Consider the following 72,089-nt stretch of genomic DNA (forward strand, 5'->3'; position numbering starts at 1 on the left):
TCGCGATCCGCAGGATATCTATACCACTGGACATCTTTAATGCTAACACTTGGCAAATACAGAGATAAAGAAGAGGAATAAATAGGCTCCAATGTGGGAACATTAGGGTTAGAGATGAGCGATCCTACAGTAAATTCGATTCGTCACGAACTTCTCAGCTCGACAGTTGATGACTTATCCTGCCTAAATTAGTTCAGCTTTCAGGTGCTCCCGTGGGCTGGAAAAGGTGGATACAGTCCTAGGAGAATCTTTCCTAGGACTGTATCCACCTTTTCCAGCCCACCGGAGCACCTGAAACTAATTTATGCAGGATAAGTCATCAACTGCCGAGCCGAGAAGTTTGTGACGAATTGAATTTACTGTAAGTTCGCTCATCTCTAATTAGGGTGATGAAGAAAATGACAAATTGCTGGATAGATTTAAGAAAAACACCTGGAAAATCCTTATTGGAGGAGAAGTTTTCACTGTTAATACATAGGCAGGGCAAAACATAAGTCACACAATAGTTATGTCTGACAATCACTATGCAATTAGATGAATGGGATTATCTAAATTATTAATAATTTATTATTATTATTGTTGTTAAATGCCCAAAATGTTTTCATGTGGCTAGATAACTCTCCTATACAGTGTTTCCCAACCAGGGTGCCTCCAGCTGTAGCCAAACTACAACTCCCAGCATGCCCGGACAGCCAGAGGCTGTCCGGGCATGCTGGGAGTTGTAGTTTGGCCACAGCTGGAGGCACCCTGGTTTGAAAACACTGCTCCTATAGAACAAAATGGATATAGCTGCTACAAGCAATTTTGTAGCAAGACATTTTGTTCCGAACACTTGGAGTGGGCGGCGGGGGTCATCATGTCACGGCAAGGCCTCTCGTGACGTCACACCACACCCCCTCAATGCAAGTCTATGGGAGATGCCATGCCCCCTCTCATAGACTTGCATTGAGGGGGCGTGGCGTCACGAACCCCCGCCTCCCGGACCCAAGATTCTATATAAACGCTGGGTGCTGCAGAGATCGCATGGGGTCCCAGCTGCAGGACCCCTGCGATCAGACATCTTATCCCCTATCCAAAGAATAAGGGATAAGATGTCTTGGGGCAGAGTACCCCTTTAAGGCCTGCTTTACTAGGGAAGATTTTGGATTCCAGTCCAATGTTATAACCGTGAACCTCACCCAATAAATATACCGAAATGTACAAGAGAACGTTGTGCGCAAATTCTCACTGGATGCATGTCCTGGGTACATTTATGTGAGAAAATAAAGCTCTATCCACATTCATCAATGCAGAACAGAAAATAACATTCGGTTCTACTGTTAAAGGCGCCAATTGAGCTTGAGATAACTTATTACTAATATAGTGCAATACTAACAACATACCAGCTTAGGTGGTGTTCACACGGAGCACTTTCAACACTTGTTTTCCTTGTTACAGTTTTAGACCTTGGAAAACACAAAACTGATGATTTCTATTTAATTGTACCTATGTTTTTTTTAGCAGAACTAGTTTAAGGATTGCGTTTGGTGCATTACGTGGTGTACATTCCACCCAAAATGGAGGAAACCGTACTGCATCTAAATGTGCATTTAACCATCTAATTTGAGATTTCCTTAATGAAATAAGGAACGGAAAAATGGATATTGAAAAACTGCACATTTTAAAAACACAAATCAGTCTGCATAACAGCTCATGTGGTCGTATAGCAACATTTAAAGGGGTACTCCGGTGCCCCAGCGTTCTGAATATTTTGTTCACAACGCTTGGAGCGGACGGCTGTGATCATGATGTCACCGCCACGCCCCTTGTGATGTCACATCATGCCCCCTTCATTCATGTCTATGGGAGGGGGCGTGATGACAGACATGAATGGAGGGGGCGTGGCCGTGATGTCACGATCACAGCTGCCCGCTCCAGGCGTTCTGAACAAAATGTTTAGAATGCTGGGGCACGGGAGTACCTCTTTAAGTTGTCCTGAAAGTTAGATACTGCAACGTGTCCCCATTCACTTTCACAAGCTGCAATGTAGATCAATACAGCCTGGCCATACATGACTGATCCGCGATAATCTGTATATGCAAGGCTGGCCGTATACATCAGACAGCTGTGTTCACATATACATTGGTGCTCATTTTCGATGAGAAAAACCGTGCCACAATATCAAAATGATCAACACCCTTGTGCAAAGGCTCTGGCCCAGCATTGTGGCTTATGCTCTAAGATGAACCACACGGCTATTAAGAACAGAGCCCAAATAAAAGGCAGATGCTCATATGACCTGGCACTTGGTTTTGGGGAGGAAATAATCGTTCATACTGGTTTTTGAAGGGATTGTGCCACCAAAATCACCTATACTTTACCCACAGAACAAGGGATGAGTGTATGATCACGGTGGGTCCTAACATTCCTGTTGGAATGTAGTGGCCGCTCACCATGTACATTGCCCCCCTGACCACCACCACTTTCATCTCCAGCAGCCTCCATAGACCGTGAAGTAGCAGTGCTCAGATGGGAGCTTTATACTCCCTGTTCTCAAGGTCAACAGAGGTCTATCGGTCAGATGCACCCCCTCCCCCTCATTATACGCTTGTCCCCTATTCTGTAGGCAGGTCCCAAGTGAACGGTGGGACAACCCTTTCGTATAACTTTGTGCTACAGCTCTCGTGTCATGGGAGAACGCACCTGAATATGTATGACATGACCGTCCATCATGTGACTCTCAGCTCTAGTATAATAGAACTAATGTAGCCAACATTATACAAATATTCTATTGTGCTGAAAAACAACAAAAACATTCAAGCAAACCAGCTGCACAAAACATGACAAAAAGATTGTCTACTGTAATGGAAGCATACCATTCACCTTCCCATGGTTCAAAACATTAAAATGCCCCAGAGTCACATTCATGTACAAGGATAGAGATGGCTTCAACGTGAACGCCGGCTCAGCTAGGCACAGCAGCAACTCCAGGTGCAACCAATAGTAAGGATAAAAAAACTTTATTCCCAGGATGAAACGCGTTTCACTGCGCTTGCCCAGCTTCTTTCATGCCTGGAGAAGCTTTGCAAGCGCAGTGAAACACGTTGCATCCTGGGAATAAACTTTTTATCCTTACTATTGGCTGCACTTGGAGTTGCTCCTGCGCCTAGCTGAGCCGGCGTTCACGTTGAAGCCATCTCTATCCTTGTACATTATTTATCCGGAGGGCAGCGGACTTCTCTACTTTACTTACACTGCATACCACTGTTGTGTATGGGGCTACACTACTTATCAGGGTGAGCGGTTTTACATATCTTCCCCATTTGTATGCCCCCGGTTTTAATTGCACTATGGAGCGATCTCACTCTTCATTTTAGACCAGTCACATTAAAGGGGTACTACCGTGGAAAACTATATATATATATATTTTTTTTTTTTAATCAACTGGTGCCAGAAATTTAAACAGATTTGTAAATCCCTTCTATTAAAAAATCTTAATCCTTCCAGTACTTTTTAGGGGCTGTATACTAAAGAGAAATCCAAAAAAAGAAATGCATTTCCTGTGATGTCCTGATCACAGTGCTCTCCGCTGACCTCTGCTGTCCATTTTAGGAACTGGAGAAAATCCCCATAGCAAACATATGCTTCTCTGGACAGTTCCTACAATGGACAGCAGAGGTCAGCAGAGAGCACTGTGGTCAGGACATCAAGGAAATGCATTTCTTTTAGGATTTCTCTTTAGTATACAGCCCCTAAAAAGTACTGGCAGGATTAAGATTTTTTAATAGAAGTGATTTACTGATTTAAAAAAAAAAAAAAAAAAAAAAAAAAAAAAGTTTTCCACGGTAGTACCCCTTTAAGGGGGTTCTCCTTTTCTGTTCTGCTTTTAAGACATTTGTTAAAATTTGACATCCCATCAGGTCTTATTTGTAGGGAATCTAAGTATTACAGCAGAGCTTCCCAACCAGGGTGCCTCCAGCTGTGGCCAAACTACAACTCCCAGCATGCCCGGACAGCCAAAGGCTGTCCGGGCATGCTGGGAGTTGTAGTTTGGCCACAGCTGGAGGCACCTGGTTGGGAAACACTGTATTACAGTGTCATCTACATAATGCAGGACAGGTCCTCAAGAACAAGCGACACTCTTAGGAGCCACTCTTTACTATGGAAGAGGATCCTCAACACATGACCCCCACCCAACACCATAATAGAACAAGTTAAAATGGGTTTTATAAAACTAGACAACCCCATTGACTAACTTCTTACCAGCTGATTAGATGTACTCCTAGGAATCATACTGCAGGCAATCTTTTCTTACTGCATTACAAGATAATTCACTTACATTCGGAAATCTTAAACGTACCATAAATGTATGGCTCCCAGTAATGATGGCTCAACCAAGGTGTCCCCAACTATATCCTCCATACAAGAGGACTGTCAGGACTAGAATATGACGGGATACTAAGAAGCCATAAATCAGTGCCTACATAGTGATCTTGCAATAGCTGGACCACAAAGCGCTACAAAGTATGAACAACAATTAACACGTATAAGGTATTTGAAGTACATGAAATGAATTCATCCCACACAGACAGACGTACATACATACATACGTGATCACATACACACATGGGGGGGGGGGGGCTAATATAAGATGCATCTAAAATGAATGAAATGTACATAGTGGTTATTAGAAATAAAAATAATTGAAATTATACCTATTAAAGCACACCTGATATGAGAGCGATTTTACAGGGGTATCTACTAGATGCCCAGAAAGAATTTAAGACATTACCAAAAAAATAAAAAAGGGGTCTGTGTCTGCAGAATTAGCGCCAACCTTGGCTTTAGGCTGTGGCTGAATGGGGACGATAAAAAAAGCTGATCCTTTTCCGAACCCTGTTAAAGGGGTACTCTGGTGGAAAAAAAATGTTTTATGAACTGGTGCAAGAAAGATTTGTAAATTACTTCTGTTAAAAAAAAAAATCTTAATCCTTCCAGTACTTTTTAGGGGCTGCATACTACAGAGGAAATGCTTCTCTCTTTGGATTTCTCTTCTGTCGCAACCACAGTGCTCTCTGCTGACTTCTGCTGTCCATTTTAGAAACTGTCAAGAGCAGCCTATGTTTGCTACGGAGGTTTTCTCTGGCTCTGGACAGTTCCTAAAATGGTCAGCAGAGAGCACTGTGGTCGTGACAGAAGAGAAATCCAAAAAGAAAAGTATTTCCCCTGTAGTATACAGCTGCTAATAAGTACTGGAAGGATTAAGATTTTTTTTTAATAGAGGTCATTTACAAATCTGTTTAACTTTCTGGCACCAGTTCTGGCAGTAGCATAGGTTTGCTATGGGGATTTTCTCCTGCTCTGGACAGTTCCTGATACGGGCATCAGGTGTCAGCAGAGAGCACTGTTGACAAGACGAAAAAATACATCCAAAAAGGAATGAATTTCCTTTGTAGCATACAGATGCTAAAAAGTACTGAAAGGGTAAAGATTTTTTTTAAAAGAAGCCATTTACACATCTGTAACTTTCTGGCACCAGTTGATAAAAAAAAAAAAAAGTTTCCCACTGGAGTACCCCTTTAATGCCAGCTTCACACTATTAATACAGACACATTTTTGCATTTGAATCACGTCTGCAAGTCTATCCTGACCATTGGGCCTTTGGCCTGACCAGACGCTAGCAGAGACCCAGTAAGTGCCAAGCCCGCTGTGCAGCCCTACAAACCAGAGTCCAGAGGAAAGGCTGTACACCTGCTGAACTGGATGGCTGCAGGGTAAGGGTTAATTCTTGGCAGGCTCCCTCTCACATTAATGATAGGCTCTATAAAGAAGCATGCCAAAATCACATGGCTATTGCCGTCTCTCCCAGGCATTATAGTTCTGCTGCATTTAACAATTTACACATGCTAACAGGCATTGTCGTTGCGGTGTAAAAATTATTCGTCTAGTTCAAGCAATGTTCTGGATGCTTGTCTCTAACATCACAGTATACATGGCATTGTGATTATTAGCAAATAAAGGCACAATTCTCAAGCAGGTTTATACAGTACCTGAATCTAAAAGAAAAAAAAAGTGGTTTTAGAATATAAAACCAATATACACTAGGCTTGCAAGTAGCTGCAATTCAAATGAAAAATAAAATAAAAATAAATCAAGGGCCGTTTATTGCTATTTAGGCCCAAAACTTACTTTTCTACCAGTGCACTTTAGAAATGAATAGTAGAATTATTCAATATTTAAGCACCTCCTTCTAAGAAGACAATAAGTCCGTCTTGAGCATTTGGAATCATTTAAAAAAATATCGCAAAGCACTTCTGTCTCTCCTTGAGAAGTTCATCATCAATGCAGTCCCACCCATGTAAACATATATGGAACAATGAACATGACTGCAAATCCAACCATGCCGTAGGTAATATAGCGGTACGGGAGTTCCACCTCCATGCGTTGTCTTGCCTTTCTTACATCATCACAAGGAATGCCAAACACTTTGCAGGCCATAGGAATGGTGATCATCTTCATGACGGCTCTGATCAGTAATAAAACGACTAATCCCATTAAAACCCGTAGCATCGCTTTTCCCAGCAGAGTCACTGTGATAGGTGGAATGGGGAAAGGCAATGTATCCGGCGATGGTTCCTTCAAGTACCCCAACATGTGACTAACGTGTGACCCGCAGGCGATCCCAGCACCGCTGCCAAGAATTTCTGCAGTATCCCCACGGGATGTGCTCCATGTATCAAGCGTGAAGGAGAAAATGCCCAGCGCGAGGTGCAGGCTGATTATTATGAGGGGGGCATACTTGTAAGTCAGGTTGAAATTGTCAATGATATCCAGAGCCGGATGGAAGACAATCAAAATTAGGACTGCATAAAGGACACCGGCTACGACATCCTGCAGGAAAAGAAGGCATAAGATTAGAAGAATGTATGAAAAACAAACTCAGAAATGGTGCAGACATATGTATATACCGTATTTATCAGGGTATACCACGCACCCTCATTTTACCAAGGATATTTGGGTAAAAAAAGTTTTTTACCCAAATATCCTTGGTAAAATAAGGGTGCGTGTGTGTGCATGCGTGTACCCCGATACACCCCCAGGAAAGGCAGGGGGAGAGGCCGTCGCTGCCCGCTTCTCTCCCCCTGACTTTCCTGGGGTCTAGAGCCCTGCTGCCGCCGCTTCTCTCGCGCTGGCTATCAGCGCCGCTGCCCGTTCTCTCCCCCTGACTATCGGTGCAGGTGCCCCATTGCCGGCGCTGATAGCCAGGGGGAGAGAAGCGGCACCGGCAATGGGGCAGCGGCGCGCCGTGCAGCGCATAGCAAAGACGCAGGGGACGCACACCGGAGGCCTGAAGCAGCGAGGACCCGACCCCGGCAACAGGTAATTATGCAACCGCTGCCGGCACCGATAGTCAGGGGGGGAGAACGGGCAGCGGTGCCGATAGCCAGGGGGAGAGAAGGGCCGGCAGCAGGGCTCTAGACCCCAGGACAGGCAGGGGCAGAGAAGCCGGCAGCGCTGGCAGTCTCTGCACCTGCAAAGCCACTGCAGTTCATTGATTTAAAGCGCCCACTTTAAATCATTGAACTGCAGCGGCTTATCGCAGTTAGACGCAGGTAGACTTTAGGCTAAAAATTTTAGCCTAAAAAGTTTGTGTTATACACCGATAAATACGGTATGTATATTTAACTCCTTAAGGACGCAGCCCATTTGGGCCTTAAGGACTGAGACAATTTTATTATTACATTTTCGTTTTTTCCTCCTCGCCTTCAAAAAATCATTATTTTATATTTTCATCCACAGACTAGTATGAGGGCTTGTTTTTTTGCGCGACCAGTTGTCCGTTGTAATGACATCACTCACTTTACCATAAAATGTATGGCGCAACCCAAAAAATACTATTTGTGGGGAAATTAAAAAGAAAACCGCAATTTTCCAAATTTTGGAAGGTTTCGTTTTCAGGCCGTCCAATTTACGGTAAAAGTGACATGTGTTCTTTATTCCTTGGGTCAATACGATTAAAATGATACCATGATTATATACATTTCCATTACCGTTGCACTTAAAAAAAAGAATTGCAAACTTTTTAACAAAATTAGTACGTTTAAAATCCCCCTATTTTGAAGACCTATAACTTTTTCATTTTTCCATATAAGCGGCGGTATGAGGGCTCATTTTTGGCGCCATGATCTGTACTTTTTATTGATACCATATTTGCTTATCTAAAACTTTCAATATATTTATTTTGACTTTTTTTTACGTTCACACCGCCCACCGTACAGAATCATTATTCTATTTTAATAGTTCGGATATTTACGCACGCAGCGATACCAAATATGTTTATTAAATTATTTATTTTTACACTTTTTGGCGGTGAAATAGGGAAAATGGGACAATTTACGTTTTCATTGAGGGAGGGGGTTTTTCAATTTTTTTTTCACTTTTCTTCTTTTCACTTTAATAATCCCCATAGGGGATTATTTATTGCAATCATTTGATTGCTAATACAGTTCAGTGCTATGCATAGGGCATAGCACTGATCAGTGCTATCAGTTATCTTCTGCTCTGGTCTGCTCGATCGCAGACCAGAGCAGAAGACCCGTAGAAGGCAGCGCCTGTCGTTCTGGATGATCGGATCGCCACCGCAGCGCTGCGGGCAATCTGATCATCCATTTTAGTGACCGCAATGCTGCAGATGCCGTTATCTGTATTGATCACAGAATCTGAGGGGTTAAATAGACATCAGCACGATCGCGGATGTCGGCCATTACCGGCGGGTCCCTGGCTGCTATCAGCAGCCGGGACCTGTCGCGCATCGCTCCGAGGCTCGCAAGTATGTATAGGATGTAAATGTACATCCTGGTGCGCTAAGTACCACCTCACTAGGACGTACATTTAAGTCCTGCATCATTAAAGGGGTTGTCCGCTGCCTTTCGGAGCACCGCTTGCAGCGTCCGGAAGTTCATTACTCCGAACGCTGTGTGCGGGCTTCCGTGTTCGCGGCTGCCCCCTTGTGACGTCACGCCCGCCCGCCCCCTCAACGAAAGTCTACGGGAAGGGGGCGCGACCGCTGTCACGCCCCCTTCCCATAGACTTTCATTGAGGGGGCGGGCGTGACTTCAGGAGGTGGCTGCCGCGAACACTGAAGCCCGCACACAGCGTTCGGAGTAATGAACTTCGAAAGGCAGGGCAGCGGACAACCCCTTTAAAAGGGGATTTGACCACTTCTAATCACCAAATAGGATAGATTGGTGTTTCCCAACCAGGGTGCCTCCAGCTGTTGCAAAACTACAACTCACAGCATGCCAGTACAGCCTTTGGCTGTCCGGGCATGCTGGGAGTTGTAGTTTTGCAACAGCTGGAGGCACCCTGGTTGGGAAACACTGGGATAGATGATAAATGTAAGATTCATTGGGATCTGACACAACAATCTCGAGAATGGAGGTTCCCGAGTGTCCCTTGTGAATGGAGCAGCAGAACACCTACAGTCACCAACCCATTCAAGCCTATGGGACTGACTGAGATCTTGCCCAGCAATCTCCATCAGTCCCGAGCAATGGACACAGCGCTGGCCACTCAACCTCACTGAAGCTCCATTCACAAGGGAATCCACGATTGTTGGGTCAGACCCCAATAACACTTATCACCTGTCCTGTGATTTGCTGATAAACATTTTTTTTGTAGGAAACCCTTTTTAAAGCCAGAGAAAATGGAGGGACTGAGTGTACAGAAAAAAAGGCTAACATTCTCAAACTGCTGATGCAATATTTTGTTGAACCTCTTACTCCCATGGAAAACTATTTTGGTGCCAGAAAGTTAAAATGTTAAACAGATTTGTAAATTACTTCTATAAAAAAAAAAAAAATCTTAATCCTTCCAGTACTTATTAGCTGCGGAATAAAACAGAAGGAATTATTTTCTTTTCAGAACACAGAGCTCTCTGCTGACATCATGACCACAGTGCTCTCTGCTTACAGTAGGAGGAGAAAATCCCCATAGCAAACATATGCTGCTATGGACAGTTCCTAAAATTGACAGAGATGTCAGCAGAGAGCACAGTGGTCATTATGTCAGCAGAGAGCTCTGTGTTCCAAGAAGAAAACCATTTCCTCTGTAGTATACAGACCCTAAAAAGTACTGGAGAGATGAAGACTTTTTAATAGAAGTAATTTACAAATCTGTTTAACTTTCTGGCACCAGACGATTTAAAAAAATAAATAAATAAACAAATAAAAATTTCCACCAGAGTACCCCTTTAAGTTAAAGCGGACCTGTAAGCAGGAATGTAAGTTAGAACATGGCTAGATGGGGAGAGTGACCAGGATTCCAAATATACCTTTGTCATTTAAACAGCCCCCTCATCTTCAAGATTTTTTTAATGTGCAAATTAGGCCTAAGGGCCCAGGCAACTCCAGCTGAGGTACCCTTGATCTAGTGGCTGTCAGTCTAAAAGGGTAGTCAATTGCAATTAGAGTGGTCGGTTTTAGAGTGGGGTTTTTTCCGTTTTTGCATTTTCGTTTTTTGCTCCTTGCCTTTAAAAAAATCATAACTCTTTCAATTTTGCACCTAAAAATCCATATGATGGCTTATTTTTTGCGCCACCAATTCTACTTTGTAATGACGTCAGTCATTTTGCCCAAAAATCTACGGTGAAACGGAAAAATCATTGTGCGACAAAATTGAAAAAAAAAACGCTGTTTTGTAACTTTTGGGAGCTTCCGTTTCTACGTAGTACATTTTCCGGTAAAAATGACACCTTCTCTTTATTCTGTAGGTCCATACGATTAAAATGATACCCTACTTATATAGGTTTGATTTTGTCGTACTTCTGGAAAAAATAATAACTACATGCAGGAAAATTAATACGTTTAAAATTGTCATCTTCTGACCCCTATAACTTTTTTATTTTTCCGTGTATGGGGCGGTATGAGGGCTCATTTTTTTGCGCCGTGGTCTGAAGTTTTTAACGGTACCATTTTTGCATTGATAGGACTTATTGATCGCTTTTTATTCATTTTTAAATGATATAAAAAGTGACCAAAAATGCACTATTTTGGACTTTGGAATTTTTTTGCGCGCACGCCATTGACCGAGCGGTTTAATTAATGATATATTTTTATAATTCGGACATTTCCGCACGCGGTGATACCATATATGTTTATTTTTATTTACACTTTTTTTTTTATTGGAAAAGGGGGGTGATTCAAACTTTTAATAGGGGAGGAGTTAAATGATCTTTATTCACTTTTTTTTGCAGTGTTATAGGTCCCATAGGGACCTGCACACTGCACACACTGATCTTCTATGCTGATCACTTGTTTCTCATAAGAAACCAGTGATCAACGATTCTGCCGCATGACTGCTCATGCCTGGATCTCAGGCACTGAGCAGTCATTCGGCGATCGGACAGCGAGAAGGGGCCCTCCAGCTGTACTGTCAGCTGTTCGGGATGCCGCGATTAGCCGCGGCTATCCCAAACAGCCCGACTGAGCTAGCCGGCCACTTTCACTTTTAGCAGCGGCAGGTGTATGTATGATGTGTGCATATGTATGGTGTATATCAGTGTTTCCCAACCAGGGTGCCTCCAGCTGTTGCAAAACTACAACTCCCAGCATGCCCTGGGCATGCTGGGAGTTGTAGTTTTGCAACAGCTGAAGGCACCCTGGTTGGGAAACACTGGTGGATATGTATGGTGTGAGTGTATGTGTGTATGATGTCTATGTGTGATGTGTATGTAATGTATGATGTGTGTATAATGTCTAAGTGTGATGTGTATGTAATGTATAATGTGTGTATGATGTCTGTGTGATGTGTATGTAATGTATGATGTGTGTATGATGTCTGTCTGTGTGTGATGTGTATGTAATGTATAATGTGTGTATGATGTCTAAGTGTGATGTATGTATGTGATGTATGATGTGGGGTGGGCAGCGGAAGGTGTATGTATGATGTGTGTATATGTATGGTGTGAGTGTATGTGTGTATGTAATGTATGATGTGGGGGGGGCAGTGGCGGGGGTGTGTGTGTATGTATATGGGGCAGTGGCTGGTGCATGTATGCATGAATGTTTTGTATAGGAGCGGACTGTCACGTCGGGCATTAGGGCAGTTGTGCCATCTAATTTTTTTTATTTTTAGTGGCCCCCGCACTAAATTGCACCCCCAGAATCCCACCACTTCATACTCACCCGCCAACCAAGAGCCCCACGGATGCACACAAACACGCCCGAACCAAAACTACAACTCCCAGCATGGTGGACCATAAGCTAAACTGTAGAACTATAAAGTGTAACATGCTGGGAGTTGTTTTCAGGTCAGCTGCAGAGCCATAGGCTGCATCAGGGCATGCTGGGTGTTGTAGTTACTGAAATTCCCAGTATTCCTTGACACAGACTATGGCTCTGCAGCTGACACAAACCAAAACTACAACTCCCAGCATGTTACACAATAACCTTAACTGTACTACTATACAGTGCAACATGCTGCAACACCCACACAACCATAGACTGTATCAGGGCATGCTGGGTGTTGTAGTTATCTAGTAACTAAATGCAACTTCCAGCATTTTCTGACACAAAATGCAGCACATAAACTGGAGAAGCAGAACCCCCCCCCCCCAGTAACACATAAGTCCCTATTGAGACTGAAAAAAAGTGATAAAAATATTTTAAAAAGTGCGTATACATGTGAATAAGCCCCTTTCCTAATAAAAGTTTCCAATTTTCTTTAAATAAAAATAGTGTACAAAAATAAACATAAAAGTGGTATCGCTACATGTGGAAATGTCCAGACTATTAAAATATAATGTTAATTAAACCGTACGGGGAACGGTGGAAATGTAAAAAATAGTCCAGAATTGTTCATTTTTGGTCACTTCATATGAGAAATTTTTTATAAGGTGATCAAAAAGTTATATCTAGACTTTTCTGGGCTTGGCTCGGGTGTAAGAGGCGCTACAGCTCTCCCCCCGCTAATAGCCTGGCATACTGCGATCGCCTATTAAACCATTAGATCACCGCTGTCAGCAGTGTCTAAAGGGATCTTATATCCATCCCTGGTGGTCTAGTGGGGGGGGGGGATCAGACTATTTTGGTGAAAATTATTTTATCTGCCAGGACAAGTGGATTTTCTTGAGGGACAAGTAGATTGTGTTCCGCTTTAGTCCCTTGGACAAGTAGTTTTTTTTTTTAATTTCCACACCCCTGGAGGCGGGTCCCGGCTTCACTATGACGCCGGGCCCGCCGTGATATGACGCGGGGTTACTGTGTAACCCCGCGTTATATCGGGAGAGCAGGACCAAGGACGTCCCGGTACGTCCTTGGTCCTTAAGGGGTTAAACGCATACTGGCTGCCTGGGGCACACCTCCTGGGCACTTGAGGCTCAATGGCATATTAACAAATAGCTCTCTGCTGACATCATGACCACAGTGCTCTATGCTGACATCTCTGTCCATTTTAGGAAGTGTCCAGAGCAGCATATGTTTTCTATGGGGATTTTCTCCTACTCTGGACAGTTCGTAAAATGGACAGAGGTGTCAGCAGAGAGCACTGTGGTCATGATGTCAGCAGAGAGCTCTTGTTCCAAAAAGAAAAGAACTTCCTCTGTAGTATTCAGCAGCTGATAAGTACTGGAAGGATTAAGATTTTAATAGAAGTAATTTACAAATCTGTTTAACTTTCTTGCATCAGTTGATAAAAAAATAAAAAATTATAAGTTTTCCACCGGAGTACCCCTTTAAAGGTCTGAATTATGGGGGGAGATTTATCAAAACCTGTCCAAAGGAAAAGCTGAGTTGCCCATAGCAACCAGTCAGATCATTTTCATTTTCCAGAGGCCTTTTCAAAAATGAAAGAAGCGATCTGATTGGTTGCTATGGGCAGCACAGCAACTTTTCCTCTGGACAGGTTTTGATAAATCTCCCTGTGTGTTTATATTTCTATAAAAAAAATTGTATTCTTATTAAAACTTTAAACTAGAGGATAACACACTGTATCCGCTGACATAGCTGATGTCATAGCATGTCCTTGGATAACAAGAATGTCCTTCACACTCCCTAATGTGTCTTTCTGAAGCATGTATAACAAAAGAATAGGACCTCCAATGTGTCGACGGGATTCGAAGCGCAGGACACACAAGTAAGGGGATATGAGGTTTATTCATCCATGATGCAACGCGTTTCACAGATAGACTGCTTCATCGGACACACAAGTAAGGGGATATGAGGTTTATTCACCCATGATGGAACGCGTTTCACAGATAGACTGCTTCATCGGACACACAAGTAAGGGGATATGAGGTTTATTCACCCATGTGTCCTGCGCTTCGAATCCCGTCGACACGTTGGAGGTCCTATTCTTTTGTTATATCGATTTGGACGTGGAGCAATTGCAGACGCCTTGCTATCATTGCCTTTTTCCATTGTTGCATTTGGCTGACTGTAACCTGTTGTGGTAAGCGCTATCTCTGCTCAAAATAACCGTGTAACAACGGTATCACACTACGGAGCGCTGGCTGTCCTTTGTTTCTTAAGCCTGTGTTATTGATGAATGGCCACATGAAGGGCTACCAAAAAGATTTTTTCACTTTTTGGTGACCCGAATGGCTGTTTTATCTTTTAAAAAAACCTGTCTTCTTTTTTTGTTTTATTAGTTACTCTTTTGTTCTCATAGAGATAACCACCAGGAGCACAAGACGTGTTATTATAGTTATCACATTACATGTGGAAATCATTTTAGAAGAAAAGGAGGATTTTCTTGGACTTACCAAAATGGAATGCATCCCCATATAAACACGGCTAAGGCACACCAAGGTACACCAGACAATGGCAAGAATGAGCCCAAAAAAGAATGGATACTGAAAAGGGAGAGAAACAAAAAAAAGTTAAAAATATGATTTATAAGAAAAAAGATGAAATGAGAAAACACAGATTACACTTATACAATACAGAGTCCTCGTGATGCTGACATAATACCAGTAAAAAACATAAAAACTTGTGCAGTGGCAGCACATTGTTGGGAAAAAGGTCATTGTCAGATTTCCCCTGCTATCTTATCAATTCACCCTTATGAACTTGGATATGACAAGACATATCAGCAACTCACAAAGATTCCTGTTGTTGACTCCCTGACTCCTACATTGCTAGTAGTCCAATCACAAAAGCTGCTGACATGACATGGTTGCTCAGTGTAGATCAGCGTTTCCCAACCAGGGTGTCTCCAGCTGTTGCATAACTACAACTCCCAGCGTGCCCGGACAGCCTTTGGCTGTACGGGCACTCTGGGAGTTGTAGTTTTGCAACAGCTGGAGGCACCCTGGTTGGGAAACACTAGTGTAGACAGTAGAAATCTATAGAGGTCATGACTGGATGTAAAGACCAGTCACCCTTAGCACAGTGCCTTATACTACGTTTACTCCACTAGCAACAGATCACGCTCAACCGTGCTAAAGGAGTCTCCCGAACACACAATTGTGAACCCTCAATAGTATTTACCAAAACTGCTGTATTGGTTGGACCCTTAGCAATACAAAAACAGAGCCCATGTTACCAACTGGTCACAATAACATTTATCCCCTATCCGGAGGGGTCTGACTGCTGGGACCTGCCACACTATCTAGAACAGAGACCCATGTCTCCCATCACAGCGCCATGACGCTCTATATACCGTCTGTTGGAGTTGCAGGACATAGCAGGTTACAGTGTTTGTTCTCACCGGGAGTCTGACTGGTGGTATAAATGTATCCCCCCCCCCCTGCGGATAAAGTATAAGTGTTATTGGTCGGACAACACTTCTCCACATGTTTTGATAAATCTCCCTCAAAAAGGTTTGTAAGGCCTCCTTTACATATATGCGGAGTTTCCTTCCAGCGTGCATCGGAGGAAAACTGATAGCAGAACTGACCCATTCAATTGGAGGCACAGTTCACATTCATCCAGTGTCTCAATTTGGATGTTGGACACTGTACCATACAGGGGAGCCCATTCAGAAAAAAAAAAAAATTCTATAAATAAATAAATCAACGCCGGCTGCTACACAACTGATTACAAATGATAAATGTTGTCATCAGTTGTGGCATCAGTTGCATCGAGATTTGGGATCACGTATGCCGGACATCAGACAAATGTAATATATGTAAATATATTTTTATTAATGGGATTAATAATCTACCATAGCAAACCTCTTCTACTCTGTGCAGTTCCCGAGACAAGCAGAGATGTCAGTAGAGAGCACTGTTGCCAGAAAGAAAAGAACAACTCAACTTCAGCAGCTGATCATTTTTAGAAGGATTAAGATTTTTTACAAAGTAATTTACAAATCTGTTTAACTTTCTGGAGCCAGAAAAGTTTTTTCCTGGATAACACTTTAAATGTGCAGATATCCTTTATATGCTACGTGTGCATATACCCTTGCACTGGTGCACAGACACCCTGGCTTATTATTCAGCAAGTAGAGCAGACTACTAGTATCTCTGCCCCACATACAACCCCCTTTAACCCCTTAAGGACGCAGGACGTAAATGTACGTCCTGGTGAGGTGGTACTTAACGCACCAGGACGTACATTTACGTCCTAAGCATAACCGCGGGCATCGGAGCGATGCCCGTGTCATGCGCGGCTGATCCCGGCTGCTAATCGCAGCCAGGGACCCGCCGGCAATGGCCGACGCCCGCGATCTCGCGGGCGTCCGCCATTAACCCCTCAGGTGCCGGGATCAATACAGATCCCGGCATCTGCGGGAGTTCGCGATTAAAATGAACGATCGGATCGCCCGCAGCGCTGCTGCGGGGATCCGATCATTCATAACGCCGCACGGAGGTCCCCTCTCCTTCCTCCGTGCGGCTCCCGGCGTCTCCTGCTCTGGTCTGTGATCGAGCAGACCAGAGCAGGAGATGACCGATAATACTGATCTGTTCTATGTCCTATACATAGAACAGATCAGTATTAGCAATCATGGTATTGCTATGAATAGTCCCCTATGGGGACTATTCAAGTGTAAAAAAAAATGTAAAAAAATGTAAAAGTAAAAGTAAAAAAAAAGTGAAAAATCCCCTCCCCCAATAAAAAAGTAAAACGTCCGTTTTTTCCTATTTTACCCCCAAAAAGCGTAAAAAAAATTTTTTATAGACATATTTGGTATCGCCGCGTGCGTAAATGTCCGAACTATTAAAATAAAATGTTAATGATCCCGTACGGTGAACGGCGTGAACGAAAAAAAATTTAAAAAGTCCAAAATTCCTACTTTTTTAATACATTTTATTAAAAAAAAAATTATAAAAAATGTATTAAAAGTTTTTTATATACAAATGTGGTATCAAAAAAAAGTACAGATCATGGCGCATAAAATGAGCCCCCATACCGCCGCTTATACTGAAAAATAAAAAAGTTCTAGGTCATCAAAATAAAGGGATTATAAACGTACTAATTTGGTTAAAAAGTTTGTGATTTTTTTTAAGCGCAACAATAATATAAAAGTATATAATAATGGGTATCATTTTAATCGTATTGACCCTCAGAATAAAGAACACATGTCATTTTTACCAGAAATTGTACGGCGTGAAAACAAAACCTTCCAAAATTAGCAAAATTGCATTTTTCGTTTTAATTTCCCCACAAAAATAGTGTTTTTTGGTTGCGCCATACATTTTATGATATAATGAGTGATGTCATTACAAAGGACAACTGGTCGCGCAAAAAACAAGCCCTCATACTAGTCTGTGGATGAAAATATAAAAGAGTTATGATTTTTAGAAGGCGAGGAGGAAAAAATGAAAACGTAAAAATTAAATTGTCTGAGTCCTTAAGGCCAAAATGTGCTGAGTCCTTAAGGGGTTAAAGCGCAACTATCATGACATTTTGGTGCAATAACCTGCACACAGCCTCTGTACTGTGTGCAGGTGGTGGGTATAACAAAGTGTTTACCTGAAATTTGGTGGTTTTCATGACTGCAAAAAAGGCTTTTATTCAAAGCCACTGACGGTCGGATAGGCATGGCGCAAGGTACGCGATGCCCCACCGCCACCATGCCCACGCCGTATGTCCGCGCTGGGACCTCTGTATGATTGACACACAGGTCCCAGCGCATGCGCCCTTCAGCTAATCTAACCTGCGCGCTGCTGTGTCATCCAGCAAGCGCTCGCTCCCACCGCCATCTTCCTCCTTAGTGCGCCTGCGCAGTGCTAGGTGCAGAGAGCGCGCTTCCTCTCTGCACCTATTATCGAGAACTATCCTGATTGCGCGTTGCTCTGCGCAGGCGCATTGAGGAGGAAGATGGCGGCGGGAGCGAGCGCTTGCTAGATGACACACAGCAGTGCGCAGGCTAGATTAGCTGAAGGGCGTATGCGCTGGGACCTGTGTGTCAATCACACAGAGGTCCCAGCACGGACATACGGGGTAGGCGCGGCGGCGGGCCATGCCTATCCGACCGTCAGTGGCTTTGAATAAAAGCCTTTTCTGCAGTCATGAAAGCCGCCAAATTTCAGGTAAAAACAGTTATACCCACCACCTGCACACAGTACAAAGGCTGTGTGCAGGTTGTTGCACCAAAACGTCATAACAGTTGCGCTTTAAAGGGGTTGTGCGCTGCCTTAATTTTCGGAACTCCGCTCACAGCATCCGGAAGTTCATTACTCCGAACGCTGTGTGCGGGCTTCCGTGTTTGCGGCTACCGGGCGTGACGTCATGCCCGGCCCCTCGTGACGTCTCACCCGCCCCCTTGTGACGTCATGCCCGTCTCCTCTACCAAAGTCTATGGGAAGGGGGCGTGACAGCGTGACATAGGCTTTCGTTGAGGGGGCGGGCGAGACGTCGCGAGGGGGCGGGCGAGACGTCACGCCTGACGGCTGCGAACACGGAAGCCCGCACACAGCGTTCGGAGTAATGAACTTTCGGACGCTGTGAGCGGAGCTCCGAAAGTCAGGGCAGCGCACAACCCCTTTAAGTGAGAGTCTGTTGTCTCCAGTATGTCTGCACCGGATGAAGCTTTGGAGCCAGGGATAGGAGTCTGATGCCGGTCTATCACCAGTAAGGTGTGAAGACGTCATCAAGAACATTTACAAACATTCTAGAGAAGTAGATTTAAAAGGGAAAGGGAACAAAGAAAAAAAGTCCAAACTGACATTACCTAAGAGCCCTTGAGAATCGAAAAAGTTAAAATGTCCTGTAAAATATATCCTGTTAGATATCATCCTAAGGCAATGTTCAACAACCTACCTGTTGCACAACTACAACTCCCATCATGTCCTACCATTCTAAGGTTGTCAGGCTGGAGTGGGCGCTCAGAGGTGACTGCCGGCAGCTTCGCGTAGATTACGCTTCTTCCAGCCTCACTTGCATCATCGCGCTGTGCAACAGATATAGTTGATGTGCCAATCATCGAGTCATGTGATCCCAGGTGATCAAAGGTAAGTGGGAAAACATGGACAGGGATGAAAAAAAGAGAAAGCATTATTGAGTTAGAAAAATTGCTACACAAAATGTATATAAATAAATAGCTACCACCTCTAAACGCAAAAAAAAAAAAAAAAAAAAAAAAAATGATTTCTTGTTTCCAGTATTACCGTATATTAGTAAACCAGTTCTTACAATGCTGTTTATATTTTCTGCTTTTACTTTTGAGAATTTCTCCCAGGGATTTATTTCTACGGTAAGTTACAATCGGTTTATTCCGGACAACGTCAGTTAAATCGCTATCATCCTCCAATAGGTACCAGTTTTTGTAAATTGTGTTTTTTACAAATGAGTTCATAGGGCTGTTCCTAAATGTAAAGACAAACCGTTTTTCTTGTGGCTTTCTTTCGTAGAAATTCCTGTTAGAAATGAGTTCATTTGATCCTCTCTCACGGTTCTTTCAAAAGCTTTGTCCACCACGGCTCGAGGATACCCTACCCACTCCCTAAGTGGGAGGATAGATCTTTTGCTTGCTCAAGGAAGATTAGAGGGTCACTATTGTTTCTCCTTAACTGGAGAAATTGACTATAAGGAATAAGGATGGCATTCTTAGAAATGGCTTTCCGATACCCTTGTTAGAAGTCAGTCTCCATACCCATAAATGGTAAGATCCAAGAATTCAGTGCTCTTTCCACTGAAGGTGCAGGTAAACAGCATATTCATGCAATTTTCTGAATTGAGGGAAGACACAAAGCTATTGAATGAGTTCTCATCACCCTCCCAGACGATTAGAACATTGTCTACGTACCTCCAAAGGGCTTTGATATTTTTGAGGAAAGTTTTTTTTTTAAGCTGTAGATATATTCTCTCTCGAAGATGGATAGAAATAGGTTAGCATATGAGCATGATGTGGGACTGCCCATAGCAGTCCCGGTTAGCTGCTTATACCAGTCAGAACCAAATTGGAAGGTGTTGTGCGTTAAGATGAACATGAGGGAACCACATACATTGGTAAAGCGGTCAGATTTTTCTGTATGTTGGAGGATGGTCTATATAGCCTGTACACCCACATCATGAGGGATGCGGGTGTACAGGATTCAGACATCAAATTGAGGCAAGTGAGTAGGAGTCCGACCTGTGAAATTCTTCAGTGAAACGTATAATGTCTCCAGTCTTTCACATAGGTGGACATCTGGGGTAGTAGTGGTCTTAGGGCCCAATCGATATATTTGGACAAATATTTTGTCACTAATCCCCTCCCGGCCACCCGGGAGGAGAGGTGACAGATTTGTGGACTTTTGGTAGCAAATAGCACTTGGGTTTTGCAGGATGGAGGGGCAAAAGGCCTTCAGACGTTCTTGCATCACTCACTCCAGACAAAAAAGTCCTTAATTGCTCCAATATTTTTAAAGGTGGGATCGCCTCTCAGTTGTGTATACACTGCTTTGGTCACTAAGTTGACGATATGCTTCACCTTCATATTGTGCTTTATCCGCACGGGAGACCACTAAATCATCACGGGCAGCAAGCCACTGAATTCCCTCCGGCTCCACGTTCTTCTTACTTCTGGGATACAGTAAAGCCCTTATGTCTCTATTTACAGATTTAAAAAAAAGATCAATAGGACTACCAGCGATAACAGGGGGATTAAAGGAAGATGGTCTTCTTGACTGAAATTGGCTCATCTCATATGCAGTGTCTTCTGTCTGTGATTGTAGGTTCATCTCTGAGCAATTCTGGGATTGATAGGGACACCCTGCTATTGAGAGCGGAGGCCCACTGGATATTGCGCTTGGACGCGCAGGGCCCTCTCGGGTTTAACGAAAGAGCGATATGTCCCCGTTTCTATAAATAATGGCTAGCTTGAGGCATTATATACATATATTTTTTCCTTTTTTTGCATTTAGAGGTGGTAGCTATTTATTTACATACGTTTTGCGTAGCATTTTTTCTAGCTCAATAATGCTCTCTTTTTTCATCCACTTTTTTTTCCCCACTTACCTTTGATCGGCACGTCCACTATATCTGTTGCACAGCATGATGACGTAAGTGAGGCCAGAAGTAGTAATCTACACAAAACCGCCGGCAGTCGCCTCTGAGCACCCACGCCAGTTTGCGGTCCTGGTCCACCGGTACCTTCCATGCAGGAATGCTGAGTCCATTACCGAGCAGTGAGTGCAGGCTACTGTTTTTTGCTTGTATTCTATAATATCTAAGACTGTCCTATCCCAGAAAATAAAAACTTGTTTTAAATACTGAAACATGATCTAGGCGACATTTGTCAGCAAATCAGTGACATCTCCTCAAGTTTGCTAAACAATTTCTGGAGGTCACCGTGTTCATTTACAAAACAATGAAAAGCTCAGACCCACACAACCATGACACTGAAGCTGTAACACTGCCCCGACACCTTTCCAGTACACAGGGTGCCCTGATTTGGGGTTTGCTTTGAAGGTTTTTTTTTTTTTTTTACCCTTTACTGAAATCTGTGACCCCAGATTCTGAGGCCCCAAAGGAAGTGTTTGACAAGTGTGAACAAGGCCTGGGCATATTTACACCATGTACACTGAACAATAAAAAATAATCTGTTCTATTAATAAGCCATCACTCCCATAAAGACCCCAAAACATACACATATATTGTTAGATATGATTATCCTTTTTCCTATCATCACTGTTAAAATTATTTCTATGGGCGACTATGGTTGCAAAAGAGGGGTAAAATAAGCCTGGGATCTATAGATCAGAAAGTTACCGAAGGTCTAGTCCTCCATTGATAACATTGCTATCGATATGCCCCTTTAAATAAATTAGAAGCATATCACATGGTAGGAACGAGTAGGGTCATCTGCAGTGGAAGCCCTCATAAATAAAAGAACCAAGCAGCCAAAGCAATGTCATCACAGGGAGAGGTCTAAAGTGAAACTGACAACTGTTCATCCGCACTAAACCCAATATAAGAGGTGGGGGTAAACAGCAACACAGTAAGGGGTCACTTAGGAGAATTGATGGAGGTATTGGCAGAGTGATAGGTCTTTATTCTTCTAGTTATATTGCGCAGTTCTGCGCAATGGAGGCATGAAGCCATGCTCCCCTACCTCCTCATTATTCTCCCTCCACCCTCTTATGAATATGCAAAACTATTTACTCTCACATTGCTAGGACGTGAGAGCCTGCGCTTTGCTCTGAGCAAGGCGCAGGAGAGCAGAGTGCAGGTGCTGGAAGCCTCTCATGAGAGTTTTGCATATTCATAAGAGCGGCAGGGCAGAACAGGGAATATTGAGGAGGCAGGGAAGTGCGTTGAGCCGGCTCCCTGCCTCCACTGCACAATACAACAAGAATATTGAAGACCTATGACTCTGCCAAATCCTCATGAATACACATACAGTCATGCCCGTAAATGTTGGCACGCCTGAAGTTTTTCAAGAAAATGAAGTATTTCTCACAGAAAAGGATTGCAGTAACACATGTTTTGCTATACACATGTTTATTCCCTTGTGTGTGTTGGAACTAAACCAAAAAAGGGAGGAAAAAAAGCAAATTGGACATAATGCACACCAAACTCCAAAAATGGTCTGGACAAAATTATTGGCACCCTTTCAAAATTGTGGAAAAATAAGATTGTTTCAAGCATGTGATGCTCCTTTAAACTCACCTGGGGAAAGTAACAGGTGTGGGCAATATAAAAAAAAAAATCACACCTTAAAGCAGATAAAAAAGGAGGTAAGTTCACTTAGTCTTTGCATTGTGTGTCTGTTTGCCTTTGTGCGCAACATTATCAAGAAGTTTGCAACCCATGGCACTGTAGCCAATCTTCCTGGGTGTGGACGGAAGAGAAAAATTGATGAAGGGTGTCAACGCAGCATAGTTCGGGATGGTAGATAAGCAGCCCCAAACAAGTTCCAAAGATATTCAAGCTGTCCTACAGGCTCAGGGAGCATCAGTGTCAGCGCAAACTGTCAGTCAACATTTAAATGAAATGAAACACTATTGCAGGAGACCCAGGAGGACCCCACTGCTGACACAGACATATAAAAAGCAAGACTACATTTTGCCAAAATGAAATGGATGGCAACAAAGCCCTGGAGAGTTCTGAAGTGGCCAGTAGAGATGAGCGAAGTTACAGTGATTCGATTCGTCAAAAACTTCTCGGCTCGGTGGTTGCTGACAATAGCCTGCATAAATTAGCTCAGCTTTCAGGTGCTCCGGTGGCTGGAAAAGGTGGATACAGTCCTAGGAGTCTCCAAGTCAGCAACCACCGAGCCGAGAAGTTTTTGACGATACTTAATTTTCTAGAAAAATTTCAGGGGTGCCAACATTCACAGCCATGACTGTATGTGACCCCTCATTGTTCGCTCACACAGCTGGGAGTTTGGCAACAGCTGAGGGCACTCTGGTTGGAAAACCCTAGTCCAAATGAACACGTCAGTGAACACAGAAGTCTCACCTATTGTAGTTTCCCATTTGGGACTCTACAATAAATAGATATTTGAACCTTCTGTGTATTGTATGCACTTTTGGTTTGACTCTCATTCTGAATGCAAATTGACAAATCTATATATCAGACCTATGAATGCAAATAGGTTAAACTACAAAAGTCAGCTTTGTTTTTCACCCCACTTTGTCCACTTCCTAAAATTCAGTGTATAAAGCATTGATCGCTAATAGGCACTACAAGGACATGACAACGTGACTGACAAAAGGAAGGTAAAGTATACAATGTAATGCAATGGGGGAAGCTATTATGTAATGCTGTCCAGGCAGGACCCAGAGGGCAGAACAGTGACACAGGACCTGGCACTGCTGCCTGCTGAGCGTGGGCAAATCATCCAAGGGAAAGAACCGACTGTGTGTTTTGTATCCAGGACAAGATTACAATCTGTCAACAAATCTATGACTATAGTGGTTGCAAAACTACAGCTTCCTTCCGGCAACGGTTGGTGTCTACTGTAGGGTCTGCAAAAAGGCATGCGGCTGTAACAGAGGGGCTTCCCGGATAGAGATGGCTACAAACCGCATATTGGAGGGTGTGTGTGATGTACATTTTTCCGGTGTATTTGACGTAACTGTGACCGGTTTATTAAAAAGTTTGACAGATTTTTATGAATTGTGTGTAGAAGAATCAGTGATAATGATGGGAAATATTGTGCGGTATTAACATTTTTAGACAATGTGACGTATTGCATAAATTTGCCCCTTATTACAAAAGTCCTAAATGAAAATAGATGACCACAGCAAAAAAAAACAAAAAACCTCTATGGTACATACATGCAGGGGTGTGTAAAAATTGATTTATATGAAGAAAAATCTCACAAAAATCACAGCAGTTTGCTTAGCTGCGGCAGCAATTTTACACATTTGTAAATTACTTCTATATAAAAATCTAAATCCTTCCAGCACTTAGCTGCTGTATGCTCCAGAGGAAGTTGTGTAGTTCTTTCCAGTCTGCTCTATGCTGACACCTCTGGCCGTCTCAGGAACTGTCCAGAGAAGGAGAGGTTTGCTCCTGCTCTGGACAGTTCACAACAGAGAGAAGTGTCAGCAGAGAGCACTGTGGTCAGACTGGAAATTTGTTTTCTTTCTTTTAAATAGAAGTCATTTACAAATCTGTTTAACTTTGTGGCACCAGTTGATTTTAAGACATTTCTTTCCTCCTTTAAAGGGCACATACAGGATAAGAAAAGTATGGCTGCTTTATTTAAAAAAATATATGGGGCCGATCTGCAATACAAATGTACAAAAAGCAGCAGTTACTGTGAGCCTTTACATTCCCTGGATCCCAGAATTGATGGGGCAACTGGTGCCCTTTATCAGCAAAGTAATTCCCTAGTTAAATATTCAGGCATTCCTCCCATAATCATTATGGCTGTCATGCCTCCCCGGTCTCTCCTCTACCCACAGTCATACATTTACACCAGACTAAAGATTACAGATCTCACACCACCATATATAAATAGCCTCTGTTATAGGAGTGTGAATGAGTCCTCTCTTATGTGCAGCTTAAATAGAAGCGATTTGTCTAAGGGTAGATTCATACTGCATGTACAGTGTAAGTCAGAGGTGGAACATCAGGAGGATTTCCTAAGGCAAAGAACTGGCCCCAGAGAGGTCTAAAGGACATGTGTTTGGCCTCTTTCAGGTGAATGGAACATTAATGGTCTATTCACACGTACAGTATTCTGCGCAGATTTGATGCGCAGGATTTTCTGCTGCAGATTTCAATGTAAACTGAACACAGCTTGAAATCCTGCTCATCAAATCTGCGCAGACTATTGTCCATGTGGATAGACCCTAAAGGGGTATTCCAGGAAAAACATTTTTTTTTTATATATCAACTGTCTCCAGAAAGTTAAAAAGATTTGTAAATTACTTCTATTTAAAAATTTGAATCCTTCCAATAGTTATCAGCTGATGAAGTTGAGTTCTTTTCTGTCTGACAATTGTGCTCTCTGCTGACACCTCTGTCTTTCTCAGGAACTGTCTGGAGCATAAGAGGTTTGCGGTGGGGATTTGCTCCTAATCTGGACAGCTCCCAAGACAGATGACCACTCAATTTCAGTAGCTGATAAGCACTGGAAGGATTAAGATTTTTTAATAGAAGTAATTTACAAATCTGTTTCATTTTCTGGAGCCAGTTGATACATTTAAAGGGGTTATCCAGGAAAAAAACTTAAATGTATGTTAAACGTATAATACAGACACACTGTCAGTCAAGTCCCAAACCTCAGCCTGTATTGTTAAAGGGGTACTCCAGTAGAAAACATTTTTTTTAAATCAACTGGTGCCAGTAAGTTTAACAGATTTGTAAATTACTTCTATTTAAGCATCTTAATTCTTCCAGTACTTATCAGCTGCTGTATGATCCACAGGAAGTTCTTTTCTTTTTGAATTTCCTTTCTGTCTGACCACAGTGCTCTCTGCTGACACCTCTGTCCATGTCAGGAACTGTCCAGAGAAGCAGAAGTTTTCTATGGGGATTTGCTCCTACTCTGGACAGTTCCTAAAATAGACAGCGGTGTCAGCAGAGAGCACTGCGGTCAGACAGAAAATAAATTCAAAAATTAAAGAACTTCCTGTGGAGCATACAACAGCTGATAAGTACTGGAAGGATTAAGATTTTATAACCTCTTAAGGACGCAGGGCGTACCGGTACGCCCCCGTTCCTGAGTCCTTAAGGACTGTAGGTGTACATGTACGCCCAGATCCCGCAAACGAGGTTTAAACCGTTCTCACGAGCGGAGAACGGGTTAAACCCTGTGGGTCCCGGTTGCTACAGGCAGCAAGGACCCACGGCTAATGCCGGGCAACGCCAATCGGGCTGATGCCTGGCATTAACCCTTTAAACCCTGCAATCAAAGTTGATCGCAGCGTCTAAACTGAAAGTGAAACTATTCCGGCAGCTCAGCAGAGCTGATCGGGACTATTGCAACAGAATCGCGATGTCGTTGTCCGATTGGCGATCTATTGCTCGATGCCGGCGCATCAGGCTAGAGCAGCAGAGAGCTGGCAATCAGAAGATTGCACATTATAGCCCCCTATGTGTGCTAAAAAAAAAAAAAAAAATATTTTTTTTTAATATAAGTTCATTAACCCCTTCCCTATTAGAAGTTTAAATCACCCCCTTTTCCCATTTAAAAAAAAATCTAAATAATGTAATAAAGAATATAAGTAATCATATGTGGTACCACCCCGTGCGTAAATGTCCAAACTATTAAAATATAAGGTTAGCTAAACCACACTGTCGATGCCGTACACGCAAAAAAAAAATACCAAAGTTTTTGGTTACTTCATTTACCATAAAAATATTAATAAAAAGCAATCAAAAAGTCCCATCAAAACAAACATGGCACCGATAAAAACTACAGACCACGGGGCAAAAAATAAATAAATAAAATGAGCCCTCATACCACCCCATACACAGAAAAATGAAAAAGTTATAAGGGGGGGGGGGGGGGTCAGAAGATGGCAACTTTTTTTTTTCAAATTCGGAAAAAGTTTATTAAACAAATCAGTAATGACAAAAACTCAATAAATCAAGCCATGTACGGTAATAACGGCTTGGTGGGCCGAAATAGAACAGATCAAAACATACAGGTAGCGTTAAAAAAGGAAAACATTGGAACAAGTGTGTGAAAACACCAAGAGAAAGTAAAGTCAAAGAAATGGAGAAAACCATCCAAACACCTGGGCAGGGGCATAGAAACAGTAAGATGAGGGGGCAAGCAAGTATGAAGATGCCGATTTTAAACATACTAATTTTGGTGCATGTAGTTTATAATTTTTTTTCAAGTATTAAAATAAAACCTACATAAACTGGGTATCCTTGTAACCGTATGGACCTACAGAATAAAGATAAGGTCTCATTTTTACCGAAAAGTGCACTGTCTAGGAGCCCCCAAAATTTCCCCTGTAGCATTCAGCAGCTAATAAGTACTGGAAGGATTAAGATTTTTTAATAGAAGTAATTTACAAATATGTTTAACTTTCTGCCACCAGTTGATTTAAAAGAAAAAAAGGTTTTCACCGGAGTACCCCTTTAAAAGGGGTACTCCTGCTGAAATCATCTTAAGACGTTAGATTACGGGGGTCCTGCCGCTGGGGACCCCCCGCGATCTCAGGGCTGGCAGTGGCCGGAACACGGAAGCTTGCTGCTCCGCGTTAGTGACGTCACCCCCCCCCCATTCATGTCTAGGGGAGGGGGCGTGGCGGCCAGCATCGCCAGCCATCGGGCACAGTGCGGAGTTTGCTCCGTGCACCAAATGACAGGGGTACCGCAGCGGAGGGGACCCTCACAATCTAACATCTTATCCCCTATCCTTTGTACACTGGAGTCTTGCATTCTATACATTCATCAGGAAGTCCTTCACAGTCCCTAAAGCAGTATTTCCCAACCAGGGTGCCTCCAGCTGTTGCAAAAACTACAACTCCCAGCACGCCCGGACAGCCGTTGGCTGTCCGGGCATGCTGCGAGTTGTAGTTTTGCAACTGCTGGAGGCACCCCGGTTGGGAAAAACTGCCCTAAAGAATTTGTTCTGCATTAGTTTGTAAGTGTGGATGCAGGGTGACATTATCTCCCTTTGGAATTCTCTTTAATGGTTACAAGAAATTACCTCTTTCGAAATCTTTAACCATGTGATCCTAGAGCAAAGGTCAAAGAGTAAGACGCCTTATAAGAGGAAACGGAAAGGACATTTATCATTAACTACATGCAACCCATTGCTCCCAATGTAGCAAGCACAAGGTATAAAGCTTACATCATCAAGGTTTTTCCCGGACGTGACTGAGGATTACTGCCAACAAAGCAAATGACAGGTGGATCCATGTTTGCAGAAGACGGAAAAAAGTTATGCAAACAAATATGGTGAATGTTACATGTAAACCCAACATCACCCCAGTGCCCATCAAAAGCTTCATCTTGGTTGACGCGACACGATATAGTATGCAGTAAAGCACTGATAGTGCCGCAGTTGCAGCCCTTGGCATTATAAGATTTCCTAACAAGTTAAAGGGAAACTGTCAGCTTTCTCCCCCCCCCCCCCCCGCACTAACCAGTGGTACTGGCTGGTAGTGCGGGGGACGCCGATCAGTTTGGTCCTTACCGTGCCCGGATCTGCCACGCCGTTCGGCAGTAATCTTCTATTTTCTGAATATGCAAATGAGGTGCTAACTGGCACTCTGACATCAGTGCCGCTGGCTGCAGCGACGCCCAGCTCATCAATATTCCTCCCTTCCCCGCTCTGTAATGAAGAGAGAGGGGAGAAATATTGATGAGCTGGGCGGCACTTCGGCCAGCGGCACTGACGTTAGAGTGCCAGTTAGCACCTCATTTGCATATTCTGAAAATACAAAATTACGGCCGAACGGCAGGGTGGATCTGGGCACGGTAAGGACCAAACTGATCAGCGTCCCCCACACTACCAGCCAGTGCCACTGGTTAGTGCGGGGGAAGAAAGCTGACAGTTTTCCTTTAACTGGAAATATATATTTTTTTTTCTCTATCAACTGGTGCCAGAAAGTTTAACAGATTTGTAAATTACATTTATTTAAAAATCTTAATCCTTCCAGTACTCATCAGCTGCTGTATACTACAGAGTAAGCCCTTTTCTTTTTGAATTTCCTTTCTCTCTGACCACATTGCTCTCTGCTGACACCTCTGTCCATGTCAGGAACTGTCCAGAGTACAAGCAAATCCCCAGAGCAAACCTCTCCTGCTCTGGACAGTTCCTGACATGGACAGAGGTGTCAGGAGAGAGCACTGTAGTCAGACTGAGAAGAACTCTAGAAATACATACAACTTCTTCTGTATTATACAGCAGCTGATAAGTACTGGAAGGATTAAGTTTTTTTTATAGAAGTAATTTACAAATCTGTAACCAGTTGATATAAAAAATAAAATGTCCTCGTCAAGGAGTGCTTCCCTGTTACCAGCATTTGATAGCTGACAAGCATTCTTTATCGATATTCATAGGATCTGGCTAGTCCTGCTCACAGCTAAGGCTAGGTTCACATGGCTGTTGTGCTCCTATCTGTTCTGGGTCCATTCCGGGTGTTTTTTTTTGTTTTGTTTCCATTTAAATAACCCAGAATGGGTCCAGAGCACAACTGACACCATCAGGTCCCGCACAATCCCATTGATTTGAATGGGGTCCATTGGGAATATATCTAGACCGGTCTTGAATGCAAACTAAAAAATAAATAAATAAATAAAAGGTTCCCCTCCACTGATGGCAAGCAGAGATGATGAAAGATAAAAATGTATTAAAATATAACAATACTGTAGAAATATTCAGCTGACGTACTTCTGACTAGATAGACTCTAGAGACCGCCATACACATTAGAGAAACGTCAGCCAAACCGGATTTTGACCGGACAACTACCTAATGTATATGGCGGCCTAACAACTTGATGTCAAGGGAAGAAGGATCGATTAGGTTTTGTTACAATTGCCCGACTCTTGTTCTCTAAATGTGATAAGCTGCCACCAGGGAAATATAGAACCGCCTTAGGCTACGGTTACAAATAATTTTTTTTACAGAACGTCCACCAGGAAATTCTGCAGACAGTGAGAGCGGCAAAACATGCCAACGCTAGGACCGCTCAGAAATGTGCCACCTGCATAGACACAAATGCATTCCCAAGTGGATTCTGCAGAAAGAATTGACATGTCAGTTCTTTCTCCAGAGGATAGAATCAGAATTTCTCCAGCAAATGTTTCCACCGTGGCAGTGCCGCAGAATGTTAAAAACAATGGGGCCCTGCTGCTACTGAATTTCTTAGCGAAACTTTTTCACTGGATTCCACTTGAAAATTCTGCTCTGTGAACATAGCCTTACCTTCCTCTCAATCAAGCTGAACGTTTATGTGTATGGTGGGGATCAGGAGAGATGGGCCACCCCAACAGAGAAGGCAAAAAGTATACCAATATGCACCACTAGGACAAAAGACGTGGAGATGTGTGGAGATGTGGGAGTCAACACGCTCCGTTCCTGGGGAGAGCCGGGGGGGGATGCCATGCAGGGGGTCCCAGCGGTCTGACCTCCGCAATCCGACACTAATCCCTTATCCTATAGTACATGATCCTGTGCAGGATTTGAAGCTGCAGATTTTATGCTGCAGAGTTCAATTTAAACCAAATTACTGAACTCTGCTTCAAATCCTCAGGATACTGTACATTTGAATAGACTCTCAAGGGCTATTCTCAACTTGCAAATGTATCCCCTATCCACAGGATAAAGGATAGCACACTGATGGTGGTCTGACCACTAGGACCCCCCACTGAGAGAATGGAGGAAACCTTGCCTCTTGAATGAATGGAGGACACGGTGTATGCACAGCCAGCGCTCCATTAACTCTTTCTGGGGTTTCTGCACATTGCTGAGCATGGATCTTGTATAGGGGATAATAAGTTGGGAATACCCTTTTGAGGCCCTTCATATGTTCACCGATCCTGTATGGCAGGGCACAGCTTGGTGCGTCCAGCTACTTTAGCTGATGGATAAGTGATGGCCATCTTCTTTAAGGTAACAATTCCTTCGTTGGGGGATCTTGCAGTTGAAGAGAAGCTGAGAAAGGTGACGCTTGACTTCAGGGAAGCCCCCATCACGTCTACAAGTCATAGCTAGATTGGAAGCAGATGATGTTTGTTTGTGGGAATTAGAAGAATGCAGAGAGCAGCAGTGTAGGTCACCATGACAGATGATAGTACAATTGTTCTCTTGTAGTTAGGATCTGTGCATGCGGTGGTGATTCTGAGTGAAGCTCCTGGAGTATATGTCGACATATCCAAAGGTCTCGATTAGCCAGAGTGTTCTTTAAGGGGTACTCCGCTGCTCAGCGTTTGGAACAAACTGTTTAAGAACACTCTGGCTAAGGCTGGGTTCACACTGTTTTCTCCCATACGGGAGCGCATATGGCAGGGGGGAGCTAAAACCTCGCGCTCCCGTATGCCTTCGTATGCGCTCCCGTATGTCATTCATTTCAATGAGCTGGCCGGAGTGAAACGTTCGGTCCGGTCGGCTCATTTTTGCGCCGTATGCGCTTTTACAACCGGACCTAAAACTGTGGTCAACCACGGTTTTAAGTCCGGTTGTAAAAGCGCATACGGCGCAAAAATGAGCCGACCGGACCGAACGTTTCACTCCGGCCAGCTCATTGAAATGAATGACATACGGGAGCGCATACGAAGGCATACGGGAGCGCGAGGTTCTAGCTCCCCCCTGCCGTATGCGCTCCCGTATGGGAGAAAACGTAGTGTGAACCCAGCCTTATCAAGATCCCCCAACGAAGGAATTGTTACCTAAAAGAAGATGGCCATCACTTATCCATCAGCTAAAGTAGCTGGACGCACCAAGCTGTGCCCTGCCATACAGGATCGGTGAACATATGAAGGGCCTCAAAAGGGTATTCCCAACTTATTATCCCCTATACAAGATCCATGCTCAGCAATGTGCAGAAACCCCAGAAAGAGTTAATGGAGCGCTGGCTGTGCATACACCGTGTCCTCCATTCATTCAGGAGGCAAGGTTTCCTCCATTCTCTCAGTGGGGGGGTCCTAGTGGTCAGACCACCATCAGTGTGCTATCCCTTATCCTGTGGATAGGGGATACATTTGCAAGTTGAGAATAGCCCTTGAGGGTCTGAGGATCCTGAGGATTTGAAGAAGAGTTCAGTAATTTGGTTTTATGCTGCGGAGTTCAATTTAAATCTGCAGCTTCAAATCCTGCACAGGATCATGTACTATAGGATAAGGGATTAGTGTCTGATTGCGGAGGTCAGACCGCATGTGGCCCCCCCTCGGAACGGAGTGCGTCAACCCCCACCTGAAGCAGCGGCCAACATGCCCCCTCCACACATCTCCATGGGAGAGCCGAAGATACCCCAACACTGTATATCCGGCTCTCCCATAGAGATACATGGAGGGGGCATGTTGGTAGCTGCTTCATGTGGGGGCCAACGTGTTCCGTTCCTGGAGACAGGGTGCCGTGCAGGACATCGCGGGGGTCCCAGTGGTCAGAGCCCAGCGATCACTCACTTATCCCCTACCCATTGGATAGGGTATAAATTGTCCTGCACGATAGTACTCCTTTAAAAAGGGGCACTCCGTTGGAAAACATTTTTATTTTTTTTAAATCAACTGGTGCCAGAAAGTCAAACAGATTTGTAAATGACTTCTATTAAAAAAATATTTACCCTTCCAGTACTTTTTAGCAGCTGCTGTATGCTACAGAGGAAATTAATTTTTTTTTGTCTTGTCCACAGTGCTCTCTGCTGACACCTGATGCCCGTATCAGGAACTGTCCAGAGCAGGAGAAAATCCCCATTGCAAACTTGTGCTACTCTGGACAGTCCCTGACACGTACAGAGGTGGCAGCAGAGACAAGACAAAAAAAGAAATTCAAAAAGAAAAGAATTTCCTCTGTAGCATACAGCAGCTGCTAAAAAGTACTGGAAGGGTAAAGAATGTTTTAATAGAAGTAATTTACAAATCTGTTTAACTTTCTGGCACCAGTTGATAAAAAAAAAAAAAAAAAAAAATGTTTTCCACCGGTGTACCCCTTTAAGGCTCGGTCCACACTGCAACCAGATAGCACCGTCACCCATAATAACTGATGAAGTGCAGGTTACACAAGATGACCGTACTCTAAGACAAAGGTTAAAGGGCAACCTCTGTGTGATGCCAAGTCATAAGGGCAATAAATGATATCTTGTCCCCATAAAGGCAGCCATATCTTGTCCCCATAAAGGCAGCCATATCTTGTCCCCATAAAGGCAGCCATATCTTGTCCCCATAAAGGCAGCCATATCTTGTCCCCATAAAGGCAGCCATATCTTGTCCCCATAAAGGCAGCCATATCTTGTCCCCATAAAGGCAGCCATATCTTGTCCCCATAAAGGCAGCCATATCTTGTCCCCATAAAGGCTGCCATATCTTGTCCCCATAAAGGCTGCCATATCTTGTCCCCATAAAGGCTGCCATATCTTGTCCCCATAAAGGCTGCCATATCTTGTCCCCATAAAGGCTGCCATATCTTGTCCCCATAAAGGCTGCCATATCTTGTCCCCATAAAGGCTGCCATATCTTGTCCCCATAAAGGCTGCCATATCTTGTCCCCATAAAGGCTGCCATATCTTGTCCCCATAAAGGCTGCCATATCTTGTCCCCATAAAGGCTGCCATATCTTGTCCCCATAAAGGCTGCCATATCTTGTCCCCATAAAGGCTGCCATCACATGTCTGGGTCTGTTTCCATTGACTCCTACGTAGTTCTACCAAACTGCACAGAAAGTTGCGATCGGCAGAGGTGGTGCAGCTGCCTCCCGTCACAATGTTCACATACCATGGCCTAAGGGGACGTCTGTGATTTTAGAGAAGAAAGGACCCTCGCTGCTGATGTTTGTACCTACATTTTTTATGCCGCACATTGAAGTCAATGCAGAACATTGCAGCAGGATACAAAGAAATGGGCACAATACATCTGCAGAATATCCTACTCGCCACAATGTATTTATTATTTATATAAATGGATAAAACAAATAAACAGATAAATACAAAGTGCTGGGTTCCCATCACGTTTTTGCCGCACTGTTTTCAATCCGTTTTTCTAAAGAAAACCGTATGGCAAAAAAACGGATGGAAAAGTATCGGAAAAAGTAAACCGTATACGTTTTTAAACTGTTTAAAAACCGTACTGCAACCGCATACATATACATATATATATATATATATATATATATATATATATATATATATATATATATGTATATATATATATATATATATAAACATGGACGTCAATGGGAAACGCACATGTATATAGTTCCATACAGGAAACCGTATACGGTTTTTACTTTGCATCCTAAAGTCCCCACCCAACCCCCCTCCCATTAAAAATGGACACATTTTCAAAAACTTTTTTTTTTTTTAAATAAAAACGGACGGAACTGTATGCACTTTTAAAAACAGTATACAGTTTAAAAACGCATACGATTTACTTTTTCCCATACTGTTCCATCCGTTTTTTTTTGCCATATGGTTTTCTTTTGAAAAACTGATTGAAAACAGTATGACAAAAACGTGATGTGAACCCAGCCTAACATCTAGCTGCACCGCATGCAGAACCCAATTGTGAACTATAGGGGGTGCAGGCCATTGGGGTGTATAATGCTACACGACTGATGCCTTAGGCCAGCGTTTTCCAAACAATGTGTCTCCAGCTGTTGCAAAACTACAACTCCCAGCATGCCCGGACAGCCAGAGGCTGTCCGGGCATGCTGGGAGTTGTAGTTTTGCAACAGCTGGAGATATACAATCTAAATGGTATAATGACAGGTTATATAACTTTCTACTCTACTAAACTGTTTTCAAGATCTCTGCTTGTTGTCAGTAAATGGGAACATTCTTGTCTACATCCAAACCTAGGCCTGTTCACAGCAATGTCTGCATTCTAGAAAAGAATGTTCCAATTTACTGACCGAATACCGTGTTTTCCAAATCAGGGTGCCTCCAGCCGTGGCAAGACTACAACTCGCAGGCTGTCCGAGCATGCTGGGAGTTGTTGTTTTGCAACAGGTGGAGGCACCCTGATTTGGGAAACACTATCAGGACAAGGGAAAAGACTTATGCTGCTGATATAGTAAGCAGAGAACAGATAGCGACCCCATTACCTGTGGTTCTCCAGCAGTTGCAGTACAACACCCAACATACCCAGACAGCCACTTATAGTAGCAATACTGCAACTTCCAGCTTACCGGGAGTTGTAGTTTTGCTATAGTTGTGGCTTTCAGGTATGATGGGAGTTATAGTTCTGCTGCAGAGCCACAGGTAGGAGATAACCACTACAGGTACCTACAGCTGTTGCAAAACTACAACTCCCAGCATGCCCGGACAGCCTTTGGCACACTGGTTGGGAAGCACTGGTGTTCTTTGTGCAGTGGATTCCCACTGACAGCAATGGAACTTTAAAGCTATCCAAGCCCCCACCCCTTCTCTCTCCTCCTGGCTGTCCGGACATGCTGGGAGTTGTAGTTTTACAACAGCTAGGGGCACCCTGGTAGGGAAACACTGCCTCAGCACCAACAGAGCTGACATATTCCCTATTATCTGGATGGAAACAAGAATGTTTCAACTCACTGACTGCAAGCAGAGGTCTTACAAATGATAAGTTTATGATAAAGTTAGAGAACTTCCCCTGGAGCAGTCCATTATCTCTGCTCCCCCCCATTAGCGGTGGATGGTATCTCCCCAGTCATACCTGCCATCGGCCCCAGGTGAGCAGCAGCAGGGACAGGGGGATGGCGGTGCCGGCCATGGCGTGGGTGGAGGGCATGCCGTACTCCGAGTTGTAGAAGACCTCCAGCTTGAGCACAGGCGGGGAGGGCGGCCGGGGCCAGCCGATCAGGTCCTTGGTGCACTGGCCCAGATACATCACCCACACCCACACCACGATCACCCGCCGCCCGACCTGCGCGTCCACGTTCCATATCCAGAACGGGAAGAAGGAGATGTAGAAGAGCTCGTTGCCCAGCTCGGTGCCCAGTGTGAACAGGTAGAAGAGCAGCCGGTTGCGGATGATGAAGTGCTGTCCCTCCTCTCCGGTCAGAGAGTTCCGCCGCTGCGCCTGCATCTTCTCCTTCTTCTCCGAACACCCCGCAGCTCCGTTCTCCACCAGCCCATTCTGGTGCCGGCTTCCCCGGTGTCTGCTGGGCCCGTCCCCGGCGGCCTCCTGGGTTTCCCTCTCCTCATGTGATGGCGAGCTCTGTACTCCGCACAGCCGCTGGAAGCGGGCCACCTTCTCCGGGTCCTGCAGGGAGTCCGTCAGCCGCCGCAGCCGGATGTACGCCGACCCCATGGCGGCCCGCATCCCTGCTGCTGGAGACGCACGTAGCCGCAAGTCAATCACGGTAACGGCAGCGGACACGTCCCGTCACTCCGCTATCCAGCCACGCCCACCGAGCTCATAGTCCCGCCTCCAATCACAAGACAGACACCGCCCATTTACTAAACGCGACATGACAGCCCGTAGGCGATCGGGGAGGTCATGTGATCACAACTGGCGGAGGAGGGAACTGTCCGTGTTACCTCAGGTGCAGACTTTTACCTCAGAAGAGGTCGTCGTGTTACCAAGTGAAAATGTCACCTCTGTCCTAATAAACCTAATCATTTACAGCTTATACATACACAACCATTATTTTACTATGTACATATATATATATATATATATATATATATATATATATATATACACACACACATACACACCATACAGCTGAGCATACTATATACATACACTATAATAGTAGTGTATGTATATACTGTAGTAGGCTGTATGGTAGTGTATGTATATAATAGGCTGTATGATAGTGTATACATATATATATATATATATATATATATATATATATATATAGTAAATTTGAGTAGCCTATTACTCCAGTGATGCAAATCAAAAAAACATTGCAGTATCTTGTAACACCTTTTTTATTGGACTAACAGAATTTAACCCCTGCATATTTGTGAGATGTAACCTGTGTCTTCTGCTTATGAGCTTAGATTTCCTTTGGACTTGATAAAGGGAGGAATCCCGAAAGCTTCTCTACAAAATGCTGTTAGTCCAATAAAAAAGGTGTTACAAGATACTGCAATATATTTTTGATTTGCATCTATATACAGTGATCTTTTCTGGACCATTGTAACTTGAAACCAGACTCGACAACGTTTCAATGGCTGGAAGAACCGACCAATCAGAATGGATATTTCACTGGTAAAACCCCTGTATTACTGAAGTGCATGCACTGACTGGTGTCTGGTAGCGCCCCCTACAGTACAGGGAAGTATTACATGTTCTGCACTCTTCACCTGTATTACTGAAGTGTATGCACTGACTGGTGTCTGGTAGCGCCCCCTACAGTACAGGGAAGTATTACATGTTCTGCACTCTTCACCTGTATTACTGAAGTGTATGCACTGACTTGTGTCTGGTAGCGCCCCCTACAGTACAGGGAAGTATTACATTTTTCTGTGCTCTACCTGTGCCAGGGTTAACTGCTCCTTTGGACATCAGGTGAGAGCGGCTTCATTTTCCTTTTTTTTTTTTTTTTTTTTTTTAGGACATTGCGTGTTCTGTACAGGACAGGACCATGAAACTTCCACTACATAGACCAGTGTTTCCCAAAGTGGGTGCCTCCAGCTGTTGCAAAACTACAACTCCCAGCATGCCCGGCATGCTGGGAGTTGTAGTTTTGCAACAGCTGGAGGCACCCTGGTTGGGAAACACTGAAATAGACAGTGATTTACAGCTCCCAGCAGCTTTTTCTTACTTTTATATATAAGGATTTTCTTTATCTATATTAGTTATCTACTTATTTTTCTTTAATCCTGACTTTTTCCTATTTTTGGATGGAGTTGTGGTCTCAACATACAATGGATTCAACATACAATGGTCATTGTTTTTAATGTATCAATTGTTTTAACTCGTTTTGCATCCTCACAGGCTCATGCACCTTTACCTGTTTGCATTGGTTTGCGGGCTGGTGTAGTTGCCGGGGTGTTTCTTTTTTCTTGCCCCCCCCCCCAGTTTTGCAGTAGTATGGGATCCGTGTCCCTGGTGTATGGGCAGATTGCTGGGGACGAATGATTCCCCCGTCCCCGGCAATCTGCGCAGGCATCGGGGAACCATGCTCGCGTGGAGAGGGAGGGTTTGTTTACATGCGTGGTCATGTGCCTCCCCGATCACGTGAGTGGGCGTGAGGAGTTCCGGTGCGATTCAGGTTGCTGCTGTGCGCCCGCGCACATCTCCGCTCGGCCTCGCTTCGGGGGGAATCAGGGCCGCACCTGTGAACAGGTAAGTCAGAGCAGGCGCAGTAGAGGGATATGTCATCACTCAGCGCCGCTAATCAGATGACGTAATCAGTTGTATATGTATAAAAAGATTAGCCTTGTGAGTGAGCATTGTGTCAACCAGAAGAAGCACGAAAGTGTGAAACGGTCGTCTTTGTTTGTTATGCGTACCTGCTTGTACCCTACATGTGTGAATAAAGCCTGAAGTCTTGGTGAGTGACCGCTCCATTCTCTTTCTTTGGATTGTGGATTGTGGATTTGAATGAACTGTTTCATATCGGAGCTGAGCACCACCATTGCCAAACATTCCACTCTACAGTAGTCACATACCCACCTCCACTAGAAAAATAGGAGCCCCCACCTCTTCTAGACACTGGTAATGCCAGCAGAACTCTGTATGTGTGTATATGTATATATATATATATATATATATATATATATACACACAAGTCAAAAAAATATTGCAGTAAATTGTAATACTATATATATATATATATATATATATATATATATATATATATAAACAAAAGGAAAAATAGCCAGTACAACCTAATACACAGATGCCCACTGCTGTGGCACATACAAAATGTATAAAAAAGAAAGTTGCAACAGCACTCTAGGTCAAAAAATGGAGGCTCTTAGCGCACTTTTTGATCAAAATGTGTCCCCCCATCCACCACGCGGAGGTGGCCTCATATCGGATGGGACCCTAACATGATAACTCACCTCTGCTGTGCACATAGCCTCTGACTGTGTGACATGTTGCATCAGCCATTGACTAAACTACCTCCAGTCTGAGAGGGCGATGGGGGGGACTCATTTTGATCAAAAAGTGCGCTAAGAGCCTCCATTTTTTGACCTAGAGTGCTGTTGCAACTTTCTTTTTTATACATTTTGTATTTGCCACAGCAGCGGGCACCTGTGTATTAGGTTACATAGTTAGTACGGTCTAAAAAAGACATATGTCCATCAAGTTCAACCAGGGAATTAAGGGGTAGGGGTGTGGCGCAATATTGGGGAAGGGATGGGATTTTATATTTCTTCATAAGCATTAATGTTATTTTGTTCCAGGAATGTATCTAATCCTGTTTTAAAGCTGTTAATTGTTCCTGCTGTGACCAGTTCCTGAGGTAGACCGTTCCATAAATTCACAGTCCTCACGATAAAGAAGGCGTGTCGCCCCTTGAGACTAAACTTTTTCTTCTCCAGACGGATGACCAGGGAGTCAGGAGTTTGTCTGGCGCAGAGAGGAACCATCAGACAGCCAAGTAAAATCAATGGATTTATTAGATGCAACGCGTTTCGCTGCGCATGCGCAGCTTCATCAGGCATGACAAAGGGAGGCTGGTAACAGGTATATATACCTCCAGGAATTAACCATTAGAGTGCTTTTTGAAAAGAATTGTTACATAGAGTTACATATCCATATGACAATATATAAAAAAGATACATAAATACATATAAACAGAAATCACAAAAATAGTAATAAGACAGCAATATGAAAGCACAATGCAATCCTATAAATATATATATAAATATATATAACATGATTATAATTATCGCATGTGATGTGAATATGACACCAAAACGACTTAAGAAATCGCTCTGCTAAATCGCCGGTGCGACACTCAACAACACAAGTTGGATATTATTTCAAAAAATATATATGGTATAAAGAGTCATGTCAGTTGGTTCAAGAGATAGAAAAATTATTATTTAATTGTATATCGCTACCTTATTAAAAAATAATAAAATAAAATAATAAAAAATAAGTGACAGTGCGATAAACCAAACCGCAACTGATCAGAGGGGAATGTATGAACACTACTTAGAGAATAAAATAAACTCAATTAACTAATGCGGTATTGAATACAGCAACCGGCGAAAACGCAGGGTGTGAATATTCGTACAAGAATCCGGATTAACAAACAATAAATAAATTAAAAATACAAAAATGTTTATATATGAAAAAGAAGAAGAAAGGGAAATCAACAAAACTTAGATAATAAAACATAAAAAATGAATAAATAAATACACCGTGGGGCGCTCCAGGGTGAACGGTACAGAAGGAGCAAGAAAAAATCAAGGCATGATGTTTTCAAAATTAATCCATATGGAACGATGGGAAATTTTTGAATCCCAAATTATCAAATTATTTAACTGTATCAATACATTCATTAAAACCTTGAGGGTGTAAAGTATGCAGTTTGTGAATCCAAAAGGATTCGCGATTATTAAGTCTTTGTATTCTGTTAGGTAAATGAATAGGAATAGTTTCTAAAATAATTAATTTTAGAGTTTCAGTGTTTTTTTGATGATAGAGAGTGAAATGACGGGAAAGACTATGCAACAAAAAACCATGTTTTATGTTCCATCTGTGTTTGTTCATCCTGGAGCGCACCGTTTGTGTGGTACGGCCAACATATTGGCGATCGCAACCACAGGTTAATAAATAAATAGCAAAAGTAGTGTCGCAATTTAATGAATCCTTAATTTTGAATGTTTGTTGTGTAAAAAAGGAAGAAAAGGTATCAGTTTGGATAATCCATTCACAACAGAGGCAGCGACTTTTTTTACAAGGAAAACAATATGGTTTAATAGAACAGGAATTCTGTGGTGTACGATATTCGGAAAATCTGCTAGGGGCTAATAAATTGCTGAGATTTTTGGAACGTCTGTAGGTGACATTAGGGACTGGGGGAATTAATTGGTTTAAAATTTTATCATTTTGGATAATGGGCCAATTTTTAGTTAATATTTTTCTAATATTAGATGCCTCAATATTGAAATTCGTAACAAAATTGTATCTAAAGGGGTTAAGAAGCTGATTGGAGCTGGATTTTTTAGAAATAGATGTAACCAAATCAGATTGTTTTTTATCTTTCACCTTCAGATATGCCTTAGTAAGAAGCGATTTGGGATAGCCCTTTTGTATAAAGCGTTGTTTTAAAACCTCAGCTTGAGAGATAAAATCTGAATCAGAGGTGCAATTTCTACGAATTCGTAAATATTGGCCGAAAGGCACCCCTCTTAGCCAGCTTGGATAATGTGCACTGTCGAACTGTAAAAAACTGTTAATATCGACAGATTTGAAAAAAGTCTTCGTCGAAATAGTGCCATCGACTGTTTTATGGATGTCAAGGTCTAAAAATTGGATGGAATTTTCTGCATAATGCATAGTAAATTTAATACCCCATGTGTTAGTGTTCAACTCTTGGACAAAGAGGTCAGCTTCATGTTTGGTACCTACCCAGATCAAAAAAAGGTCGTCTATATAACGACGAAAGAAAAAAACGGACTTAAAGAACAGGGACTGTGCCATGACAAGGGACTCGAATCGCCCCATGAACAAATTAGCGTAACTAGGGGCGAATCGAGTCCCCATGGCACAGCCCCTACTCTGCCGATAAATGGTATGATTGAATTCGAAAACATTATTAAGAAGAATAAATCTAATGGACTCCAGTAAAAATTCTGACTGGCTGGGGTTAAGTGAAGGGTCCTCTTGTAAAAAATGTTTAATTGCCGGAACACCTAAATCAGTGGAGATGTTAGAATAAAGGGAGCACACATCCAGGGTAAGAAAACTATAATAGGGGGGGAGGGATAGGGCATGTAATTACGAAATAAGTTGAGCTGAATCCCTCAAATAAGATGGCAATTGTAAAACAAAAGGTTGAAGGAATAGATCTATAAAGTGAGAAAGGTTTGCAGTAATCGAACCAACACCCGAAATAATAGGTCTACCAGGGGGGTTGGTTAAACATTTATGTAATTTGGGTAAATAATAAAAAATAGGTAAATTATAATTTTTAATATTAAGAAATGTGTGCTCCCTTTTATCCAACAATTGTTTTTCTGTAGCTCCACCTATAAGCAAACAATATTGTGAAAAAATATGAGGGGAAGGGTCATGAGAAAGCGGAGTATAATATTCAAGGTCTGACATGAGTTCCACACTCATTGATAGCTCACAATATGACACGCTTGACACCCCAGGGAATTCTACTCCTGTTTCCACCTCTTCATCTTCTTTTTACAATTGCCCTCTCACTACAGATGCCACTCTAGCGTGCAATGCCAATTTGGATGTACGCTTACGCACGATCACCCAGTATTACCCCCTCATAAAGACATTAAATCGAACACAGTCTATAAAAAGAAAGGAAAACCCAGAGGTTGCAGAGGAGGTCAGAGAAAACGCCAACCCACCTCTACAATTATCTCAAAGACAGAAAAATTAATAACAAAAAAAGAAACTATAAAAATTTTTAATCTATCTAACTATATACTTTCCGAAAATGAAACGAATTTACTCGCGAAAGGACTGTCTTTTTGTCCTGCTGCACGTCCGAATGATTTTCAGTTATTTTTAGATCTAAACGATTTTATTCGTAGATTAACATTGAGCCGTCATTTCTTTATCCAGAACAGATCGGACCATCAAACTACTAATACCCCCCAAATTTCGAATTCGGGAGTTTGTAATTCTAATATTGATAATATTTCAATTCCTGTTACCACACTAGTTGACATGACTCCAGCTCGTCATGTACCAGTAAAACCCAAATCTTCGTTTTATCCTCTACACAATCGTGGCAGCCATCTTGAGACTTTTTATCATATGGTTATGCAAGATTTTTCAAATTTATGTGATAGATCTGTTATTTTTAAGGAAAATGATAATTTAACTTCTGCTGAGAGAATTGCAATTAAATCCATACAGAACAATAAATCTATTATTGTTCGCCCTGCAGATAAAGGTGGGGGGGTTGCTGTTTTGAATAGGGCTGATTATAAAAATGAAGCCCTTAGAATCTTATCAGACCTTGAATATTATACTCCGCTTTCTTATGACCCTTCCCCTCATATTTTTTCACAATATTGTTTGCTTATAGGTGGAGCTACAGAAAAACAATTGTTGGATAAAAGGGAGCACACATTTCTTAATATTAAAAATTATAATTTACCTATTTTTTATTATTTACCCAAATTACATAAATGTTTAACCAACCCCCCTGGTAGACCTATTATTTCGGGTGTTGGTTCGATTACTGCAAACCTTTCTCACTTTATAGATCTATTCCTTCAACCTTTTGTTTTACAATTGCCATCTTATTTGAGGGATTCAGCTCAACTTATTTCGGAATTACATGCCCTATCCCTCCCCCCCTATTATAGTTTTCTTACCCTGGATGTGTGCTCCCTTTATTCTAACATCTCCCCTGATTTAGGTGTTCCGGCAATTAAACATTTTTTACAAGAGGACCCTTCACTTAACCCCAGCCAGTCAGAATTTTTACTGGAGTCCATTAGATTTATTCTTCTTAATAATGTTTTCGAATTCAATCATACCATTTATCGGCAGAGTAGGGGCTGTGCCATGGGGACTCGATTCGCCCCTAGTTACGCTAATTTGTTCATGGGGCGATTCGAGTCCCTTGTCATGGCACAGTCCCTGTTCTTTAAGTCCGTTTTTTTCTTTCGTCGTTATATAGACGACCTTTTTTTGATCTGGGTAGGTACCAAACATGAAGCTGACCTCTTTGTCCAAGAGTTGAACACTAACACATGGGGTATTAAATTTACTATGCATTATGCAGAAAATTCCATCCAATTTTTAGACCTTGACATCCATAAAACAGTCGATGGCACTATTTCGACGAAGACTTTTTTCAAATCTGTCGATATTAACAGTTTTTTACAGTTCGACAGTGCACATTATCCAAGCTGGCTAAGAGGGGTGCCTTTCGGCCAATATTTACGAATTCGTAGAAATTGCACCTCTGATTCAGATTTTATCTCTCAAGCTGAGGTTTTAAAACAACGCTTTATACAAAAGGGCTATCCCAAATCGCTTCTTACTAAGGCATATCTGAAGGTGAAAGATAAAAAACAATCTGATTTGGTTACATCTATTTCTAAAAAATCCAGCTCCAATCAGCTTCTTAACCCCTTTAGATACAATTTTGTTACGAATTTCAATATTGAGGCATCTAATATTAGAAAAATATTAACTAAAAATTGGCCCATTATCCAAAATGATAAAATTTTAAACCAATTAATTCCCCCAGTCCCTAATGTCACCTACAGACGTTCCAAAAATCTCAGCAATTTATTAGCCCCTAGCAGATTTTCCGAATATCGTACACCACAGAATTCCTGTTCTATTAAACCATATTGTTTTCCTTGTAAAAAAAGTCGCTGCCTCTGTTGTGAATGGATTATCCAAACTGATACCTTTTCTTCCTTTTTTACACAACAAACATTCAAAATTAAGGATTCATTAAATTGCGACACTACTTTTGCTATTTATTTATTAACCTGTGGTTGCGATCGCCAATATGTTGGCCGTACCACACAAACGGTGCGCTCCAGGATGAACAAACACAGATGGAACATAAAACATGGTTTTTTGTTGCATAGTCTTTCCCGTCATTTCACTCTCTATCATCAAAAAAACACTGAAACTCTAAAATTAATTATTTTAGAAACTATTCCTATTCATTTACCTAACAGAATACAAAGACTTAATAATCGCGAATCCTTTTGGATTCACAAACTGCATACTTTACACCCTCAAGGTTTTAATGAATGTATTGATACAGTTAAATAATTTGATAATTTGGGATTCAAAAATTTCCCATCGTTCCATATGGATTAATTTTGAAAACATCATGCCTTGATTTTTTCTTGCTCCTTCTGTACCGTTCACCCTGGAGCGCCCCACGGTGTATTTATTTATTCATTTTTTATGTTTTATTATCTAAGTTTTGTTGATTTCCCTTTCTTCTTTTTTTTCATATATAAACATTTTTGTATTTTTAATTTATTTATTGTTTGTTAATCCGGATTCTTGTACGAATATTCACACCCTGCGTTTTCGCCGGTTGCTGTATTCAATACCGCATTAGTTAATTGAGTTTATTTTATTCTCTAAGTAGTGTTCATACATTCCCCTCTGATCAGTTGCGGTTTGGTTTATCGCACTGTCACTTATTTTTTATTATTTTATTTTATTATTTTTTAATAAGGTAGCGATATACAATTAAATAATAATTTTTCTATCTCTTGAACCAACTGACATGACTCTTTATACCATATATATTTTTTGAAATAATATCCAACTTGTGTTGTTGAGTGTCGCACCGGCGATTTAGCAGAGCGATTTCTTAAGTCGTTTTGGTGTCATATTCACATCACATGCGATAATTATAATCATGTTATATATATTTATATATATATTTATAGGATTGCATTGTGCTTTCATATTGCTGTCTTATTACTATTTTTGTGATTTCTGTTTATATGTATTTATGTATCTTTTTTATATATTGTCATATGGATATGTAACTCTATGTAACAATTCTTTTCAAAAAGCACTCTAATGGTTAATTCCTGGAGGTATATATACCTGTTACCAGCCTCCCTTTGTCATGCCTGATGAAGCTGCGCATGCGCAGCGAAACGCGTTGCATCTAATAAATCCATTGATTTTACTTGGCTGTCTGATGGTTCCTCTCTGCGCCAGACAAACTCCTGACTCACTGGTCATTCGCCTTTGATTTCATACCTATCCAGGAGGGCTGCAGTGGACCTGCCTTCATATCTCTTCTGCTTCTAACCTTGTTGTGTGTGGGCGCACAACCAACTTTGGTAAGCGGCTTGGGAATTACCTTCCCCTACCCCCACCTGCAAGATCTACTGATCCCGCACATGAGGCGCCTTCCTTCCTTTCTCTAGATTTCTCCAGACAGAGGGAGTGCCCCCTCGTCCTTTGGGGGGGTTTAACCTGGAGCAGTTTTTCTCCATATTTTTTGTATGGGCCATTAATATACTTATATACGTTTATCATATCCCCCCTTAAACGTCTCTTCTCAAGACTAAACAATTGTAACTTCTTTAATCGCTCCTCATAGCTAAGATGATCCATGCCCCATATTAGTTTAGTCGCGCGTCTCTGCACCCTTTCCAACTCCGCAGTGTCCCTTTTATGGACAGGTGCCCAAAACTGAACAGCATATTCCAGGTAAGGCCGTACCAATGATTTATAAAGGGGGAGTATTATGTCCCTGTCCCTTGAGTCCATGCCTCTTTTGATACATGACAATATCCTGCCGGCTTTGGAAGCAGCAGCCTGACATTGCATGCTATTCTGTAGTCTGTGATCTACAAGTACACCCAGATCCTTCTCTACCAGTGACTCTGCCAGTTTAATCCCCCCTAAGACATACGATGCATGCAGGTTATTAGTACCCAGATGCATAACTTTACATTCATCCACATTGAACCTCATTTGCCAAGTGGATGCCCAGACACTTAGTCTATCCAAGTCATCTTGTAACTTATGCACATCCTCTATAGACTGTACCGTGCTACAAAGCTTGGTGTCATCTGCAAAGATAGAAACAGAGCTGTTAATACCATCCTCTATATCATTGATAAATAAATTAAACAACAGCGGGCCCAGTACTGAACCTTGGGGTACACCACTAATAACCGGGGACCAATCAGAGTACGAATCATTGACCACCACTCTCTGGGTACGATCCATGAGCCAGTGTTCAATCCAGTTACAAACTAAAGTTTCCAAGCCCAAAGACCTTAACTTACCTGTCAGACGTCTGTGAGGGACAGTATCAAACGCTTTGTCAAAATCCAGAAACACTATATCCACAGCCATTCCTCTGTCAAGGCTTCTACTCACCTCTTCATGAAAGCAAATTAGATTGGTTTGACAACTTCTATCCTTAGTAAACCCATGCTGGTTATCACTTATAATACAATTATCCTCTATGTATTCCTGTATGTAATCCCTTATAAGTCCTTCAAACAATTTACCCACAATGCACGTTAAACTTACCAGTCTATAGTTTCCTGGGGAAGACCTAGAGCCCTTTTTGAAGATTGGCACCACATTCGCCTTGCGCCAGTCCCTTGGCACACTACCAGACACCAGAGAATCTCTAAATATCATGAACAAGGGTACAGATATTACTGAACTTACCTCTCTAAGAACTCTTGGGTGTAGTCCATCTGGCCCTGGAGATTTGCTTACATTTATATCACTTAACTTACCTTGTACCATCTCCACATTAATCCAGTTCAGTACATTACATGATGTGTTAGCAGCACTGACCTGGCCAATGTCAGCTCCTTTTTCCATAGTGTATACAGAACTAAAGAACCCATTCAGTAGCTCCGCCTTCTCTTTATCGCCTGTGACAACCTCCCCATTATCATTTTTAAGGGGTCCTACATGCTCTGTCCTTGGTTTTTTTGCATTTATATATCTAAAAAAATATTTAGGATTAGTTTTGCTTTCTTTGGCCACCTGTCTCTCGTTTTGAATTTTTGCTGTTTTTATTACATTTTTACAGATTTTATTAAGCTCTTTGTACTGTTTAAATGTTATCGCTGACCCATCAGATTTGTATTTTTTGAAGGCTATTTTTTTGTTGTTTATTGCTCTTTTAACATCATTTGTCAGCCATGTAGGATTTAGTTTTAATCGTTTATATTTGTTCCCCTTTGGTATATATTTAGCTGTATAGTTATTTAGAGTTGATTTAAAGATGTCCCATTTACCTTCTGTATCAGTATTTGACAACACCTCCCCCCAGTCTATGTCCTGTAGTGCAGCCCTCAGCCCAGGGAAGTTTGCCTTTTTAAAGTTATATGTTTTTGCCTTCCCCGCCTGTCTTTGTTTTCTACATTTTAAGTCAAAAGTAACTATATTGTGGTCGCTATTACCAAGGTTTTCCCGCACAGTTACATTACCAACCAGCTCTGCGTTGTTGGAAATGATCAGATCCAACAAGGCATCACTTCTTGTTGGGTCCTCCACAAACTGGCCCATAAAATTATCCTGCAATAAATTTAGGAATTGACGCCCCTTTGTAGTTTTAGCCAACCCCGGACCCCAATCTATATCTGGATAGTTAAAATCTCCCATTATTACCACTGTACCTGCCCGGGCGGCCCTCTCTATTTGTTTATGAAGCCGACCTTCTATCTCTTCAGTGATATTAGGGGGTCTGTAGATTACACCATATATTATTTTTTCAGTATTTCCCTCCTTTTGTAATTCTACCCACAGTGATTCCACCTCCTCAGAATCATCACACACTATGGCATCGTTCACACTGACTTTCATACCACTTCTTACATACAGACAGACTCCACCACCTTTTCTGTTCATTCTATCCTTGCGAAACAATGTAAACCCCTGCAGATTGACAACCCAGTCATGCGAGGAGTCCAGCCATGTCTCAGTGACCCCAACTATATCAATATGTTCCTCCAGTATCAAGGCCTCAAGCTCCCCCATTTTATTTGCTAGGCTTCTGGCATTTGTGAACATACACTTTACATTTCCATCCTTTATGTTATTGGGGTAAATGGGATTCAAGGGTGTAAGTTTTATTTTCCTATGAAGCCTATTCCTATTAACTATTCTAACCCCTCCCTCCGCTCCACCCCCAGGTACATTTATAATTCCCACCTCTCTATCTACACTTCCCCCTCTTTGCTGTAGGTTCCCTCCCCCCAAGTCCCTAGTTTAAACACTCCTCCACCCTTCTAGCCATCTTCTCCCCAAGCAAAGCTGCACCCTCCCCATTGAGGTGCAGCCCGTCCCTACGGTAGAGCGGGTAACCGACAGCGAAGTCAGCCCAGTTCTCCATGAACCCAAACCCTTCCTTCCTACACCAGCTTCTGAGCCACTTGTTTACCTCCCTGATCTCCCGCTGCCTCTCTGGTGTGGCTCGTGGTACTGGTAGTATTTCAGAAAATACTACCTTGGAGGTCCTTGCCTTAAGCTTGCGGCCTAAGTCCCTGAAATCATTTTTAAGGACACTCCACCTACCTCTTACTTTGTCATTGGTGCCAATATGTACCATGACTGCTGGGTCCTCTCCACCCCGCCCAGCAACCTGTCAACCCGATCCGCGATGTGCCGAACTTGTGCGCCAGGCAGACAACACACTGTTCGGCAATCCCGGTCTTTGTGACAGATTGCCCTGTCTGTCCCCCTAATAATTGAGTCCCCCACCACTAGTACCTGTCTGGTCTGGCCTGCCCTGTACTCCTCCCTCCCTCCTTACTGGAGCAGACACCCCCCTGGCGGTCAGAGGCGGTATCCTGCTGCAGTTCTGCTGGCTCTGTAATGGCATCCCCCTCATCTGCCAAGCGGGCAAACTTGTTGGGGTGTGCCAGTTCAGGACTAGCCTCCCTGACACTTTTCCCCCTACCCCTCTTTCTAACTGTAACCCAGGTTGTTGTGCTGGCAATTTTTCCTTTTGTTTTTACTTTGTAAATTGGGGGGTGTAGCACCCTCTTTAGCCATGCACCCCACCCCTCTCAGACTGGAGGTGGTTTAGTCAATATATATATACCATACAGCTTACTATATACATATACAACCATTATTTTACTACATATATATATAGTAGGCTGTATGGTAGAGTATATATATATATATATAGTAGGCTGTATGATAGTGTATGTATAAAGTAAGCTGTATGGTAGTGTATATATATATATATATATATATATATATATATATATACGCACATATACCATACAGCTTAATATATATATATATATATATATCTATATATCTATATATATATATATTCCATACAGCTTACTATATATACACAACCATTATTTTACTACATATATATATATATATATATATATATATATATATATATATATATTTATATATATATATATAGAAACAGAAATGGCGACCGCAGCACTCCAAAATAAATGTGCAAAAGAATTTATTCCAAGATAAAAACAGGCAACGTTTCTGTGGCCTCACACCACCATTTTCAAGCAGATTTGCACATTTATTTGGAGTGCTGCGGTCGCCATTTTTGTTTCTATTGCCCTTTGGACCCAGGACCGGGGTCCCAGAGACTGACTGCACCCACGCACAGTTGGCTTGGGAGTGCTGCTCTTCAACTCGAATATATATATATATATATATATATATATATACAGATACGCACATATACGCACATATACCATACAGCTTACTATATACATACACTATTATAGTAGTGTATGTATATACTGTAGTAGGCTGTATGGTAGTGTATGTATATAGTAGGCTGTATGGTAGTGTATGTATATAGTAGGCTGTATGGTAGTGTATGTATATAGTAGGCTGTATGGTAGAGTATGTATATAGTAGGCTGTATGGTAGAGTATGTATATAGTAGGCTGTATGGTAGTGTATGTATATAGTAAGCTGTATGGTAGTGTATGTATATAGTAAGCTGTATGGTAGTGTATGTATATAGTAAGCTGTATGGTAGTGTATGTATATAGTAGGCTGAATGGTAGTGTATGTATATAGTAAGCTGTATGGTAGTGTATGTATATAGTAGGCTGAATGGTAGTGTATGTATATAGTAGGCTGAATGGTAGTGTATGTATATAGTAGGCTGTATGGTAGTGTATGTATAAAGTAAGCTGTATGGTAGAGTATGTATATAGTAGGCTGTATGGTAGAGTATGTATAAAGTAAGCTGTATGGTAGTGTATGTATATAGTAGGTTGTATGATAGTGTATGTATATAATAGGCTGTATGGTAGAGTATATATAGTAGGCTGTATGGTAGTGTATGTATATAGTAAGCTGTATGGTAGTGAATGTATACAGTAAGCTGTATGGTAGTGAATGTATACAGTAGACTGTATGGTAGAGTATGTATATAGTAAGCTGTATGATAGTGTATGTATATAGTAGGTTGTATGATAGTGTATGTATATAGTAGGCTGTATGGTAGAGTATATATATATATATATATATATAGTAGGCTGTATGGTAGTGTATGTATATAGTAAGCTGTATAATAGTGTGTATGTGTATAGTAGGCTGTATGATAGTGTATGTATAAAGTAAGCTGTATGGTAGTGTATATATATAGTAGGCTGTATGATAGTGTATGTATATAGTTGGCTGTATGGTAGTGTATGTATATAGTAGCCTGTATGGTAGTGTATCTATATAGTAAGCTGTATGATAGTGTATGTATATAGTAGGCTGTATGGTAGTGTATGTATATAGTAGCCTGTATGGTAGTGTATCTATATAGTAAGCTGTATGATAGTGTATGTATATAGTTGGCTGTATGGTAGTGTATGTATTGTATATAGTAGGCTGTACTCATAATAGTGTATGTATATACAGTGACCCCCCGACCTACGATGGCCCCGACCTACGATCATTTCAACATGCGATGGCCTCTCAGAGGCCATCGCATGTTGAAGGCAGCATCAACATACAATGCTTTTGTATGTTGGGGCCATAAACAGCCTACTATATACATACACTACCATACAGCCTACTATATAAATACACTACCAACCAGCCTACTATGTACATAAACTATCATACAGCCTACTATATACATACACATACACTACCAAACAGCCTACTATATGCATACACTATCAAATTTACAGCCTAATATATACATAAACTACCATACAGCTTACTATATACATACACTATCATACAGCCTACTATATACATACACTATTATGAGTACAGCCTACTATATACATACACTGCGATTAGTTATATCCAACTAATAACATGGATGCTTGTTTATGTCATGACAGCCATTGTATATACTACAAACAATTGTTTTTATCAGTCTGGTAATAGAGGACAAGAAAGGACAAGTCACATCCTTTAAGGCGGCACCTACAACACACACAATGTCCGCCTAGAATGTTGTGTGCACAAACCCTTAGGCTATCATATGTTCCCAACAGTAGAAATTTGAGGTATACTCCTAGCATGAATTTTACTAATTTTGCAATTTTGAAATAGGTTTAGCCCCATGAAATAGAGTTAGTCCATGTCCAGACCTTAAAAGTTTTTTTTTTGTACCACAGAACAAAGGTCCAGTGATCTTCCGAACCATCTTGCTCCACAATTTCAATGTCTTCCTTTGAGCAAACACTCTGCAAGCAACAGTGTGCCCATTGCAGGCCCAGGACAAGGTATTTTAGTGCCCAAGTCAGATAAAACAAATAGTTATTTTCCACCCATTCAAAGGCCTTTGGCATCCGAGGCCCACCAGAGACATCTCTATGGTCTATAAAGACAAATGTTTTGTCTCTAGCTCCCCACCCCCTCTTCATTTTTAGTTGCGATCACATCTGCAGTGAGAGTAAGTGGTGACTGGTAATAAGAGGATCCAGAAGAGGTGGGACTAAGTGAGGGAGTGCTGGGACAGTAACAATGTTTCTTTTTCCATTAATCTTTGCTCCCACCTCCCTCCTTTCTAGCACACTGGGTGGCAGCCTACAATGCCTATCCTGGACCTGGTCTATTGACATTTTTGTAATGGTCACAAGGCTTTTATCCCAAAGATATACATTAATGTTTAGGCATATGTCACTGTTATACCACAATTTTTACATATTTCTTCCAGAGATGGCTATACATTTCTAATATGTGCCTAATATGGGACTCTGTGTAACTGCAAAACCTCTAAATTGAATTTCCATGCAGTTTTTGTTTTTATTTGGCAACTTTATACTTTTGCAAAACACTTCCTTCCTTCCTCGTGACAAAAGCAGAACTTAAGATTCCACGTGCCCGTCCAAGGAAAGTTATGTCGACAGCACTTTGCATAGTTTAGGATCGTATAGATGGATCTTGCATCCACCCGATGATCAATAAAGTAAAATCTAAAAAATGTTCACATACCCAGTCACTGCCACACCATCACCTTGTCTGTAGCACATAATTATTTCCTATACAGATTCCCAATTGGCCTAGAGCAGCTCCTGCACTAACAGGCCTACAGGAAGACAGCAGTGGGTAAGTGATACAGTGGAGTCCCTTTGACATAACCACCTTTCTGGATGAAAATGGCCACTATGCATAAGTAACACGCTTCTTCCTATTTTCCCAGAATTTTCACTTTCCTCTTTATTCAACAATTTCAAAAGTGACCAAAAGGTGTATTGTTATCTCCAAGGAGGCAAAGTCTTATTCAGAGAGAATTGTGCAAACGTCTAACGTAAAACTAGATTTTGTTTTCTGCCTGTTCGAGAGATGAAGAAATGTTTGTAGTGCATTTGGCACAAGTTAAAGGGGTACTCCACCCCTAGACATCTTATGCCTTATCCAGGGATAGGGGATAAGATGTCTGATCGTGGGGGTCCCGCTGCTGGGGACCCCGCAATCTCTCCTGCAGCCCCCTAGTCATCAGCTGTATGGAGCCAAGTTTGCTCCGTGGCTGATGACTCACGATACAGGGGGCTGCAGGGGAGTCGCGGGGGTCCCCAGCAGCGGGACCTGTAACGGAGCTGGATGTGGATCCTAACCTGTGTGGCTGATGACTCTGACCGTATTGGGGAGCAGAGTCTAAAGTGCCGCAAGGCAGAGCCCACCGCAAGGCAGGATTGGTTTGCTGCGGCAGGCGACACCCAGGTCTCTACCCCCGACACGGCTCGACCACACAGGTAGCTGGGCAAGGCGAGGTACCGAAGGATAAGGCAGTAGTGTAGTCAAGCGTAGCAGATGGTCAAGGCAGGTGGCAAAGATGCGGAGTCTAATAACGTAGCGGAATGTCTGGATACACGGGTAAAGCAAACATATGGAATGCTTAATCTCAGGCAAGGGGCACTGAAGATCTTGCAGGTAAGTGGGAGAGGTGCAGGAAGTTTATAATGAAGTGACAGGTGCGACAGTAATTATGGGCCTACTGGCCCCTTAAATTTTAGAGCTCCGTCATGTACGTACCCTAGGAGACTGGGATGCGCGTGCCAGAGCTGAGACACAGGGGAGGAGGCGGCAGCGGAGTATGGTGAGTGACGGGCTGGGATTCGCATGCGGGAGTGTCCCGCCATTCGAATCCCAGCCCCGCTGGCAGACCAGGACACAGGGACTCGCGGCCGGAGCTTGCAGTGTAACAGTACCCCCCTTTTGTCTCCCCTCCTGTTGGAGGACAAGAACTTCTGGATTAGGTCACGGTCTAGAATATTATCTTGTGGCTCCGGTCCGAATCCTTCTCAAACTACAATGAAGAAACATTGGAGTCCAGAATTTCCTTGACATTAAAAACAGGAGTACCTGAGATGGGAGTAGGAGAATTGTCCTTTTTAGTGAAGCGGTTATGGATGACAAGTTTCAAGAGGAAGACGTGAAAAGAATTTGGTATCCGGAGGGAGGAAAGCAGATGAAGAGAATAAGCCTCTGGATTTAGACATTTCTTGACCTCGTAAGGACCCAAATAGTGAGGACCCAGTTTATAGCAGGGTACTTTGAAGCGGATATATTTAGATGACAACCACACTCTGCCTCCAGGAAAGAATTCGGGAGGAGAACACCTCTTGAAATTTTATATGGTTCGTGGCATATAAGAGGGAGAGCCGAGTCTTCTTCCAGATGGAGGTGAAATTCTGTATGAGTTCATCTGCCATATTGACACCAGATGGAGAAGACAAGGGAAGGGGTGGATGTGGATGAAGTCCATAGACTACATGAAAAGGCACAGTCCCAGTGGATTCGTTATCCCTATGATTGTAAGAAAACTCGGCCCAGGGGAATAAATTGGTCCAATCGTCCTGAGGAGCCGAAAGAAAATGGCGAAGGTAGTCTCCCAAGACTTGGTTCATCCTTTCAACTTGTAGATTAAATTGAGGGTGATAAGCCGAAGAAAATTTTATTTTGACTTGGAGATGTGAGCAGAGGACCCTCAAGAATTTTGAGATGACTTGAACTCCCCGGTCGGATACAATATGGGTAGGCAGTCCATGTAAGCGGAAGAAGTGGTGGAGAAAAAGTTTAGCAAGCTACGGTGCCGATGGTAATCCTGGCAGGGGCACAAAATTAGCCATTTTTGAGAATCGGTCTACTGCAACCCAAATGGCTGTATTGCCGCTAGAGGAAGGAAGGTCGGTAATAAAGTCCATGGCAATATCCAAGGTCACTCAGGAACTGGCAAAGGTTGTAGAAGTCTTGCAGGCTTGGAGCGAGGGGGCTTGTCCTGGGCATAGACCGAACAAGAACCGAACAGGAACGGACAAAGTCAATAACGTCCTGTTTTAAAGTTGGCCACCAATACTGTCGTGATATGAGTTGTAAGGATTTACAGATACCGCCATGACCGGCCAACAATGAGGAATGATCCTATTTCAAGACTCGAAGTCTGAGACGGGGAGTTACATAAGTCTTTCCAGGAGGCAGGTGCTAAAAAAGTTGCCGCTGCTGCAGAAATGAGGTAATTAGGAGGTGTAATATGTTGAGGATGGGATTCTAGGTCTTTTACATCGGAGGACCTAGACAGAGCATCCACCCGGAGATTCTTCTCTGCTAGACGGAAGTGAATAAAAAAGTCAAATCTGGAGAAGAACAGAGACCAGCGAGCCTTATGAGAGTTGAGACAATAAGCAGTCTGTAGATAGAGCAAGTTCTTGTGTTCTGTATAAATAGTATTTGGGTGTACAGAGCCCTCCAAGAGATGACGCTATTCTTCCAAGGTCAACTTTATAGCCAAGAGCTCGCGATCTCCTATGGTATAATTTCTCTCCGCAGAAGAGAAGGTCTTAGAAAAAAAAATGCAAGTTACAGTTCTACCTTTGGAGGATTTTTGTGTTAAAACTGCACCTGCACCTTCTGAAGATGCATCCACTTCCAGAATAAATGGCTTGCCTTGATCGGGTCTGGATAACACTGGAGCAGAAGCGAAGGCGGACTTTTATTGTTTGAAAGCTTCTTCATCCTCAGGTTCTAGACTTTTGGATTAGCAGTCTTCTTGGTAAGTGAAACAGTGGGAGCTACCATAGTGGAGAAGTGAGGAATGAATTGCCGATAATAATTGGCAAAGCCGAGGAAGCGCTGAATCGCTTTCAGACCAGTAGGTTGTGGCCAGTCCAGTACTGCGGATAATGGGCCTCATTTATTAAGCTGAAACCGACCAGTTTTTGTCTGGTTATTTTGCCTGAGACATGTCTGCGACAGTGTGCGCCTGAAAAATCAGACAAACCCGGAAAAGGGGCATGGTCTGTCACAAAAGGGGGCGTGGCCAACCAAAAGGGGCGTGGTTTCACAACCCGACCGATTTACTATGGAATTCACAGAAAATCATCTGGGTAAATGGCTGGAAATATCGACCTAGAAAAAGCTGGTCAGAAAATTTTCCTGACTTTTCCCAATAGTAAATAGAGAGGAATCCTGCATGTCTGAAACAACTTTTCCCACTAGTAAAAACCCGACAATCTTAGGAAATGAGGCCCAATGTGTTGGGATCAATTTGTAGATCTTCACTGGTAACAATGTAGCCCAGAAAAGGGAGGCTAGTCTTTTCAAAAGTACATTTCCCAGTTTAGCATAGAGATGATTCTCATGGAGACACTGTAACACTTGGCGGAGGTGAGAGCGATGAGACTGGACATTGGTAGAGTAGATGAGTATGCCATCCAAATAGACAAAGACACAAGAGTACAGGAGGTCACGGAGAATATCATTGCCGATCTCCTGGAAAACTGCTGGAGCATTACAGAGTCCGAATGGTATCACAAGATATTCAAAATGTCCGTCACGAGTATTACGCAGTCTTCCATTCCTCCCCTTCACGTGTACGAATTAAATTATAGGCTCCACGAAGATCTAGTTTAGAGAAAATCCTGGAACCTCGCAGGCGATCAAATAACTCTGAGATTAAAGGAAGTGGGTAGCGGTTCTTTACTGTAATTTTATTCAAGCCTGTGTAGTCAACGCAAGGACCCGTCTTTTTTTTCCGCGAAGAAAAACCCGGCTCTGGCAGGGGAAGAGAAATTCCTGATAAACCACTACTGAAGGTTCTCCTGGATATAATTAGACATGGCCAGAGTTTCAGGGACTGACAAAGGGTAGATTCTGCCCCTGGAAGTTGAGGTATCGGGCAGTAAGTCAATAGGACAATCGCAGGGACGATGTGGTGGTAACATCTCGGCTTGCTTTTCACTGAAGACATCAGCATAGTCCTGAAGAAAGGAAGGCAAACCAGACATAGGACGAAATTATTCCAATTTTGAGATACGTATGAGGATGCAGTGGTTGTTGCAATGCAGGCCCCAGCGAAGAACTTCTCCAGTTTTCCAATCCAGCTGCAACCACGGTAGGTTGCAACCACGGTAGGTTAAACAAAAGAGGAGAAGTACAGTGTGAGAGAATGTAGAAAGAGAATTTCTCGCTATGCAAAACTCCGACCTGCATAGACAATGGTTCTGTGCGATATAGCACAGTACAGTCCAGTTTTTCAACCATTGACCGTAGAGATGTACAAAGGCTTTAACAGGTGGGACACCGGTAGACAATGCCTATGTACTAGGGGAGCATCAATAAAATTTCCCGCGGAGCCCGAGTCCAAAAACGGCAAGAACGGAGATGATCCCTTTGGAGGGTATGGAAAGCTGGACCATCATATTTACCCTAGGTGGTATTCACACCTAGGGAGGCCTCTCCCACAAACCCTAGATGCGAGCGTTTCCCTGTGACTGAGGATGCAGAGGACATTCTTTTAGGAAGTGATCCACACTGGCACAGTAAAGGCATAGATTCTCAGTTCGTCGGTGAGTTCTTTCCTGCGGAGTCAGGCAAGACCGATCCACCTGCATAGCCTCCACTGCGGGAGGCAACGTAGAAAGCTGTGGTGGCTGCTGGAAGACAGCTGCCAGACGAGGAAAGCGCCAAGGTCGTACAGACTCCTTTTTTTTTTTGCTGTAGCTCCTCACGTTGCTCCGAGAAATGGATATGAATCCGGGATGCCAAGTGTGTAAGCTCATTCAGATTAGATGTCAATTCCCGGGCAGCGAGAACATCCTTGATTTGACTTGATAGTCCTCTTTTGAAGGTGGCTCAAAGAGCTTCATAATGCCAAGCTAACCTGATGCCAGGGTACAAAACTGAATGGCATACTCGCCCACAGAGGAGTTGCCCTGAGTAAGACTCAGCAATGCCGTCTCAGCGGAGGAAGCTAGAGCAGGTTCTTCGAAGACGCCCCGAAATTCTGTCAGAAATGCCTGGAGATTGGTAGAGAGAGCATCACTTTGAGCCCAGGCCAAAGCCCTTCCAGTTAAAAGACTGAGGAAGAAGGCCACCTTTGCTCGTTCCGTAGGAAACTGATTCGCCATGAGTTCAATGTGCATAGAGCACTGAGTCACGAAACCACGACAGGACTTGGGATCCCCCTCATATTTCTCAGGAAGTGACAGACGGAGTCTTGATCCAGAGACGACTGCAGGAGCGGGAGGTGCCAGCGGAGCAGGAGGAGGCTGTGGTTGTGGTGGTTGTTGCTGTGCAGTTAGAAACTGCTGCATCATGGCGGATAACTGGCTCAACTGCTGTGACTGGAGCACCATGATGGAAGCGAGATCTGGACTATCAGACAGAGGAACCCCAGTGGGATCCATGGCCGGATCTTGCTGTAACGGAGCTGGATGTGGACTGTATCGGGGAGCTGAGTCTAAGGTGCCGCTGGTCCTCACCAGAGCTCGACACGAGGCAGGATGGGCTTGCTGTGGCAGGTGACACCCAGGTCGCTACCCTTGACATGGCTCGACTACACAGGTAGCTGGGCAAGGCGATGTACCGAAGGATAAGGCAGTAGCGTAGTCAAACGTAGCAAAAGGTCAAGGCAGGCGGCAAAGGTGCGGAGTCTAATAACGTAGAGGAAGGTCTGGATACACAAGTAAGGCAAACGGGGAGGTGCAGGAAGTTTATAATGTAGTGACAGGTGCAACAGTAATTATGGGCGTACTGGCCCCTTTAATTTCAGAGCACTGGCGCACGCGCCCTAGGAGACGGGGATGCGCGCCAGAGCTGAGACACAGGGGAGGAGGTGGCAACAGAGTATGGTGAGTGACGGGCTGGGTTTAGCATGTGGGCGCGTCCCGCGATGCGAATCCCAGCGCTGCCGGCAGACGGGGACACAGGGACTCCGCGCTCACGGCCGGTGCTTGCGGTCGGAGCACGGAGTGTAAGAGGACCTCTGCGATCAGACATCTTATCCCCTGTCCTTGGATAGGGGATAAGATGTCTAGGGGTGGAGTACCCCTTTAAACTCCTTTTAAGGCAGATGGCAGCCTAATACAAGCGCCAATAAAGTCCTTCTTCAAAAGGCTCTTTAAAAGTGTTGGGAATGTTTGTGCGGCCTTTCACTTTCATCATTGTAATGTCCCAGTACGGGATGTTGCCGTACTGTACTTCTGCCCTGTGAGGCACAGTTCCTGCGTGTCCTTGGGATTCTCCTGCAGCAAACCCTATAGTATTTACAAGTTATATGTAGTTATGTATTATAAGTGTAATGTGCTTTTAAAGCTGTACATCACATGATTGTTACACAGAGAACCCTTCAGTGACAAGGTGACCTCCCAAGTAACCTATGGGCTCCTTGCACAGCCCCCATATAATATGGGGAGGAGCTGCAATCTCTCTCTTGTTCCTGAGGTCCAGTGCAGTCAAGACATCTCAGTGTGTGTGTCACGATTCGGCTTCCAGGTAGTGGATCCTCTGTGTCAGCGAGGGATTGGCGTGAACCGTGCTAGTGGACCGGTTCTAGGAGGCTACTGGTGTTCACCAGAGCCCGCCGCAAAGCGGGATGGTCTTGCTGCGGCAGTAGCAACCAGGTCGTATCCACTAGCAACGGCTCTACCTCGCTGACTGCTGAGAAGGCGTGGGACAGAAGGACTAGGCAGAGGCAAGGTCAGACGTAGCAGAAGGTCGGGGGCAGGCGGCAAGGTTCGTAGTCAAGATGGATAGCAAGGGTTCAGGTAACACAGGCTTTGGACACACTAAACGCTTTCACTGGCACAAGGCAACAAGATCCGGCAGGGGAGTGCAGGGGCAGTGATCAGATATAGTCTGGGAGCAGGTGGGAGCCAATTAAGCTAATTGGGCCAGGCACCAATCATTGGTGCACTGGCCCTTTAAGTCTCAGAGAGCTGGCGCACGCGCGCCCTAGAGAGCGGAGCCGCGCGCGCCAGCACATGACAGCAGGGGACCGGGACGGGTAAGTGACCTGGGATGCGATTCGCGAGCGGGCGCGTCCCACTGTGCGAATCGCATCCCCGACGGCCATGACAGTGCAGCGCTCCCGGTCAGCGGGACTGACCGGGGCGCTGTGGGAAGAGAGACGCCGTGAGCGCTCCGGGGAGGAGCGGGGACCCGGAGCGCTAGGCGAAACAGTACCCCCCCCCTTAGGTCTCCCCTTTTCTTTGTCCGGTAACTGCCTCCCCTGGGATGAGGACACCGGGAAAGAATGGAGGGTTTCCTCAACGGCAGGCAGTACAGCAGGAGTGGGAATGGGGAGGGAGGGCAGGGGGCGAAGCCTGGCACGGGGCAGTGTGACACCAGGACGGGGGCCATGAGGAGGCACTGAGGCTTGCCTGACGGGACTGGGAGGGGGGGAGAGGCACTTCCTATGGCAGGCAGAGTCCCAGTTCTTGATCTCCCCGGTGGTCCAATCAAGGGTGGGAGAATGAAGCCGGAGCCATGGTAGACCGAGGAGGACCTCAGAGGTACAGTTGGGAAGGACGAATAACTCAATCCTTTCGTGGTGGGGTCCAATACACATCAGGAGGGGTTCTGTGCGGTAACGCACGGTGCAATCCAATCTGACTCCGTTGACCGCGGAAATGTAGAGCGGCTTGACGAGACGGGTCACCGGGATGCGGAATTTATTCACAAACGACTCCAAAATAAAATTCCCAGAGGCACCAGAGTCCAAGCAGGCCACGGCTGAGAGGGAGGAGTTGGCTGAAGGAGAAATCCGCACGGGCACCGTGAGACGTGGAGAAGCAGACTTAGAACCAAGAGACGCCACACCCACGTGAGCTGGGTGCGTGCGTGCGTTTCCCAGACGTGGAGGACGGATAGGACAATCCACCAAGAAATGCTCGGTACTGACACAGTACAGACAGAGATTTTCTTCCCTACGGCGATTCCTCTCTTCCTGGGTCAGGCGAGACCGATCCACTTGCATGGCCTCCTCGGCGGGAGGCCCAGGCGTAGACTGCAAAGGATGCTGTGGGAGAGGTGCCCAGAGATCTAAGTCTTTTTGGCGGAGCTCTTGGTGTCGCTCAGAAAAACGCATGTCAATGCGGGTAGCCAAATGGATGAGTTCTTGGAGGTTTGCAGGAATCTCTCGTGCGGCCAGCACATCCTTGATGCGACTGGATAGGCCTTTTTTAAAGGTCGCGCAGAGAGCCTCGTTATTCCATGATAACTCGGAAGCAAGAGTACGAAATTGGATGGCGTACTCGCCCACTGAAGAATTACCCTGGACCAGGTTCAACAGGGCAGTCTCGGCAGAAGAAGCTCGGGCTGGCTCCTCGAAGACACTCCGGACTTCAGCGAAGAAGGACTGGACTGTGGCTGTGGCAGGATCATTGCGGTCCCAGAGCGGTGTGGCCCAAGACAAGGCCTTTCCTGAAAGAAGGCTTACTACGAACGCCACCTTAGACCGTTCTGTAGGAAACAGGTCCGACAACATCTCCATATGCAGGGAACACTGAGACAAAAATCCACGGCAGAGTTTAGAGTCCCCATCAAATTTGTCCGGCAGGGACAAGCGGAGGCTAGGAGCGGCCACTCGCTGCGGAGGAGGTGCAGGAGCTGGCGGAGGAGATGGTTGCTGCTGTAGCAGAGGCAGAAGTTGCTGTAACATGGCGGTCAACTGCGACAGCTGCTGTCCTTGTTGGGCAATCTGCTGCGATTGCTGAGCGACCACCGTGGGAAGGTCAGCGAGACTTGGCAGTGGCACCTCAGCGGGATCCATGGCCGGATCTACTGTCACGATTCGGCTTCCAGGTAGTGGATCCTCTGTGTCAGCGAGGGATTGGCGTGGACCGTGCTAGTGGACCGGCTCTAGGAGGCTACTGGTGTTCACCAGAGCCCGCCGCAAAGCGGGATGGTCTTGCTGCGGCAGTAGCAACCAGGTCGTATCCACTAGCAACGGCTCTACCTCGCTGACTGCTGAGAAGGCGTGGGACAGAAGGACTAGGCAGAGGCAAGGTCAGACGTAGCAGAAGGTCGGGGGCAGGCGGCAAGGTTCGTAGTCAAGATGGATAGCAAGGGTTCAGGTAACACAGGCTTTGGACACACTAAACGCTTTCACTGGCACAAGGCAACAAGATCCGGCAGGGGAGTGCAGGGGCAGTGATCAGATATAGTCTGGGAGCAGGTGGGAGCCAATTAAGCTAATTGGGCCAGGCACCAATCATTGGTGCACTGGCCCTTTAAGTCTCAGAGAGCTGGCGCGCGCGCGCCCTAGAGAGCGGAGCCGCGCGCGCCAGCACATGACAGCAGGGGACCGGGACGGGTAAGTGACCTGGGATGCGATTCGCGAGCGGGCACGTCCCGCTGTGCGAATCGCATCCCCGACGGCCATGACAGTGCAGCGCTCCCGGTCAGCGGGACTGACCGGGGCGCTGCGGGAAGAGAGACGCCGTGAGCGCTCCGGGGAGGAGCGGGGACCCGGAGCGCTAGGCGAAACAGTGTGTGTCCAGAGCATAGGAGGCCTCAAGCCTAAAGTCTGCAGCCACCTGTCAATTGCAAGTAAGCTAAAGTCATCTAATTGTCAGTCATCAAGTCATTCAAGTCAAGTCTACTGTCTAGTCACGGTGGCCTGCATAATAGTCTGTCAAGTCACTGCAGGTCCCTGCAAGCCTGCGAGGTCCCCCTGTGTCACTGACCACCTCTGTGGGATATTGGCTGAACTGCATAGACTGTACCATCTGTTTTACCTCAGTAAAAGCTGCCGTTACCCTCAACCTGGCTTTGGACTATTTATTGCTCCTGCTTAACCTAAGATTTGTGGTACTACCTTTGGGTGGTTATATAGGCAAACCACGCCCTGGCGTCACAAGTGTCTACGATATCTAAAGATGTTTTTCATAAGTACAGGAATGCTAATTTGTTGTGTGAACCTGAAAATGTTGATTTTAGGGTAGTAGCAGGTAACAGGAAACCAATACCCAGGCATGGATATTGGGAGCCAACCATCCAGTTGGGGAAACATGTACTCAGAGGGCAAGGAGTGATTGTAACTGATGTGTCTGATAAGGGGTCTGCAGAGTTTATATTGGGGTGAATATTATGAAACACTGTTTTGCTGAAATCGTAGGTTCTATGCATGCCTCTCTCCCCCACATGTCCCCTTCTGGCCAGTCGGCTGCGCAGCACCACTAAAAGGTCCTACAGGCAGAGCAGAAGTTTGACAACCAGCAAGTTGAAGTCTGCAGAGTACGAATCCAGGACATCAGGTCGGTGACCTTACAACCTAACACAGAAACAATCATCTGGTGCCGTGCACATCCAGGAGTAAGAAACAAGGACTATCAAGCCCTGCTAGAGCCTATGCAGTTGGAAGATCAACCCCTAGTCCGAGCCGCAAGAAACCTTGTCACAGTCACCAATGGGAGAGTTCAAGTCCGGCTAGTCAATCTGTCTGATGTTGCTACAGTCTTACCTAAGTACACCCCAGTCGTCCCAGCTGTATCTTCTAGAGTGAAGGACATCTTAACAGAACGCAAGGTGGCCCGACAGCAAGCAGCCCAAGTGACTCCAGGATCCATTACAAGTCCCTCTGAGCCCTGGTGGACACAACTTCAAGTGGGAAACAAGACCACTCCAAGAGATCAAGTCAGTGGAGTCATCAATGTTGCTAAGAGGTACCATGAGGCTTTCGGTAAAAACCCCACAGGCTTTGAACGCATGTCAATGAGCCAGCACAGGATCTTGACAGGCGACAGTTTACCTATCAAAGAAAGACACCGTCCAGTCGCACCAGGCATGTATCAAACCATTAAGAAGATGCTAGTTGACATGAAGGACACTGACGTCATTCAAGAGAGTCAGAGTCTCTGGGCAGCGCCCCTTGTCTTGGTCAAGAAGAAGGATGGGACCATCCGTTTTTGTGTTGACTACAGGAAACTGAACAATGTTACACATAAGGGTGCTTATCCCCTTCCACAACCCTCTGGTCAGCTGCTTCTCCACATTGGACTTAACCAGTGGGTATTGGCAAGTGCCTATGGCTGAGGAAGACCGAGAGAAGACCGCCTTTGTGTCACCCATGGGACTGTTTGAGTTCAAGAGTATGCTGTTTGGGCAGTGCAATGCCCCTGCTACTTTCCAGTGTCTGATGGAGCGATGCCTGGGCCATCTAAACTTTCAAAGTGTCCTGTTGTACCTAGATGATGTCATAGTGTACGCCAAATCCTAACAGGAGCACCTTAGTCACCTGTCAGATGTCTTCCAAGTCTTGATCAAACATGGGCTGAAGATTAACCCATCTGCTCAAACCTCAGGTACACTACCTAGGTCATGTTGTCAGCGCCGAGGGAGTCCAGCCTAATCCTGAGAAGGTAGATATTGTCAAGAACAGGCCTACCCCGTGCACGGTGAAAGACGTCAGGACTTTTTTAGGATTTGCCATCTACTACTTCATTCCCCACTTCGCCCAGATTGCAGAACCCCTCATGGCTTTCCTCAGGGGTAAGGCGAAGGAGAACTATATTTGAAGACTACTTGTTGAATGGGCTGAAGAGCAAGAGACAGCATTCCAAGCTCTTAAACACCTGCTGACATAACCACCCATCCTGGCGGATCCAGACTACAGTCAGCCGTGCCGGTTGTATACTGATGCCAGCTTTGAAGGTCTGGGAGCTGTCCTGTCCCAAGTTCAAGACGGGCAAGAGGGAGTAATAGTCTATGCCAGTCATAATCTGCGAGGAGCAGAGAAGAACGATGCCAATTACAGCTCCTTCAAACTGGAACTCCTTGCCCTCGTATGGGCAGTAACTGAGACGTTTAAAGATTGCTTGGCTGCCACGCCATTCACTATCTACACAGATATAAAACCTGTTGGCCCATCTGAATACTGCCAAACTGGGTGCCATCGAGCAGTGTTGGGCCTCAAGATAAGCCAACTACAACTTCACCCTCAAGTACAGAAGCGGCAAGTCAAATGTCATTGCCTATGTACTGTCTCGAATGACCCTCAGCGAAGAACCACCTGTCGAGGACGAGTGGGAAGACGTGGAGATGCCCCCATATTACCAGAGATTCGTGAGTCAGAATACTGTGACCGCCCTTGAAGAGGGTGAAGCCAGGTCTGAGAAGGTCCAGGAAGACCTATACACCTGGAAGACTCTCTACAAGACGAGAGTCAAGTCATGGGGGATCTGTTGGACCACCTTCTGTTGAAAAGGGTACCGACCCGTCTATGCCAGTGTGACTACGTGTTGAAATGTATGTGGTGACAGAGGAAGTGACTGTTCGTGCACAAGGGACTGTTGTACTGAAACTCTTTGGATTCGGTTTTGATCGACTTCATCAGATTCTGGTTCCCTGAAGAGACGCAGCGATGGTCCTCAACGCATACCATGATCAGTCGGGACCCTTTGGGGTCCACAAAACCAAAGCTACTGTCAGACGATGGTTCTATTGGATTGGGATGAGGAGCGACATTGAGAAATGGTGAAGTGAGGGTGCCATCTGCAACGTCCCCAAGAATGGGGGCGCAAAGATGCAAGAGCACCCCTCCATTCCATCCAGAGTGAACAGTCTAATCAGTTGGTCACGCTAGACCATGTCAAGTTGTCTCCTACCCGGTCCTGTCACACTTTTATGCTCTCACTATGGTGGACCACTACTCCAAGTCATTGGGTACAAATCCTTGGGTGTCCGGAGTCTGCCCTAACGGACCGAGGAATGGCCTTTGAGGCCCAACTCTTCCAGGAGCTATGTCAGTTCCACGCCTGCAAGAAACTCCGGACTACTGCGTAACACCCTCAAGGGAACAGGCTCTGTGAGCGCATTAATCAAGTTTTTATCCACATGCTGCGAGCAGCGTCCGTGTCAAAGCACGAAGAGTGGCCCCAGTTGTTGCCCGAATTGCTGGAAATTTACAATAACACAATCCACTGTTCTACTGGATACACCCCGTTCTACTTGGTGATGGATCGACACGGGCAGCTGCCAAAAGATCGGACATTTGGACTTCAAGCTCCCTTCAACAACTCTCCGCAAGCTTCTATGGAGTGGGTCTCTGACTACAAAAGAAGGATTCAGGAAGCAGAAGAGTGTCAATAAAAAGATTGGTGAGGCTCAACAGTGGCAACAGCAAGACTACAATCGTCATGCCTCCGCCACACCTCTCTAGTTAGGTGACAAGGTCTGGCTGTGGAAGCTCCCGAGGACCCACAAACTGGACTCCATCTGGGAAACGGAGCCCTACACTGTGACGACCGTACCCTACCCAGACTCAGATGTGTACGCAATCCAGAAACCAGGGTACGAGCCACAAGTCGTTCACCGTAACAGGATAAAGTTGTGTTGCAAGGAGGACCTGCCTGAACCTCCTATACCTCCTCCACAAGCTGTCAGACCTACATGGGAGTAAGTGCCTGGAGAAGGGATCCACCCATCCATGGATGTCCCCAATGTTCTCTCCCAGTCAACCTGCAATCTTCTGTGTCATGCCATCTCAGGGGCTGGTGCAACCTCCTCTAGTCATCCCACCGGCTCCAATCCTGTCACCTTTGGCACCAGTCTACATTCCGGTCTCCATGTCTCCTGTATTTTGCCAGTCAGTCCAAGTTCACATAGTTCAGAACCAGCTCCAACTCTGGAAATGGATCTTCAAGAGGTCTCTATCACTCCAGTCCTGCCCAGAGCTCCCAAAAAGGAAGTGTTCCCGATTCGGAAGGGTGGTGCTGCGTAGATCCCAATGGTCTACCCAGGGTCACCTACCCACAAGATACAAAGACAAAAAACAACAGAGCGCTTCTGTGTGCGATCTTCCAGACCAAATGGGATAATGTGGGTGAGTGAGGAACGCACTCACCTGGTCAGGTTGTGCATATTCCAGGCACAACGCTGATGTGGGCTTAATGTGACAACTGCTGCGGCTTCCCACGCTGGATCCACCGGCGTGTAAGAGACAGTGAAGGAGGAGGAAATCGGAAGCTGAGATCGCGCTGTTGCAGAGAAGATTCAAGAATACTGGTAGAAGTCTAAATTTCTTTTATTCTATTCACATTTTTTTTTTTTTTGGGATATTAATAATCCTTTCTTCAGGCGTGATACAAAACACAGAATGCAGGAGATATATATAAGGGAAGTGACGTATCGCACCTGGATAACAACACGCCCACAATTCTCACACAAGTAAACATAATGGATATTATTAATGCTACATATAATCACCAAATAAATCCACTATATTCCACGATAGATAATAAACCTGTCCAATAACAGAAAGGATTATTTTACAAAAAAATTGCCACAATGTACAAATGCATAAAAACACATTGATACATAAAAAACACACAATAAAACCTACATTAAAAGGCCGTTTTTTCTATACACTCATTTAACCCCTCGGGCCACATAGTATTAAATCTAAAAATCCAATACGATTCTCGGTTAATTAACTGTTGATACCGATTAGGATTATTAGCAGGAATTTGTTCGATTACAAAAACTGACAGACAGTCGATATTATCCGGGTGACTTAAGGTTATGTGTCTCGAGACACTGTGCTGCATAAATTTTTTTGCAATATTAGAGCGATGTTTGTTCATTCGAGCTCGCAAACTTTGCACTGTGCGCCCAATATATTGGATCCCACATCTACATATTAGTAAATAAACTACAAAAGAAGATGCACAATTTGCACTATCCCTGCACTTTATTACCTCCTGAGTGGAAAAAGATGTTAGTTGGGATGTATTCTTACAGGGGATCCATTTGCAGCATAGACATCTCGAGATCCCACACTTAAAGGTACCTGATTTTGCATTTTTTGTAATATCTCTAGAGATTACATCATTATTCAATATTTTTAGCCTACTTGGGGCTAACTGATTTCTAAGGGTTTTTGCCCTTCGAAATGTTAAATTACCGTATATACTCGAGTATAAGCCGAGTTTTTCAGCACGATTTTTCGTGCTGAAAACACCCCCCTCGGCTTATACTCGAGTGAACTCCCCCACCCGCAGTGGTCTTCAACCTGCGGACTTCCAGAGGTTTCAAAACTACAACTCCCAGCAAGCCAGGGCAGCCATCGGCTGTCCGGGCTTGCTGGGAGTTGTAGTTTTGAAACCTCCGGAGGTCCGCAGGTTGAAGACCACTGCGGCCTTCAACATCATCCAGCCCCCTCTCACCCCCTTTAGTTCTGAGTACTCACCTCCGCTCGGCGCTGGTCCGGTCCTGCAGGGCTGTCCGGTGAGGAGGTGGTCCGGTGAGGAGGTGGTCCGGGCTGCTATCTTCACCGGGGAGGCCTCTTCTAAGCGCTTCGGGCCCGGCCTCAGAATAGTCACGTTGCCTTGACAACGACGCAGATGCGTCGTTGTCAAGGCAACGGCTCTATTCCGGGCCGGAAGCGCGGAGAAGAGGCGCCCCCGGTGAAGATAGCAGCCCGGACCACCTCCTCACCGGACCACCTCCTTACCGGACAGCCCTGCAGGATCGGACCAGCGCCGAGCGGAGGTGAGTACTCAGAACTAAAGGGGGTGAGAGGGGGCTGGAGGATGTTGAAGGCCGCAGTGGTCTTCAACCTGCGGACCTCCGGAGGTTTCAAAACTACAACTCCCAGCAAGCCCGGACAGCCGATGGCTGCCCGGGCTTGCTGGGAGTTGTAGTTTTGAAACCTCCGGAGGTCCGCATGTTGAAGGCCGCAGTGGTCTTCAACCTGCGGACCTCCGGAGGTTTCAAAACTACAACTCCCAGCAAGCCCGGACAGCCGATGGCTGCCCGGGCTTGCTGGGAGTTGTAGTTTTGAAACCTCTGGAGGTCCGCATGTTGAAGGCCGCAGTGGTCTTCAACCTGCGGACCTCCGGAGGTTTCAAAACTACAACTCCCAGCAAGCCCGGACAGCCGATGGCTGCCCGGGCTTGCTGGGAGTTGTAGTTTTGAAACCTCTGGAGGTCCGCATGTTGAAGGCCGCAGTGGTCTTCAACCTGCGGACCTCCGGAGGTTTCAAAACTACAACTCCCAGCAAGCCCGGACAGCCGATGGCTGCCCGGGCTTGCTGGGAGTTGTAGTTTTGAAACCTCTGGAGGTCCGCAGGTTGAAGACCACTGAGGGCGAATGATGAGAAGAGGATGATGAAGGGGGGGGGGTGTGGGGATGATGAAGGGGGGTGGGGATGATGAAGGGGGGGGTGTGGGATGATTACAAGGGGATGATGAAGGGGGGATGTGTGGGATGATAAGGGGATGTGTGGGATGATGACAAGGGGATGATGAAGGGGGGATGTGTGGGATAAGGGGATGTGTGGGATGATGACAAGGGGATGATGAAGGGGGGATGTGTGGGATGATGACAAGGGGATGATGAAGGGGGGATGTGTGGGATGATAAGGGGATGTGTGGGATGATGACAAGGGGATGATGAAGGGGGGATGTGTGGGATGATAAGGGGATGTGTGGGATGATGACAAGGGGATGATGAAGGGGGGATGTGTGGGATGATGACAAGGGGATGATGAGGATGTTAATGACGGGTCTGGATGATGACAGGGGGGGATGAGGTATTTCCCACCCTAGGCTTATACTCGAGTCAATAACTTTTCCTGGGATTTTGGGTTGAAATTAGGGGTCTCGGCTTATACTCGGGTCGGCTTATACTCGAGTATATACGGTAGGTCTCTTATAAGTGGTAATAAAATTAAATTTCCTTTTATTATTAGTATTCTGGATCACAGCATTCCTTCCTTTTGTCTTTTTATTTGTTTTATGTACCAACTCCTTGCGTGCTAAGGTGCTTGCTTTCTGAAAAGCAGTGGACACTATTTTTTTGGGATAACCCTTTTCTAAAAATCTTTCCTGCAGTATTTTAGATTGCACAAGAAAATCTGCATCAGAACTGCAGTTTTTCCGCACACGCTGATATTGTCCATATGGGACATTTAAAATCCATTTCGGATAATGACAACTATTAAAATTCAAAAAGCTATTCACATCTACCTTTTTGAAATGTGTGCGTGTCTGTATTTCATCTGTGTTATTTTTAAAAACTTCGAAATCTAAAAACACGCAACTGGTAGATGAAATAGTTGGAGTAAATAATAATCCCCAATCATTGTGATTAATTTCATTAATAAAAAGTATTGCTTCATCTTCAGTGCCATTCCAAAGTATAAATAAATCATCTATAAAACGCTTATAAAATATGATGTGCGGATTTAAAATGTGAAGGGACTCAAAGTGCCCATATATAAATTTGCATAACTTGGGGCAAATCGAGTCGCCATCGCACAACCGAGGGTCTGTCTAAAAATGTGTCCATTAAAAGAAAAAATATTGTGCTCAAGAATAAAATCAATGGAATAAAGAAGAAATTCCAACTGGGCACTAGATATAGCAGCATCTTGTTCCAAATAGTATCTGATTGCACCAAGCCCTTTTTCTTTTAAAATGTTGGAATACAAAGCACTAACATCCAAGGTTATAAATAAATAGTTATTGTTATCAATATTTCTAAAAAATTCCAATTCTTGAATGAGCTGGGTGGAGTCTCTTAAAAAGCTAGGCAGTTCCAATACATATTGCTGTAAAAAAATTGTGAATAGAATAAAAGAAATTTAGACTTCTACCAGTATTCTTGAATCTTCTCTGCAACAGCGCGATCTCAGCTTCCGATTTCCTCCTCCTTCACTGTCACAAGATACAAAGACTAACACCATGTACAGTCTAGTACAACACATAGGGGGAGATTTATCAAAGCTGTCTATGTCCCGCATCAATATAGACCAAACTACAGAGTGTTAGGCTGATCTATTGTGTGCCTAATTTATCAAAAGGCGCACGGCTCTTGATAAATTCTGCGCACGGACTTCGGGATCTATGCTTTAGACCAAGCATGTCAAACTCAAAGGCTAACATGGGCCAAAAAAACAAGGTTTAAGTTTATGTGGGCCGCATAAAAAAGAAAAAAAAAATTGCCCTCCCTGCACAACACCCCATGTCCCCTTTGCACAACAACCCATGCCCCCTGCACAACATCTCATGCTCCCCTGCACAAGACCCCATGCCCCCTCTGCACAAGACCCCATGCCCCCCCTGCACTAGACCCCATGCCCCCTTTGCATAAGACCCCATGCCCACCCTACACAAGACCCCATGCCCCCTGCACAAAAACCCATTCCCCTTTGCACAAGACCCCATGCCCCCCTGCACAACACCTCATTACCCCCTTGCAAGACCCCATGCCCCTTTTGTACAACACTTCCTGCCCCCTTTGCACAAGACCCCATGCCCCTTTTGTACCACACTCCATGCCCCCTTTGCACAAGACCCCATGCCCCTTTTGTACAAGACCCCATGCCCCCTTTGCACAAGACCCCATGCCCCCTTTGCACAAGA

The 72,089-nt window shown here is 44.2% G+C and overlaps 1 protein-coding gene across 1 annotated transcript; it reads right to left on the minus strand.

Annotated features, from left to right (window-relative positions):
* Positions 1-4,051: 4,051 nt before the first annotated feature.
* SGPP1 (sphingosine-1-phosphate phosphatase 1) lies at positions 4,052-37,053 on the minus strand. Its single transcript, XM_056546348.1, has 3 exons — positions 36,112-37,053; positions 14,741-14,830; positions 4,052-6,870 (listed from the first exon to the last, which is right to left on the minus strand). Exons 1-3 carry the CDS (start codon positions 36,718-36,720, stop codon positions 6,319-6,321), a joined length of 1,251 nt encoding a protein of 416 aa, XP_056402323.1. The 5' UTR covers positions 36,721-37,053; the 3' UTR covers positions 4,052-6,318.
* Positions 37,054-72,089: the final 35,036 nt, after the last annotated feature.

This window comes from Hyla sarda, chromosome 11, assembly GCF_029499605.1.
Source record: "Hyla sarda isolate aHylSar1 chromosome 11, aHylSar1.hap1, whole genome shotgun sequence".
In the NCBI taxonomy this organism is placed as follows: Eukaryota; Metazoa; Chordata; class Amphibia; order Anura; family Hylidae; genus Hyla; species Hyla sarda.

Excerpts from the sequence above, each read along its gene's own strand:
- SGPP1 (XM_056546348.1), bottom strand. The coding sequence starts at position 36,720 with ATGCGGGCCGCCATGGGGTCGGCGTACATCCGGCTGCGGCGGCTGACG. Across the intron at positions 14,831-36,111 it reads TCACCTGGGGCCGATGGCAG|TATCCATTCTTTTTTGGGCT; the intron begins GTATGACTGGGG and ends CTCCCTTTTCAG. Across the intron at positions 6,871-14,740 it reads TGGGGATGCATTCCATTTTG|GATGTCGTAGCCGGTGTCCT; the intron begins GTAAGTCCAAGA and ends CTTTTCCTGCAG.